The sequence below is a fragment of the Stegostoma tigrinum genome, chromosome 3, assembly GCF_030684315.1.
Source record: "Stegostoma tigrinum isolate sSteTig4 chromosome 3, sSteTig4.hap1, whole genome shotgun sequence".
Lineage (NCBI taxonomy): Eukaryota > Metazoa > Chordata > Chondrichthyes > Orectolobiformes > Stegostomatidae > Stegostoma > Stegostoma tigrinum.
This window is the reverse complement of record NC_081356.1, coordinates 85,345,026-85,417,114: the sequence shown is the minus strand read 5'-3', so window position 1 is coordinate 85,417,114 and position 72,089 is coordinate 85,345,026. Positions and strand designations below refer to the sequence as shown.

The following is a 72,089-nucleotide window of genomic DNA, read 5'->3' as shown; positions in this document are numbered from 1 at the left end:
AGTAGCCTAGTTTGGGAAACTTACACAAATTAAGAGTTAGAGATAATGGGAACTGCAGATGCTGGAGAATTCCAAGATAATAAAATGTGAGGCTGGATGAACAAAGCAGGCCAAGCAGCATCTCAGGAGCACAAAAGCTGACGTTTCGGGCCTAGACCCTTCATCAGAGAGGGGGATGGGGAGAGGGAACTGGAATAAATAGGGAGAGAGGGGGAGGCGGACCGAAGATGGAGAGTAAAGAAGATAGGTGGAGAGAGTATTGGTGGGGAGGTAGGGAGGGAATAGGTCAGTCCAGGGAAGATGGACAGGTCAAGGAGGTGGGATGAGGTTAGTAGGTAGATGGGGGTGCGGCTTGGGGTGGGAGGAAGGGATGGGTGAGAGGAAGAACCGGTTAGGGAGGCAGAGACAGGTTGGACTGGTTTTGGGATGCAGTGGGGAAAGGGGAGATTTTGAAACTGGTGAAGTCCACATTGATACCATTAGGCTGCAGGGTTCCCAGGCGGAATATGAGTTGCTGTTCCTGCAACCTCCGGGTGGCATCATTGTGGCAGTGCAGGAGGCCTATGATGGACATGTCATCGAGAGAATGGGAGGGGGAGTGGAAATGGTTTGCGACTGGGAGGTGCAGTTGTTTGTTGCGAGCTGAGCGAAGATGTACTGCAAAGCGGTCTCCAAGCCTCCGCTTGGTTTCCCCAATGTAGAGGAAGCCACACCGGGTACAATGGTTGCAGTATACCACATTGGCAGATGTGCAGGTGAACCTCTGCTTAATGTGGAATGTCATCTTGGGGCTTGGGATAGGGGTGAGGGAGGAGGTGTGGGAGCAAGTGTAGCATTTCCTGCAGTTGCAGGGGAAGGTGCCGGGTGTGGTGGGGTTGGAGGGTGGTGTGGAGCGAACAAGGGAGTCACGGAGAGAGTGGTCTCTCCGGAAAGCAGACAGGGGTGGGGATGGAAAAATGGCTTGGGTGGTGGGGTCGGATTGTAAATGGCGAAAGTGTCGGAGGATGATGCGTTGTATCCGGAGGTTGGTAGGGTGGTGTGTGAGAACGAGGGGGATCCTCTTAGGGCGGTTGTGGCGGGGGCGGGGTGTGAGGGATGTGTTGCGGGAAATACGGGAGACGCGGTCAAGGGCGTTCTCGATCACTGTGGGGGGAAAGTTGCGGTCCTTAAAGAACTTGGACATCTGGGATGTGCGGGAGTGGAATGTCTTATCGTGGGAGCAGATGCGGCGGAGGCGGAGGAATTGGGAATAGGGGATGGAATTTTTGCAGGAGGGTGGGTGGGAGGAGGTGTATTCTAGGTAGCTGTGGGAGTCGGTGGGCTTGAAATGGACATCAGTTACAAGCTGGTTGCCTGAGATGGAGACTGAGAGGTCCAGGAAAGTGAGGGATGTGCTGGAGATGGCCCAGGTGAACTGAAGGTTGGGGTGGAAGGTGTTGGTGAAGTGGCTGAACTGTTCGAGCTCCTCTGGGGAGCAAGAGGCGGCGCCGATACAGTCATCAATGTACCGGGGGAAGAGGTGGGGTTTGGGGCCTGTGTAGGTGCGGAAGAGGGACTGTTCCACGTAACCTACAAAGCGGCAGGCATAGCTGGGGCCCATGCGGGTGCCCATGGCCACCCCCTTAGTCTGTAGGAAGTGGGAGGAGTCAAAAGAGAAGTTGTTGAGGGTGAGGACGAGTTCAGCTAGGCGGATGAGAGTGTCGGTGGAGGGGGCTGGTCGGGCCTGCGGGACAGGAAGAAGCGGAGGGCCTTGAGGCCATCTGCATGCGGAATGCAGGTGTATAGGGACTGGACGTCCATGGTGAATATGAGGTGTTGGGGGCCAGGGATTGGAAGTCCTGGAGGAGGTGGAGGGCGTGGGTGGTGTCACGGATGAAGGTGGGGAGTTCCTGGACCAAAGGGGAGAAAATGGAGTCCAGATAGGTGGAGATGAGTTCGGTGGGGCAGGAGCAGGCTGAGACGATGGGTCAACCAGGGCAGGCAGGTCCTCCAACCCTACCACACCCGGCACCTTCCCCTGCAACCGCAGGAAATGCTACACTTGCCCCCACACCTCCTCCCTCACCCCTATCCCAGGCCCCAAGATGACATTCCACATTAAGTTGAGGTTCACCTGCACATCTGCCAATGTGGTATACTGCATCCATTGTACCCGGTGCGGCTTCCTCTACATTGGGGAAACCAAGCGGAGGCTTGGGGACCACTTTGCAGAACACCTCCGCTCAGTTCGCAACAAACAACTGCACCTCCCAGTTGCAAACCATTTCCACTCCCCCTCTCATTCTCTAGATGACATGTCCATCATGGGCCTCCTGCACTGCCACAATGATGCCACCCGAAGGTTGCAGGAACAGCAACTCATATTCCGCCTGGGAACCCTGCAGCCATATGGTATCAATGTGGACTTCACCAGTTTCAAAATCTCCCCTTCCCCCACTGCATCCCTAAACCAGCCCAGTTCGTCCCCTCCCCCAACTGCACCACACAACCAGCCCAGCTCTTCCCCCCCACCCACTGCATCCCAAAACCAGTCCAACCTGTCTCTGCCTCCCTAACCGGTTCTTCCTCTCACCCATCCCTTCCTCCCACCCCAAGCCGCACCCCCAGCTACCTACTAACCTCATCCCACCTCCTTGACCTGTCCGTCTTCCCTGGACTGACCTATCCCCTCCCTACCTCCCCACCTATACTCTCTCCACCTATCTTCTTTACCCTCCATCTTCGGTCCGCCTCCCCCTCTCTCCCTATTTATTCCAGTTCCCTCTCCCCATCCCCCTCTCTGATGAAGGGTCTAGGCCCGAAACATCAGCTTTTGTGCTCCTGAGATACAAATTAAGAGTTGTTTTCTTTAACTTGCAAGTGTTTTAATAAAACTAAGTTTGAACTGCAATCCTTTATTTGTCTCATACTGGGTAATTGCATTTTATGAGGAAGAAACTGATTGAAGTGTCTGCATGGAATATTTCACAGGCAGCATTAATGTCTTTTAGGGAAGGGAACTGCCATCCATAACTGGTCTGGCCTTCGTGTGATTCCAGACCAACAACAAGGTGGTTGACTCTTAATTGTGATCTATGTTACAGACCATATAAGGATCCAGCATCAACATTGCACAAAGTATGCAGCCCATCCTGCCCAGAATGAAATTAATGGTTCACTCATTCAGGACATTTCTAAGCCTAACCACATTGACCATTTGCATCTGATGACTATTTCTAGGTCAGCTTGCCACCACATAAGCTCAAATACCTGCCATCATTATGGTGTTTAAAGTTGCTTGGAGAGTGCAGCAGCAATTCACTCTTCTGTCTATCACTGATTACCGTGACTGATCAGGTCAGTTTACCAGTGGCTCCATGGAGTCTGAGCTGGCTGACCTCTCTCAGGGTGGCAGAATTCATTGTTTCACCCATCACAAATCCATCTTGTTGTTGCCAACTAGCCCAAACTACTACCTTCTTTTTTGGACAGTCTGGTATCTTTTCATTCAGAAAATTAATTTGAAATGCTTATTTACTATTGGCTTTTATTTTACATGTTGGGCAAGAGCCAATCGTCAGAGACAAAAGGAAGGCAAGGAGCTTTAAGAATTGGAAATTAGGATTGTGGTTATTGGTATCTCAACTGAAATAGTTCTTTAGATACATATAGGCCAAAAAGTTGTCTAGGTTATCACCTCACTTCTTCTTTCTCCCCTTTCTTTTCATTCGTTCCTCTTCGTCACCAGTCTTCTAACAATTTATCCTACAATGCTTGCCTTCATTCATTTTCCTAGCCTACCAGAAACTCCATAGTACATCATATCTAGCAACAAATAATTTATACAAAAGCCTTGAATTCAGGAAAGAAATCTTCATTGCCTGCCAAATATTCTCTATTGGATTTTGAAACCTGAAAAAATGATAGCAAGCATCAAACACTTGTAGAATCATACAAATCGCCTGAAAAAAATCAATAAGCAACTGATGAATATATAATGTCGTGATCCCTCTAAATATAGTCATAGAATCATACAGCATGTAAACAGGCCCTTCAGCCCAACTCATCCATGCTGACCAGGTTTCGTAAACTGAAGTAGTCCCATTTGCCTGCATTCAGCCCATATTCCTCTAAACCTTTCTTATCCATCTACCTGTCCAAATATCTGTTAAATGTTCTAATTGCACCAACCTCTACTACTTCCTCCAGCAGTTCATTCCACGTACACACCATCCTCTTTGTGAAAAAGCTGCCCCTCAGATCACTTCTAAATCTTTCCTTTCTCACTTTAAACTATGCCCTCTAGTTTTGGACTCCTGTGCCCTGGGGAAAAGACTTTGGCTATTCACCTTATCTATGCCCGTCATTTTATAAATCTTTATAAGGTCACCCTTCAGCCTCCTATGCTCTGGGGAAAGAAAGTCCCAGCCTATCCAGCCTCTCCTTATAACACAAGCCCTGCAGTCTTGGTAACATCCTTGTAATTCCTTTTTTCACCCTTTCAAGTTTAATAATATTCTTCCTGTAGCAGGGCAACCAGAAAGGTATGCAGTGATCCAAATGAGGCCTTACCAATGTCTTGTACAGCTGTAACATAACGTCCCAACTGTCTAATACATGGGATCTCTCTTGTGCTTTAACATGAGTTCAGACATGCAAGATTAAGGCAACACATGCATGGAACATTGAGTTCCAACACTACATTGCTGGCTCCCACCAGAGTCTTTGTTGCCTTGCCATTTCTTATCTTCACTCAACACTATTGGAGTACCGTGTACAGTTCTGGTCTCCCTGCTGTATGAAGGATATTGTAAAGGTTGAGAAGGTTCAGAAAAGATTTTCAAGGATGTTGCCAAGTTTGGAGGATTTGAGCTATAAAGAGAGGCTGATTGGGGCTAATTTCCTTGGAGCGTCAGAGGCTGAGTGGTGACCTTATAGAGTTTTATATAATAGATAGGGTAAACAGTCAAAGTCTTTTCCCAAGGGTGGGGAGTCCAAAATTCCAGGGCATAAGGTGACAAGGGAAAGATATAAAAGGGATCTAAGGGACAATTTTTTCACACAGAGGGTGGTGCATGTATGGAATGAGCTGCCAGAAGAAGTGGTGGAGGCTGGTACAAATGCAACATTTACAAGACATCTGGATGGGTGCATGAATAGGAAAGGTTGAGAGGGATATGGGTCAAATGCTGGCAAATGGGACTAGATTCATTTAGGATATCTGGTTGGCATGGACAAGTTGAGTTTATTTCCATGCTGTGTATCTCTACGACTCTAAATCTTGATCTTCCAAGATCATTTGCCACTATTGTACTGATCTTATCATTTATTGACAGACCTACTCCATCACTTGTTTCCATCTTCCTATCCTTTTGAAATGTCAAACACTCTTAAAATATTCTAGCCTTGGCCACCTTTCAACCACAGCCCCAATTTTCATTCACAGACGGGAACTCAGAGGTAGAAGCAACCTAGCCTTACAGTTCTTCCCATTTTTGACTTGGTGATGCAGATTGAATTGGGAGTCAGTTCAGGTGACTCAGGAGGATCCTGAGAGATTATCAATTCCTGAGGCAGACTGGGCAAAACCCTGCCTCAGAGCCCTGCACTATGTTCAAAGTTTAAAAATGAAGGTTAAAACAAAACCCATTTGTCCTGTTTTCATCTACTCTCACCCCTGACCCTCCATACCTCATTCTTGTCAACAAGTGCCACCTTACCCTCTGTATCATCATTTGCCCATCCAACCAGCCACACACCTCATACGCTTATGCCAAACTACATATTTCCCAGAGCCTCTCATACCCAACATGGCCCAAACATAATCAGCGCTCTATTTAGCTACTACAACTCAGTGCCAACTCACATCCTACGCACTACCCATTGTAATTCACGTTCCATGCCAATCACATTAATCAGGATGCATCCTGACAGAATCTAAAATTACCAGTTTATTGGTAATGTCACTATTAATAAAATAAAACATACTCTTATTGATAGAAAAAAAATCCAATCCATTGGAATTGCTTCAGCTAATCCCTTATGAAAATAAGCAATTCACTGAAATACTTAAAGACTTATATGAGCAAATGTTTCACTTAAGTGCCTAATTCTGTACATCACCTTTGCTGTGCAATTTTCTCTACAGTTAACTACTTCAAAGAGCACCAAATCATCCCCCAAACAATTACGTTTCATCCCCTTTCGAAAAGGAAATCTGATAGCCCTGCTCTAAAAGACCCTGATCTCCCATCTCCAAGGTGTCCAGGGATCACATCCACAGAGGAATCTCAGCTCTGCAAAGGTGTACCCTAGCTAGCCAAAAAAAAATTGAGAACCCACCTGCTTTTACCTGGATTAATTTCCACACTCCAGGTACCTGACACCAGAAACACAAACATTCAACTTCAGACATGAACTTGATCATTTAAATGGCCAGCTGCTTCCAGGATCTGTGCTTGCACATGGTACAGTGGCCCAATCCCACTCCCATGAAAATGAAAACTGCTGGGGTCAAGATGTATCTTAAGATTCTCAAATTTTTCCAGCATTTTCTCTGTAACAAAGAGGGTGTCCATCATGCTGAAAGGTCAAGGTCCGCATCTCAGGAAGTCCCACTACAGCATACCCATATTTCCAGCTGTGCTATCATTTCAACCATTTTGTTATGAATGTTGCATACAAATATACAGAGATCCTTTAATTTTTATTTCATTTTTGCTGACTCCTTACCTGGTGTTTTGATACACACTTATGTTCTCGGCTCCGTCCCCTTCTGTTGCATTCTGGTTATTATTACATACATCACTATGTTGTAGTTCACTTTCTTTCTCTTTAATTTACTAACTTCCCCTCAGCAGAATCCCCAATATTTAGCTTAAAGTCTTCTTTGTAGGCTTGTTGTTCAATTTTGCCAGGATACTGTTCCTTGTTCAATTCAAAAGCAGCCTGTCTTAATGGACCAGCTCCCACTTTCCCCAGTACTGGTGCTGGAGCCCGATGAAATGAAATGAATTTTTGCCACACCAAACTTTGAACAACACAGAGATAATGGGAACTGCAGATGCTGGAGATTCCAAGATAATAAAATGTGAGGCTGGATGAACACAGCAGGCCAAGCAGCATCTCAGGAGCACAAAAGCTGACGTTTCGGGCCTAGACCCTTCATCTGATGAAGGGTCTAGGCCCGAAACGTCAGCTTTTGTGCTCCTGAGATGCTGCTTGGCCTGCTGTGTTCATCCAGCCTCACATTTTATTATCTTTGAACAACACATTCAGCTCTTACATATTATTCAGCCTCATGAATTTGATTGAGGTTCAGCGGTAATCCAGAGGTTTAAGAGGGAATAGAGGTCAGCACTGAGCCCACTTTCTTTGGCTTGCTTGAGATCTGCATTTTGGGTCCTCTCGAGGTCTGCGCATGGGGTCCTCTCAAGGTCTATGGTGAGCTCGCTCAAGGTTTATGGTAAGCTTGCTGGGCAGTCCATGCTGGGCTCTCGTCATTACCGATGCTGTCTGAGCTTGGAACAAGACATAAGCAAAGGTACAGCGAGAGGAATAACAAGAGAAGAGAGAAAAAAAAGAAAAGAAAAGCAGTAGAATCCAGCAAGCTCCAGCTCAGGAGTCCTACTCCGTTGCCATCTTTCTAACTTAATCTATATCTCATAAAAACATAAGACATAGTGGTAAAGGAGCCAGTGTTGGCCACTCCACCCTCAAGTAGTTCCATCACTAGATCATAGCTGAACGTCTAAAGTTATTTTTGTATATTATTCCTAAATTCCCTTGTTGTAATTCATAACTAGAAATTTATCCAAGTCTGCCTTAAACATATTCAACGAGAAGCTTTTCCAGCCCTTTAGGGTAGAGATTTCCAAAGATTCACAACTCTCTGAGTGAATAAATTCCTTCCCCACTCATACCCAAATGACTTGTCCTTTATTCTGAGATGGTGTTTGCTGGTTTTAAAACCCTACCCTGCCAGGAAAATATCCACCCTCAAAAGATTTTTACCAATTTTGTAATTTTTTTCTTAAAAAAATGAGATTGCCTCCAATTCTTGTAAACTTTTGTGAATATAGTTATATTTTATAGTTATATAGAATATATTTTGAAAAACTGCTGATTAAATTCAAAAGCCAGTTGTAGAAATTAGATACATTACATTTAATGGCCAGGTTTTAATAAAATTTACAGCCTGTCCTCTGAAGCTTATTGAACCTTTATAGTTCTACCTTTGATCTTGTAGGTTTCCTTAGTTTGAAACAATTTAGCAAATACAAAGGGATAGTTCAATCAGCTGTCATAATCGCTACTGCTTACTTATGAAAATAACACATTTCAACTTGTTGACAGTGCTTGATACAGGTAGCAGTGCTCAAGCACATAACTTGAATTTCAAAACTTACATATACAAAATTAGCAGCAATTTCATTAAAATTTTGCACTGCTATGGTAGCAAGACCAATGAGAAGAAATTTAAGACATAGGGTTGAATCGTAGGTGGATCTGAAGAATGTGGCAATGCCAAGCTGTGTGGTAGGATCAGATGAGAAATCTAGTGAGGCCAATCTCAAAGGCGAGAGCAACACACTCCGTTTACAATGCTTTTCACAAATGCTGAGGCGAGTTTCTCACGAGGCAGATGTGATAGATGCCAAAGGTGAGGGATAAATAACTAACGTGGTGAGTTATGTAAGACATAGCAAAAGATGCTCACTAGGCCTCACAGTAAAAAAAACTTCCAAAATGCTAGCCACAATGCCATTCAATTCACTAATGTCCTTTAGAGAAGGAAATTGCCAACATTACCTGGTCTGGCTACAGGTAACTCCAGAGTCATAGCAATGTGTTGACTCTTAAATGCTGTCTGGAGCAATTAAGGATGGACAATAAAGCTGGCCTAGCCAGCAACACCAACAACTCTGTGAATGAATAAAAAACACTTATAATATATGAGAAGATTACCTCTGTTTATGTTTATTTTTGATTGTGGACTGAATTAGGAAAAGAGATAACAAGGTGTAGAGCTGGATGAACACAGCAGGCTAAGCAGTATCAGAGGAGCAGGAAGACTGACGTTTTGGGCCTAGACCCTTCTTGGCCTGCTGTGTTCATCCAATTCTACACCTTGTTATCTCAGATTCTCCAGATAGCAGTTCCTGCTATCTCTAAATTAGGAAAAGGACTGTTTTACAGTAAAGGACTGAGCAAGGAATTGCTGTACTTTTAAGTTTCTGAAACTCACTTAAAACCAAAATACTGTGCATGCTGGAAATCACAGAGAATGCTGAAGGAACTCAACAGGTCTGGCAGCATGGTCTATGATGGAAAGGACAATTATAGGACATGAAACATTAACTCTGTTTCTCTCTTTACAGGTGCTGCCAAATGTGCTGAGTTTTGGCCAATATTGTCTGTGTTTGTTGCTTTGAAAGCAGTGGAGAAATGTGTAAGAAAAGACAGCATATCTCTGCCATGTGTAGACAAGTGAGATTCGGCCGACAACAGGTTGCTGATTGGTTTGTAGGCTTGTTGGGTGCCACATATCATCACCCTGGCAGCAACTATCTGTTTATCTCCTGAATACCTGGACAGCTTGGTATCTTCTGACTGTGTCTTCCTCTCCGGGAAAATGCCTAGAGCCTGAGAAAAGCCAGTTTATTTTCTGTCTCCAGTTGCTCTGACCTGCAGCTTTTAATAAATAACTTAGGACTTTCTTATTTATGAACCAAATTTTCTGTGCCTTAATGAAGAAGTTAGGGCAATATAAAAGAAAATATTAGGCAATGAAAGGATCTAAAAAACTGAAGGAATCCCTCCACTATTGAATTGCTGTTCCAGGTTTTTTTTGGGCTCTCATCTTTTTACTTGTCTGTCTAGATCTTCTGTGCATATGTGTAAATGTGCAGTTTAGAAGGAGGTTAGCATTTTAAATGTTATATATCAACAATTTCTATTTATTTGGAATAAATAATAACTCCTGATAAGGCCAAAATCCTTGTCTGTATTTTATGTTAACTGTGTCTATCAGGCAAATAAGATGCATTTTTTGACACAGTAAAGTTTTGTAACTATTCACTGCATATCATAGAACATAGCATAGCAAAGTACAGCACAGTACAGGCCCTTCGGCCCACGATGTTGTGCTGTGGAATAGTCCAAATCCAAAAATAAAATAACCTAACCTACATTCCCCTCAATTCACTGCTGTCCATGTGCACGTCCAGCAGTCGCTTAAATGTCACTAATGACTCCGCTTCCATGACTACCACTGGCAAACTATTCCATGCGCTCACAACTCTCTGGGTGAAGAACCTCCCTCCGACGTCTCCTCTATACCTTCCTCCTAACACCTTAAAACTATGACCCCTCGTGGCAGTCAATCCTGCCCTGGGGAAAAGTCTCTGGCTATCGACTCTATCCATGCCTCTCATTACCTTGTACACCTCAATCAGGTCACCTCTCTTCCTCCTTCTTTCCAGAGAGAAAAGTCCGAGCTCAGTCAACCTCTCCTCATAAGAAAAGCCCTCCAGTCCAGGCAGCATCCTGGTAAACCTCCTTTGCACCCTCTCCAGAGCCTCCACATCTTTCTTATAATAGGGCGACCAGAACTGGACACAATATTCCAAGTGTGGTCTCACCAGGGTTTTGTAGAGCTGCAGCATAACCTCGCGGCTCTTAAACTCAATCCCCCTGCTAATGAAAGCCAAAACACCATATGCTTTCTTAACAACATTATCCACCTGGGTGGCAACTTTGAGGGAGCTATGCACTTGAACACCAAGATCCTGCTGTTCCTCCACACTGCCGAGAATCCTGCCTTTAATCCTATATTCGGCATTTAAGTTCGACCTTCTAAAATGCATCACTTCGCATTTATCCAGGTTGAACTCCATCTGCCATTTCTCAGCCCAGCTCTGCATTCTGTCAATGGCTCGCTGAAGCCTGTAATAGCCTTCGATATTATCGACGGCGCCTCCAACCTTTGAGTCATCAGCAAACATACTAACCCACCCCTCAAACTCCTCATCCAAGTCATTTATAAAAACTACAAAGAGCAGAGGCCCAAGAACAGAGCCCTGCGGGACACCACTCAGCACTGACCACCAGGCAGAATACTTACCATCTACAACCACTCTCTGCCTCCTGTCAGCCAACCAATTCTGAATACAAACAGCCAAATCACCCTGTATCCCATACCTCCTGACTTTATGAATAAGCCTGCTGTGGGGAACCTTGTCAAATGCCTTGCTGAAGTCCATGTACACCACATCCACTGCTCGACCCTCGTCAACCTGTCTCGTGACTTCCTCAAAGAACTCAATAAGATTTGTAAGGCATGGCCTGCCCCTCACAAAGCCATGCTGACTCCCTTTAATCATGCTATGCTTTCCTAAATAGTCATAAATCCTATCCCTCAGAATTCTTTCCAAAACCTTGCTTACTACTGACGTAAGACTGGCAGGTCTGTAATTTCCAGGGATTTCCCTATTCCCTTTCTTGTAAAGAGGAACAACATTTGCCTCCCTCCAATCTTCCGGTACGACTCCCGTGGAGAGTGAGGAAGCAAAGATCTTCGCCAGCGGCTTAGCAACTTCCTTTCTCGCTTCCTGGAGCAACCTAGGATAAATCTGGTCTGGCCCTGGGGACTTATCAATCTTATTGTTTGCCAAAATTTCCAGCACATCAACTTCCTCAATCTTGATCTGTTCAAGCCTGTTTTCCTGCTCCTCAAAGTTCTCATTCACAACAAGGTCCCTTTCCTTAGTGAAAACCGAAGCAAAAAACTCATTTAGGGCTTCCCCTATCTGCTCAGACTCCACACACAAGTTCCCTACGCTATCCCTGATCAGCCCTACCTTCTCCCTGATCAGTCTCTTATTCCTCACATATGAGTAAAATGCCTTCGGGTTCTCCCTAATCCTTCCTGCCAAGCCTTTTTCGTGCCACCTCCTGGCCCTCCTCAGTCCACTTTTGAGCTCCTTCCGAGCAAGCCTGTAATACTCTAAAGCTGTGCTAGACCCTTGTTTCCTCCACCTTACGTACGCTGCCTTTTTCTTTTTGACAAGAAACACCTCTGTACCCGTCATCCAAGGCTCCTTAATCTTACCCCTTCTTACCTGTCTCAGAGGAACAAATTTATACATCACTCACAACAACTGCTCCTTAAACAGCCTCCACATGTCTGCTGTGCCCTTTCTGTGGAACAATTGCTCCCACTCTGTACTTCCCAACTCCTGTCTGATAGCGTCATAGTTTGCTTTACCCCAGTTAAATATCTTCCCCTGGTAACTGCTCCTTTCCCTTTCCGTGGCTATGGTAAATGTGAGGCTGTTGTGGTCACTGTCGCCAAAGTGTTCTCCCACCATGAGATCTCACACCTGTCCTGGCTCATTGCCGAGCACCAAATCCAAAATGGCCTCCCCCCTCGTCGACCTGTCCACATACTGAGTAAGGAAACCCTCCTGAACACACCTGATAAAAACGGCTCCATTCAAACCATCTGCACTAAGGAGGTTCCAATCTATATTAGGAAAGTTGAAGTCACCCGTAACAACAACTCTGCTATGTTTGCACTTTTCAACAACCTGAGTTCTTCGATCTCCCTACTGCTATTTGGGGGTCTATAGAAAACCCCCAGTGAGGTGACTGCTCCCTTGCTGTTCCTAACTTCCACCCATACTGACTCAGTCGACAAACCTTCCTCGGCAACCTCAGCCCATACCACCTCAGTAGACGAGTCGTCATCAAAGGTTCTTTCAGCTGCCGTTATACTGTCCTTGACCAGCAAAGCCACACCTCCCCCTCTTTTACCACCTTCCCTGACCTTAATGAAAGATCTAAACCCTGGAGCTTGCAACATCCATTCCTGACCCTGCTCTATCCATGTCTCCGAAATGGCCACAACATCGAAGTCCCAGGTACCTATCTATGCTGCAAGCACCTATCTTATTCCGGATACTCCTGGCATTAAAGTAGACACACTTCAATCCAGCTTGCTGTCTGCCAGCACACTCCTGTGACAGTGAGATCCTGACCATGTCCTCCCTACGTTCATCCTCCTGTGTACTAGGACTACACCTCAGTTTCCCATTCCCCTTCTGAGCTAGTTTAAATCCACCCGAATAGCACTAGCGAATTTCCCACCCAGGATATTAGTGCCCCTCTGGTTCAAGTGGAGACCGTCCTGTTTGTAGAGGTCCCACCTTCCCCAGAATGAGCCCCAATTGTCCAGGTACCCGAAGCCATCCCTCCTGCACCATCCCTGCAGCCACGTGTTCAGCTGAAATCTCTCCCTGTTCTTTGCCTCGCTATCACGCGGCACGGGTAACAAACCAGAGATGACCACTCTGTTTGTTCTAGCTCTCAACTTCCACCCTAGCTCCCTGAAATCCTGCCTGACATCCCTATCCCTCTTTCTACCTATGTCGTTGGTGCCTATGTAGACCATGACTTGGGGATGGTCACCCTCTCCCTTCAGGACCCCAAAGTCACGATCCAAGACATCACGGACCCTGGCACCTGGGAGGCAACACACCAATCGTGAGTCTCTTTCATTCCCGGCAAACCTTCTATCAGTCCCTCTAACTATTGAGTCCCCAATGACTATCACTCTCTTCCTGTACCCCCTTCCCTTCTGTGCAAGAGGGACAGACTCTGTGCCAGAGACCTGCACCCTACTGCATGCCCTTGATAAGTTGTCCCCCCCAACAGTATCCAAAACGGTATACTTGTTTTTTGGGGTAATGACCACAGGGGATCCCTGCACTGACTGCTTTTTCCCTCTTCTAACAGTTACCCAGCTTTCTTCACGCTTAGGAGTAACTACTTCACTGAAATTCTTGTTTATCACTGACTCCACCTCCCGAATGATCCGAAGTTCATCCAGCTCCCGCTCCAGTTCCCTAACGTGGTCTTGGAGGAGCAAGAGTTGGGTGCACTTCCTGCAGACATGGATGGGACACTAATGGCGTCCCTCACCTCATACATCATGCAGGAGGAACATTCCTCTACGTGCACTGCCATCCCTGCTAATTCCCTAAACAGAAAGTAAAAAAAAGAGAAGCTTACCTTGATTTGTCCCTGGTGTAGAAGGTTACAGGAGGTGGATGGATGGGAGACCCTACAAGGGTAGGGGCTTGGGTTTACACAATGATCAGTTATATAGCCGAGGGATGAAAACAAAAGGGCTTGATTCCCCGTGTACTATCTCAGTATGGTGTTGCAAATAGTCAATGCAAGTGTCATTCTAAAGAGTAGAAACATTAAAATAGGAGCAGGAGTGGCCATGTGGCCATTTAACCCTGGTCTTCAATTCATTATGATCATGGTTAATCATCCAATTGTTTCTGCTCCTTTCCTTTTCCTTTGATCCGATTTAGCCCCAAGTGGCATATCTAAGTCCTTCTTGAAATCATGCAATGTTTTGGTCTTGACTACGTTTTGTAGTAATGAATGCCACAAGCTCAACACTCTCTGGGTTCAGAAATTTCTCCTCATCGCAGTCCTAAATAGTTTACCCTGTATCCTTAGACTGCAATCCTTGGTTCTAAGCTCCCCTGCTAAAAGGAACATCATTCCTGCATTCACCTTGTCTAACCCTGTTAGAATTTTATTGGTTTCTATGGTATCTTCCCTCATTCTTCTGAACTCCAGCAAATACTTTCCTAACCAATTCAATCTCTGCTCAAATCAGACCTGTCATCCCAGAAATCAGATTGTGAAAGCTTCACTGTACTTCGTCTGTAGTAAGAACATCTTTCTTCAGATAAGGAGACAAAGCAAGTGCACACAATATTCAAGGTATGGTCTCACCAAAACTCTGTATAACTGCAGCAAAACATTCCTGCTCCTGTATGCAAAGCCTCTAGCTATGAAGGCCAACATACCATTTACTTTCTTGTCTGCCTGCCGACCTGCATGCTTGACCTCAGTGACTGATGTATGAGGAAACCCAGGCTGGTTGCACATTTCCCTCTTTCAATTTATAGCCATTCAGGTATAATATGCTTTCCTCCTAAAACAGGTAACCTCATATTTATCTACATTGTACTGCATCTGTCATCCTTTTGCTCATTCATTCAGCATGCCATCTAAAAATGCTATAATATTGGATGGACAAGTTGGTACTTGTGACTAAATGCTAGAAAACTTTACCTTTGATTAGTTCTATGTAGCAAGTGATTTACTTCCACATATATCTTCAGGTGATTAAATTGTAACTGATTTGACTGCCTTTAAATAGGTTTTGATGATTTGTACATGCACTACCAATCTTGGGCATTTTTGACATTTAATCATTCAAATGGAAAGGGAGGCCTTATCACAATTTTTAGGAAAAATCCAGTGCAGTAATCCCTATTCACCAAAGGATTATTTTCTAAATGAACAGCAGCATGACTTTGTGGCCTGGTTCCAAGAAGCTGACAGCTTGGAAAAGAAGCCTGCCAAATCAGCCGGTGGGGTTGACCTGTGTAGTTGCCAAAGCAAAGGTGGCACTGGAACTCTCAAGGTGAAAGTTACCATTAAAAAGGACCTATATCACAACCCTAGTTAACGATGTGAATTGAGAAATTACCATTGGCACCAGTCTCACCTCTGAAGGTCACTTCACAATAATTTTGAGATTGCTGTGTAGAGTGCACTTTCCATCTGTTTTTCAAATGCATTCAAATAATTTTTCAGGAAAACTAGTGTCTATGCAGTGCAGTAAGGAACTTTTTGACTTTATAGATATATTAGTGCTCATGTATTACATATTATGAATTCTTACAACAACCATAGAACCATAGAACAGCGTGAAAGCAGGCCGTCTGGCCCACCAGGTCCAAAAAAACCCTCCAAAGAGCGGCCTACCCAGACTCAACTCCTAATCCTATCCTGTAACCCTGTATTTCCCATTGCTAATCCACCTAGCCCACACATCCCTGGACACTATGGGCAATTTAGCATGGCCAAACCACCTAACCTGCACAGCTTTGCACTACGGGAGGGAACTTGGGTACCCAGAGAAACCCTTGAGGACAGAGGGAGAATTTGCAGACTCCGTACAGACAGTCATCCAAGGGTGGAAACAAGGCCAGATCCTTGATGCTATGAGGCAGCAGTGCTAACCACTAAGTCACTGTGCCAGTTGTCACTACAGGCCATTATGTACCCTGACTGCATGCTTTCAATGGTGAATCTGTAGAAGTTGGTGAGGGACCTTATAGACACACCAAATGGTGCAGTTTACTTACATAACTGTTTACCTAAACCTGCTTATTGTTTGATAGTTTTTTAAAAATCACCAGTATCGTAAAAGATTCATCAGCTGGTAACATGTTCTGCTGGCATCTCATTTGTTTAGAGATGTTGCCACTAATCCTTGTATTACTAGTCCATGGGACTTACAAATAGTAATGGTGAAGGAGTAACTATTAATAAGCATTCAGCACAAGAAGTTTACACTTGGGTAAAAAGACATTTATTGCATATCAACTACGGTCATATAATATACTAAGACAAGGTCATGTTAGCTTCAGATTAGTTTACTATATTATACTTGGTAAGAGAGTTTGGTATCTGACATCAAGCAAGCCTAAATTTCATTGTTGTTAATGGTAAAAATAAAACTAATGCAATAGACATGTAGAAACTAGGAGCAGGAGTAGGCCAATCAGCTCTGTGAGCCTGCACTGCCCTTCAACATGATCATGGCTGCTCCTCTATCTCAATGCCATATACCTGCTTTCTCCCAGCACTCCTTGATGCCTTCTAAAATCTTGAAATTTATCTAACTTGTTCTTGAATATATTTAGTGACTTTGCCTCCACAGTCTTCTGTGACAGAGAATTCAATAGGTTCATTGCCCTTTGAGTGAAGAAATTATGCTCATCTCAGACCTAAATGACCTACCCTGTACCCTGAGACAATGAGCCCTGGTTCAAGGCTCCCCAACCACAGAAAACATCATCCCTGCATTGAGTCTGTCCAGCCCTGTTGGAATTTTATACATTTCAACCATATCCTCTCTAATCCTTCTAAACTCCAATGAACACAGGCTCAATCAAACCAATCACACCTCATAGGACAGGTTTGCAGTTCCCCAGTGCCAGCCTAGTGAACTTCTGCAGCACTCCATCTATGGCAAGTATATCCTTTCTTGGATAAGGTTGCCATTAGTGCACACAATACTTCAGTTGTGATCTCATCACAGTCCTGCATAACTGCAGTAAGAGACCACTACTTCTGAGTACAGGTTTCTTGCAATGAAGGCTAATATATCACTTACCTTCCTAATTACTTGCTGCACCTTCCCTTGTAGGTCCTTTTACTAGTGTATAAATTGCTCTTGTACTTGTATGTTTCCCAATATATCATCATAATGCAACCAACTAAAACAGACAATTAGGACTGATTAGCTCTTCCCAGACACTGTCATATATATCTCAGTGGGAGGAGCTTTACAAAGCCTTCAGAGTCAACCCTTTCAGGTCAACTATTTATAAAATAACCAGCACTACATTTGACAAAGAATCATTAACTTACCTGGGGACCACAGCAGCAGGCGAGATACCAATACCCATTCCCCAACCCACCACCTATTGATCTCACAAGATTCCACCCACTACCTATCATCTATTATCTTATCTGTTCCTGTTCTCCCGGGTGATGGTACAATTAGAATCCTATGTGAGGTGCTGTTAAAGTAGGACCAGCCTTCAGAAGGATAGCACTCAAATTGAAATGTTCTTGGTAAGTCTAATGGCAAAATGTTAGCTGAAGAAATTAGTTTCGTTTAGCTGGTGATTGACCCATTTGCACAAAATAGTTGGAGTATGTGGATCGACTTGCTGTTTGGTAGCATATTGCCACAGAGACAAGGCTTCCCTCTTCCTATAGCGCTGTGTGGCTGTCAAAAAAAGTTAAAGTGTTTAACTATATCAAGTTGGCATGATGAAGCAACATCCAAATGTACTGAACCTTTACTTTCAGGTGTCTGCTGAAATGAGCAGTTCAACAGAAAACAGAGCTGAAGATCTAGTAAATCACTACGTTCAGAAATTTCAGGTGAGACGGTGAAAACCAGGCAAGAGTCAGACCACAGGACCAGTATGTAGAAATTTGTCAATGCCCTTACTTCATGAGTTTCTGAACACACAGTTTGTTGCTTCTTGGGTCATGATCCTCATGGGTGTCACACAGTTTGCATTTAGGATTGCCAGCTACCTCTACTCCAAGGCAATTATGGCAACAGTGCAGAAAAGAAAACTGTGGTGGGCCAGCCATGGACTCACTGACTGCATGCTGTCAAAAAGCAATGGTGGGCAATGAGCTCAAAGTCCTCTTTAACTTCAGAGAGTACTTTTAGTGGTGACTGCCATATGAGGCTGCGATGTTAGTGTGTTGACTTGCTGCTGGCAGAGACAAATGAGATTAACTCAGTGAATGAAACAAAAACGGAAACTGCCGCTGAAATTGAGCAGGTCTGGCAGTGTCTGTGAGAGGAAAGCAGAGTTAATGTCTCAAGTCCAGTGATTCTTCATCAGAACTAATAGCAGTTAGGAAAATGTGGTATTTATACTGAAGATGAGGTTGGAGATGGATTTGGGCCAATAGCTGGAGATGGAGCCCAAAGAAGGAGAAATATGAAAGGGATGGGTGGACAAAGGAATTATTGATAGTAAGCCAGGGCAGAAGAGAAGCTAAATAGGTGATAATGAGAGCTGAGAGTAGGAGAGAATGGTGGGCTGTGTTGAAAGCTACTCATGTCATGTGACTAAGAGTGGGTGAGAATGGGTTGGTTGTGCTACCAGTAACCCATGTCATGACAGGGACAACACAGTATGGAGCTGGAGAAACAGAGCTCAGCATGCCATATCAGAGGAGCAGGAAAGTTGACGTTTCGGGTTGGGGCCCTCCTTCAGAAATGGCAGGACCAGTATGGGTAAAAACCCTGGAAGGATATAATCAGGGTCTAAAGTTATTGAACTTGATGTTGAGTCCTAGAGGCTGCAACGTCCCCAGATGGAAAATGAGATTCAAGCTTGTGCTGAGGCTCACTGGAACACCCTATCAGGTCTGTGACAGAAATGTTGCCCTAGAAACATGGTGATATATTGACGTGACAGGTGACTGAAAGCTTGGGGTCACTTTAACAGACAGAATCTAGATGTTCTGCAAAGCAGTCACCCAGTTTGCATTTCGTATTCCCAAAGTATAGGAGAATTTACTGCAAAAGCAAGTACAGTAGACTAAATTGAACAAAGTGTAGGTAAATAGCTTTAACACCTCGAAGGCATATCTGGGGCATTGTCAGGAGGGAGCAGGTGTTACATCTACATCTGGGAAGTGGGGATATAAGGAGATGTTTGGGAGTGTAGGAGGAGTGGACCAGGATGTCCCAGAGGGAATGATTCCTGCCGAATGTTAACAAAGGAGGGGAACGGAATGTGTGTCTGGCCATGGGCTACCGATAACCCCCTTATCTGCTTGCTGCTTTCACATGTCTCCCTTTCTAGGTTCCGTCTCCACATATCCATTCACTTCTCCCCCACAGTGCACAGCCCCCCACCCCAACCTCATCTTCAGGCACAGCCCAAATATCATTTGTTCCTAGCTGCTATCAGTTCTGATGAAGAGTCATCAGACTCAAAACATTAAATCTGCTTTCTTCCCATAGGGACTGCCAGACCTGCTGAATTTCACAGCAATTTCTGTTTTTATTTTATATCTTCGGCACCCGCGGTTCTTTGTTTCATTTTAACTCAGCAACTGACTGTGTGTCAGTAAAAAACCAGGAGGACATGCAGCTGAGTTGGGAAAAGTGGCAGCAGCTTCAAACCTTAGTGTATTTCTGTCTCCTGTACAGACTCCTTTCCCAAGCTATTCTCTCAAGGCACCAGTAACCAGACAACAAAGAGCAAATACAGCGTTCAGAGTCGGGGGCTGATAGGGATGGAGATGGAAGAGGGGGCTAATTAGTGTGTATATGTGTCAGCAAGTGATGAGTAAAGTATGTGAGTATGTGTAGGGTTGGGTGGGGAATGGCCTCCTTGTGTGCGTGTGTGTGTGTGTTTGTGTGTGTGTGGGTGTGGGACAAGGGAAAGAACTGATTACTGAAAGTCTGGGAGGGCTTGTGTAAGTGTAACAGAATCAAATGGCTATGTCAAGTCTTCTGAGACCTAGCGATATAGAGAAATTGGCTGAAACCTACATTATTACTTTTTTTGTTTATATTTGGGATATGTATGTCACTGGGAAGGCCAATGTTATCCATGTTACCCACCTGGAATTTCCCTTGAATTGAGTGGTTTGCTCCATCATTTTAGATGGCAGTCAACAGTCAACAACATTGCTGTGGATGTGGAGACCCAGGTATGGATAATGGATTTCCTTCCCCAAAGAACATTAGTGAACCAGATGGGTTTTAATGACGATTGACATCGGTTGCATAATTGCTATTAGACTAGTTTTAAATTCCAGATTTTACTGAATGCAAATTTTACTATCTACTCATCCCATAACATTTTACTAATTGTTTTAGGTTTTCATATTTAGTTAAGGTATTGTTATATGTTTATCTATAACATATGAAATGTAATAATAATTGTATGCTAAATGTTATTAAACTTTTATATTGCTGTTGTCAGAATAGTCATATAATACTGACTATCAATTTTTGACTTTGTTCATCTTATACATGAGACTGGAATCCCATGGACTGAAATAGTTTTAAAGGGAAAGAAAAGTCTGACTTTAAAAATGATCACAGTGATCACCTGGGCACAGCTTGAGCCAAGCTTCATGAAACTCTCAATAAACAAGTCCAGTCTGAACTGGAGTTAACATTTTATTAAAGTGACTGAAACCAGTCAACAAGATCTATATCTCTTGTTTGATTTACACCATTTGGAAAGTTCACTTGTTGGAAATAAAATATCACCTGCCATTAACCAGCTTGAGAACAATGAACTCAGATTTTGGGATATTAAAAAACAGCTTAGTTTCAGGGAGTTTCTTTCTGGCAGAACAGTTACATTGATTTGTAACTGTAACTGGAGGAATCTCTCTTCCTCTCTCTGGCACGCACATAAATTGCTTTCCCTTGCCTCTCAAAGGACAAAACATTTGGTGATAACACAAACTGTTAACTGAGAACTCAAAAACATCACCAATATTCACAGCTGCCATTATTCCATGATATCCCTAATTAACTGAAGCCTAATATATGATGGAAAAACCAGAAGAACTCTGGGTACTAGAAATCAGAAACAAAAACAGAAGTTGCTGCAAACATCCAGCAGGTCTGGCAGCATCTGTGAAGATAAATCAGAGTTAAAGTTTCAGGTCTGGTTCTGAGGAAGGGTCACCAGACCCGAAACATTAATTCTGATTTCTCTTCACAGATGCTGCCAGACCTGCTGGGCTTTTCCGGCAATTTCTGTTTTTGTTCCTAATATATGATAAACCGCTGAAGGACTTTAAATTGTGTTGTCTTTTATCTTCCTCATAGCACTGGGCTCTGTCCCCTTTCTAACTCTGCATGTGTGTTTGTGACTGAGTTTGATGCAGCGTCTTTATTATTTTATGCAGGGGTTAGAAAGTAGCATAATTGCTTTTCCTTTCAGTCAAGAAAATCTTGCAGCTGTTCTTTAATTGTTTATGGTGAACTAGTTTTTACTGAAGTGAAGTAAATCTGTTTGCGAAAAGGATTTATTTTTGTGATCAACCAAGGAGTTTAAAAAGAGGGAAACCATTTGATTTCTCCCTCTCTGTTGTGATGGCTGTAATTTTGCTGACATCTGAGGATACATTAATTTTTAAGTGTTAACATTGGATCACACTGAAAAATATTTTGGCAAGTATTGTCCTAAAATGAAAACACTGATAGAATAGAGACAATTTATTCCTGAAGAATGCTCTAAAAATAAACCGAAGTGCTGTCAGAAATAGAACACATGGGTTGACACATTGATACCACCCTTTGAGAAAGTATATACAGGTTTGCTTTGCAGAACAGTCGATTGCAAAGCTGTTTTGAAGCTGTTTTCCTCACTTCTGAAATGAATGTATTAATTTTCATTGCTGAGACTATTTCTAAAATTTGGTATGTTTGTTTTATTCATATTGCATTTGTCATATATCAGGTAACAAATACTGTGATCTGACCACAAGCTTAGTGAACATCAAAAACCAATTGGACAGGCTTGTGAAAGGACTTAGCAATAATGACTGTGTAGAATATCAAGGAAATATGTTCTGGACAAGGTTGAGAATACCGAATACTGAAGGTAAGTAGGGTGGAGGAAACTGCAGAATTAGGATGTGCCAAGGCCACAAAAGAATTCAAAGCCACAATGATCATGTTAAACTTATTATGCTAAAAGATAGGGAGGCAGGATAGGTTGGCATGGATTTGGAATTAGGGTTTGGTAAGGATTTACGCAGGAAAAAAATTGGACTGAGACACTTTGAATGAAGCAGAGTTTAAATAAAATGGACTGCAAACGGCCAATGAGGTGACTTTTGTAAAATTTAATCAAAAAGTTACCACAGCAAGAACATGGACTTCAATGTATTGACATGAGATAAAGGTGGACTGATATGTTGAAGGTTAAAGGTGGTAATGCACTAGTGGACAGGATAAGTTTGAAGAACAGTTCAGAGTAAAACGGTTCATCAAGGTTATGCATTTGGAAAGATGAGATCAGGTGATCTTACAGATATTGTTAAATGTCCAATATAACTATTGTCTACCGTAACGAACGTAAAGAATCCTAATTTTTGACTACTAAATGTCAGATAATGGAGCTCAGAGATATACATTACAGCCAACCCAACATACACGTTACTTTTGTCACTGATTAACAGAAGTAACATGATGAGATAACACAATTCTAAATGGCTGGCAGCTTTCCTAGAGTATAAGTAGCTAGTGATTGCACTAATGTTGCTACACTATGTTGTACTATGCTTTATACCTATAGGAACACAGGAACAGGAATCATCCATTCAGCCCTCAAGGCTGTCCCAATCTTCAATGAGATCATGACTGATCTGTGGCCAAACTCCATACATCTGCCTTTGTTATCCCAAAGGTATCTTAATACCTTTGCTTAACAACAATGTATCCAAATCAGATTTAAAATTGACAACTGATCCTGCATCCACTGCCACTAATAGGAGAGAGTTCCAAATATTTACCACTCTTTTGTGTAAACAAGTGCTTTCTAACATCTCTCCTGTACAGATCTAATTCTAAGTTTATTCCCCCTATTTCGAGAATCCCCAACCAGTGGAAATAGTTTATCTTTATCTACCCTGTCGTTTCCTTTTAATATCTTGAAGACTTTGATCTGATCACTCTTTAATTTTCTAAATTATAGAGAAAACAGGCCTAATTTATACAACCTCTCCTCAAAATGCAACCATTAAAGTTCAGGTATCATTCTTATAAATATACATTGCACTCCCTCCAAGGCCAGTGTACCATTTCTAACGTATGGTGCCCAGATCTGCTCACTCTGCTCCATGTCTAACCAGAGTTTTGTATAACTGCAACATAACTTCTCCATCCTTATACTTCAGTCCTTTCGTTATAAAGGCCAGCATTCCATTAGCTTTCTGGATTATTTTCTGCAGCTGTTTGTGGTATTTTAATGATCTATGCACCTGAACTTCTAAGTGTCTTTGGACAACTGTTGTCTTACCATCTAGAAAGTACCCTGATTTATCCTTTTTTGGTCCAAAATGGATAATCTCGCACTTGCTAACATTGATCTCCATCTGCCACAATTTTGTCCATTCAACAAATGTATCAATATCCCTCTGTAATTTTATGCTATCATCTACAATGTCTACCGTACCACCTAACTCGGTATCATCAGCAAATTTGGATATGTGATTTTCTATGCCATTATCCAAGTTATTAATAAACAATGTGAATATTTGAGACCCTACCACAGATCCCTGTGTGAAATCATTGTTCACATATTGCCAATTTGACCATCTATGCACTAACACTACTTTCTGGAATGGATGTTGTTCTAACCGATATATGTCCTCCAGCATGCAATATTATTTAAATAGAGAAGAACTACAGAAAGCTGCAGATCATGGGATTGGGGAGTCCTTGTCCATGAATCACAAAAACCAAGCATCTAAGTCCAGCACATTATAGGAAAGGTGAATGGAATAACACAAATAACTGTGGATGCTGTAGAGCTGAAACAAAACAAAATTGCTGGAGAAATTCAATAGCTCTGGCAACATACCAACACTATACAAGGCTCTAGTCAGTCTGCAGTTGTAATACTCTGAACATTTTTGGGTCCCTTATCTCTGGAAAGATATGCTGGCATTGGAGACAGTCCAGACAAGGTTCACTAGGATCACACCGCGTATGGAGGGACCCATGAGGGTCAAGTAGATCAGTGCTGTTCTAATTGGAGTTTTGAAAGATGAGTTGACCTTTTTGAAACATGGAGGCCTTGTCAAAATAAATGCAGAGAAATTGTTTCCGATGTGGGAGAATCTAGGAATGGAATGTATAATCTCAGTGTAAGCGGTCAACATTTAAGACAGGGGTGAAGAGGAATTTCTTCTCTCAGATGGGACTGAATCTGTGGAACAAAAACAAAGTTGCTAGAAAAGCTTAGCAGATCTGACAGCATCTTTGAAAAAAAAACAGTTAATGTTAACTGCTGTCCCTTCCTCAGAAGAATTCAAACAAAGGTAGTCAGATTTTTAATCAGTAATGGTATCAGGGATCTTAGGGAAAAGACAGGAAAGTGGAGTTAATGATTATATGATTAGGCATGAATGGCAGAGCAGACTCGATAGGTTGAATGGCCTATCTCTGCTCCTAGGTCTTATGATCAATTATGAAGATAAATGCCTGTTGTCTGGGATCTCCTTTTGTATCTTCATTTAAGGTGTGTCACACTTTTTGAATGAGCAGAAGAAGTGAAAGCTGTCTATTTCCAGGACAAAGCAAGGAATTAGAATACACATTTGAAGCAAAGATGCTGATGGCATTCATTAGAATACAATTAGGATAACTGGTGTAATTTTAAGCATACAATGTAAATTCACTAGGATGTCAAGGGTGGAGAGAACAGGCTGCTAGCATACGTTTAGGACTGATCTGGCAAAGAACTAACAGTTGGACTGAATGTCCTTCAACTGTAAACTTCTATGAAAGACAAAACTAGCTTTGCTGACAGGTCTCATAATAGTTTTGCACCAGCAAAGGGTAAATAAAGAGTGCAATGAAACTTCATGCTGCAGCTCGGATGATTATTGAGCATGCCACCGGGATTTTAAACAGCACTTCACATATCTTCACTGAGAATGCCTCACAGCATGATCTGTCCCAAGAGTCTCACAAATAATTGGTCTCTGGTACACTGAATGAATTTGTCCTACATAGGAGCTTCACCATAATTGTGGAAAAACAGGGTGATGAAAGCAAAACAAAATACGAAGGTGAAAACTAGTATTGGAAATGTAGCAAGGAAGGCCACTGCTCCAGATATTAATTAACAATGCCTTACGATGAGTGCAATGCTGGTAATATTACGACTAACCAAAATCCACAACTGCAAAATAATTGCTCTACGTTGCACTCTCTTACGCTTTTGTGTGCAGCTCCTCAAAACACACATTGAGTTTTGCTGGATGGAGGCCTAAATTAAAGAACTGTATGAGCTTGGTTCTCCTCATTTTTGCAGACTTAACAGTTCATCCATTATAAACATGCTGCCAGCAGCTAGGTTTCAGTGATAGCCTAACTTGTGCATGACAAATAGCATGAGCTCTGGGAGGCAAATTCAACAATGTGGTGACTACATGCTTAACATAGAAACATAAAAAAAGGAGCAGGAGTAGGCCATTTGGTCCTTTGAACCTACTCTGCTATTCAAGATGATCATCCAACTTAATACACTGTTCCCCCTTTGTCTCCATGCGCTACGATGTTTTTTGTGCTAAGAACTGTATGAACTATGTAACTGTAGGAATAACAGCAAAACAGAATATTATTTAAAAGGTGAAAAATTGCAGCACTCTGTTGTGCAGAGGGACCATGCTGTCCTTGTGCGTGAATCATAAAAAATTGGTTTGCAGGTGCAGCAAGTAATTAAGAAGGCAAATGGAATATTGTCCTTCATTGCCACAGGAATGGAGTTTAAAAATAGGGCGGTTATGCTGGGTCTGTGTATAGGGTGCTGGCGAGGCCACACGTGGAGAACTGTGCACAGTTTTGGTCTCCTTACTTGAGAAAGAATGTGCTGGCACTGGACAGGATCCAAAGGAGATTCGTTATGTTGATTCCAGAATTGAGAGGGTTGGCTTATGAGGAGAGATTGAGTAGACTGAGACTATACTCATTGGAATTTAGAAGAATATGGGAGGATCTTATTGAAGCATGTAAAATTACAAAGGGAACAGATAAAATAGAATCAGGGAGATAGTTTTCACTGGTGGATGAAAATAGAGCTAGGGGGCATGACCTCAAAATAAGAGAGAGCAGATTTCGGACTTAATTGAGAAGGAACTTATTCACCCAAAGGGTTGTAAATCTGTGGGATTCTCTGCCCAGTGAAGTAGTTGAGGCTACCTTGTTGAATGTTTTTAAGGCAAAGATAGACAGGTTTTTGAACAGTAAAGGAATTATGAGTTCTGGTGAGCGGGTGGTTGAGTGAAGCTGAGTCTATGAACAGATTAGCTATGATCTTATTGAATGGTGTAGCAGACTCGACAGGCCAGATGGCCTACACCTGCTCCTATTTCTTGTGCTCTTATGTATATAAATCCTTCTTGAAAACATTCAATGTTTGAGTCTCAACCACTTTCTGTGGTAGAGAATTGCACAGCCTCACTTTTTGGGTGAAAAGATTCCTCTAAATCTCAGTCCTAAATGCCTACCTTATATCCTTAACCTGTGACCCTAGGTTCTAGACTCACCAGTCAATGGAAACACGCTTCCTGCGTTTACCCTGTCTAGGTAAAATCCACTGAATAACTGATCCAATCTCCCTTCATACATCAGGCCTGCCATCCCAGGAATCAGTCTGCCAAAGCTGGATTGCACGTTCACCATAGCCAGAATATCCTTCCTTCGATTAGAAGAGCAAAACTGTACACAATACTCTAGGTATGGTCTCACCAAAGCCCCATATAACTGAAACAAGATGTTCCTGCTCCTGTACTCAAATCCTCTCACTATGAAAGCCAACGTACTATTTCCCATCTTTATCACTTTCTGCACCTCCAAGCTTACTTTCAGCACATTGTGTACAAGGACACTCAGATGTGTTACAACTCCCCCTTTCCCATATCATCGTTCAGATAATAATCTGCCTTCCTGTTTTTGCAACCAAAGTGGATAACCTCACATTTATCCACAATGTGCTTCATCTGCCATGTGTTTGCCCATTCACTCAATTTATCCAAATCACACTGAAGCACCTCTGCATCCTTCTCACAGTTCCCCCTCCCACCTAGCTTTGTGTTAAGAACAATCTTGGAAATATCACATTTAGTTGCTTCATTCAATCATTAATGTATATGGTTAATAACCATGGTCCAAACACCAATCCCTGCAGTAACCCATGAGTCACTGCCAGCTACTCGGGAAAAGACCTGTTTATCCCACTCTTGTAAGAGATAACAAGGTGTAGAGCTGGATGAACACAGCAGGCCAAGCAGCATCAGAGGAGCAGGAAGGCTGATGTTTCAGGTCTAGGCCCTTCTTTAGAAAGATCTAGGCCCAAAATGTCAGCCTCCCTGCTCCTCTGATGCTGCTTGGCCTGCTGTGTTCATCCAGCTCCACACCTTGTTATCTCAGATTCTCCAGCATCTGCAGTTCCTACAATTTCTATCCCACTCTTGTTTCCTGTTTGCCAACCAGCTCTCGCTGCATGGCAGTACATTACCCCCCAATCCCAAATGCTTTAATTTCACAGACTAATATCTTATGTCGGAGTATATTGAAAATATTCTGAAATTCCAAGCAAGCTACATTAGCTGCCTCCCAGTAATCAACTTTACTTGTTATACCCTCTCAAATGTCCAGTAGATTTGTCAAGTAAGATTTCCCTTATGTAAATCTATTCTAATGCTGCCTGATCCTGCTCCTGTATTCTAAGTGCTTTGCTATTAAATCTTTTATAAGGGACTCCAGCATTTCCTGCGGCAGGCCAGACTAACTGGTCTATAGTTTTCTGTTTCCTCTCTCTTTCCTTTTGTTTAATAATGGGATGATATTAATTACCATGCAATCCATAGGAACTGTTCTAGAGTCTATAGAATTTTGAACAATGTAAACTACTAGGCACTGGGGAGTCACATTAGATCAGGCCACTTGACCTGACTGACCTGAGTCTCCTGACAATGACACCCCTTAACTGACATGACTACCCCACAATGCTCACTGCCTTGACTCTCTCCCATCGAAAATCCTTGACTTGATTTGACAAACCCCTGGACTGACCCAATACAATTCTCACACCACCATCACCACCACCATCCCACCCTGACCCAACCTCCTTTCACACCACTATCCAGCTCTCAACCCCAGCCTACTGACCACGCAACTTGACTCTCCCTCCAATCATCACTACAACCTTTGAACCTACTTTGCTATCCCTCCCCATTCTAACCATCCCTCTTTCCCAGCTCCTATTATGCACTCATTCACTCATGCAATCATTAATTCATTTTTAAAGGACTTGAGACCTTATCAGCTTACCTGACTACATAAAAAAAGGGAGAACGTCCTGAACTTCCTTTGAATCTCCTACATTTGTTGAATTTACCCTGGAGAGATTACACTGGCTCATTTCTGCTTTAGTCAGGGTCTAAAGTCCAAATTCTCTTAGGGTGCAGGAAATATGATGGACCAGGAAATGCAGCCAGCATTGTTGCTGAATAGAAAGTCTGGGCCAGACGCTGTGATATCAATTTGTCCTTCTATTCTTTTAGGAAAATGTAAAAGGGCAAAGTATCAATTTATTTCATTTATTCATGGGAAGTGGGCATCACTGGCTGGATCAGCATTTATTGCCCATTCCTAACTGCACAGAGGGCACTTCAGAGTCAACCACATTGCTGTGGTCTGCAGTCACATGTAGGCCAGAACATGTAAGGATGGCAGCTTCTGTCCCTGAAGGAAATATACGGCTTTCTGTAATCAGCCTTAAGAAAAACTTTGGTTGTATATATTTCAGAGCTCTCTCCCCATCCCCCTCTCTGATGAAGGGTCTAGGCCCAAAACGTCAGCTTTTGTGCTCCTGAGATGCTGCTTGGCCTGCTGTGTTCATCCAGCTTCACACTTTATTATGATGTATACACTTTTGCTGTTATGCAACAGTTTTTTAAGGATTGTACTGAATTCAGAACACAGGAGAAGATCATTCAGCCCAACAACGGTGGTTCAGTGGTTAGCACTGCTGACCCACATCATCAGGGGTCCAGGTTCAATTCCACCCTCAGGCAGCTATCAGTAAGGAGTTTGCATGTTCTCCCTGTGTCTGCATAGGTTTCCTCTGGGTGCTCCGGTTTCCTCCCACAGTCCAAAGATGTGCAGGTTAGGTGGATTTGCAATACTAAATTGCCCAAAGAGTCCAGTGGCATGTGGGTTAGCCATGGGAAATGCAGTATTACATGGATAGGGGCCTGGGTCTGGGTGGGATGCTCTTTGGAGGGTCGGTGTGGACATGATGAGCTAAATAGCCTGCTTCCACACTGTAGGGATTCTATGATTTAGTAAAAATAATCAAGAATGTAGGATTTGAAAACTTAAGTAGACCATTTATTCCTTTGTGCCTGCCCTGTCATTCTACTTCAACTCCAACTTCCCTTATTTAAAGTCACCTGGGAAGTTGGAGTTGAGGCAGGGCTGCTGACCATAAACTGGATAGCTGTGGCACTCCTTACTCAACTATTTTCAGGACATCCAGCTTCATTACACTCCTGTCAGACAACTGATTAGCTATCACCAGGATAACTACCCATCCCCAAGTGCTGCTGGCAATCAAAGATTGCCATTCAATGATTTCACAACATCACATGGAGGAGTAGCCACTGGTGAGCTGGCATCTGAAAGAGAAAGGGTGCCTGAAAGACTGTCAATTATGTCCCCCAGCCCTAATTAGTCAAATGGGGTTGGGGATACCAGGACCACTCTAGCAGCCTGACAATTAGTGTAAGATGGACTTGAAGAGGTTAGAGGCAATAATTTCCAATTGAGGATCTCCTTCATATACCACAGAATCCTTGAGTTGGAGCTATCCCCGACCTGAGTGTGCAGGTTTCATCAGGCAGTCTCCTCAAACAGTATGGAGTCCTCCTGCCCCTGGTAAAATGTTAATACTAGTGTGAAGAAGCCTCTAGTTGCCCACAAATAATTCAATTGGCCTCTGGGTGGACCATCATCCACCTTCTGGCTCACTGATAGTGTAGCATGGTAACAGGAAGATGATGGGCATTCCACCCTCCCTTATTCGTTGCCACTTTATGGGACTCCCATCCAATACCTTCAATAAATCTCACTTTAGTCTCCTTTACTCCAAGGATAATGGACTCTGCTTATTAATCCAAATCTCAAAGCTACATTTCCTCCATTCTGATAAATCTGCTCTGTATTTTCTCAAGGGCTCTCACAATCTTCCTAACCTTTGATGGCCAGGAACTTGGTGCAGTAAATTAACGTGGCCTAAACATGTTTATACAGGTTCAGTGTAATTTCCCTGCTTTATTAATCAACAAAGCCAGGACCCTATTTGTTAACTACTCTCTCAATACATCCTATCACATCCAAAGCTTTATGCACATCATACCTAGAACCATCTTTCCATGCACACTTTTTAAAACTGCGTATTTTAGATATTATTGCCTCTCCTTATCCTTTCTGCCAAAGAATTTATGCATTATTCTGACCCAGTTTGGCTACTGAATCATCATTAAGATCTTACACTGGATTTGATGTGATGCTTTTAGTTTCAGATTCATACCCCTACAACAAATCATCTTCCTGTCTATCCAATGAATTGGATATTCTACATTTTCTGCATAACCTAATGACACTTTGTGCATCAATAATGTCCTACAATATGATGATGAAACTCCATTTTTCCACATTATACTTCATCTTCTTCTGCTATATTCTTGCCCAATCACTAACTCTGATCATATCCTTCCTGTAAATGTTGTACATCTTCCTCACAACACATACTCCTGTTTAACTTGGTATTGTGTATAATTTGTGTTTAGTTCATTGATATATTTGTATAAATGCAGCATTTAATTCTATTCTTTTAGAAATTCTAACCCTTTAGAAATTTTCCCTATCTTGAACATATTTGCTGGTCCATGCTTATGCTTGTATGCTCTGTCACCCCGATTATTGTTATTTGTACTGCTACTTTATACTATTGCCTGATTACCGGTGGCACACAGGGCTCTGTGGATGGGGGTGGGTAAAAGGCATCAAAGTATTCAATCAGCCATTATCCTGTTGAATGACAGGTTAGACTTGATGGGCTGAATGTAATGAAACCTATTTTTCCCATAGCCATCTTTGAGTCACACTAATCTTATTTCCCCTTCCCCATTTGGCTCCTAGCTCATGTAGTAATCCAGAGATTTATTTTTGTGTCAAATACAGGGCTGATATATTGTAATATATTCATCCTTGGGACAAGAGGATAAGGCAGGCTGCTGGGCTGTAGTGAATATAGAACATAGAGCATAGAACATAGAACAGTACAGCACAGTACAGGTCCTTCGGCCCACGATGCTGTGGCAAACTTTTACCCTAATCCTAAGGTCTATCCAACCTCCACCCCTACCTTATACTATTATCCATATGTCCATCTAATAGCCGATTAAATGCCCCTAATGAGGCCAACTCCACTACCCGCTCTGGCAATGCATTCCACGCCCCGAGTAAAGAACCTACCTCTGACGTTCCCCCCTATATCCACCTCCACTCACTTTAAAACTATGCCTCCTCATTATGGCTGCCTCTACCCTAGGAAAAGGTCTCTGGCTGTCTACTCTATCTATACCTCTGATCACTTTGTACAATCTATCAAGTCACCTCTCATCCTTCGTCGTTCTAAAGAGAAAAGCCCTAGCTCTCTCAACTTTTCCTCGTATGGCCTTCCCTCCATTCCAGGCAACATCCTGGTAAATCTCCACTGCATCTTTTCCAACGCTTCCACATCTTTCCTGTAAAAAAATGTGCCCAGTGCAGATACTAGGACAGGCTGCTGTAATGTATTATAATTCTACTGGTAAGGAGGTCAAGCTGATAGATTGTAATACATTTCTATCTAGCGCAGAGAACAGAACAGGGTGCTGGATTGTAATAAATTATGTCAACTACAGGGGTCAGGACAGTTGCTACATTGTAAATACATCCCTCGCTTTACAGAGGAAAGACTATTGGGCTGAATTGTAACATATTTCTGTACAGTACAGAGGACAGAACAGGGTGCTAAATTTCAATAAATCATGTCCACAACAGAGGACCTGACAGGATTTTGGATCTTAAAATATTTCTGCTTGGTGCAGAAGACAGGGCAGGCTGTGGCAGTACGGGACATTTCTATACGGCGCTGAGGACAGGATCATATTCAATGAACTGAATTCCAAAATTCCACACCGAGAATTGACTCTGTTCCAGTTCGGGTGTAAACTGTAATCCAGTCCGGATTTCCATGATTTCCTGTTTATGCTACACGTGGCGGATTCTCTAGAGAAAATAAAACAAGCGGCTCCACTTCCGGTTTCTGTGTGAGTGCCGCTCGTGCTCCCTCAGTAACAGCTGCAGGCCGGGGGCCTCGAGCCGGGGCGGGTGCCTACACTGAGCTCGAGCCGCCGCTTTGTCCATGTGGTCGTTGGGGCCTCGGTTACTCTGGCTCTGTCCGCTAATGTGGGCCGGAGACGCGGTGCTAGATGTGAAGATGTCCTGGAACTCGCTGGGAAGCCAGACCTTGTTGGGCCTTGTGCCGCAAAACAACAACAACAACAACAGCATCAGCAATAACGGTAGCACCCCCGGGCTGGAGGCCGGAGGTAAACCCGCCAAGGATGTCGAGTACAACAACAGTGTATCCGCTGATGAACAGACCATGATGATCCAGCGGGCTCTCTATGTACTGGTCGCTGTCACCGCCTTGGTCATTGTGTACTTCGTGGTGAGGACCATCAGGTGAGAGAGAGAGGATTTCGCACCTAGAGCCATATGACTGCTTCATTTCAACACTGTTGGTAGCCCAGGATGGACTGGGGAGAACCAGCAAGTCTGCAACAATAAGAGCAAATCTCAAAATCAATCCAGCTCTGACGTGAAGCCTTTAGCCACATCCTCTGTGCACATCTGAATGAGCAATTCACCTGGTGCAGTTTCCCCCAAATTTATCCCTGTGTACCTTAATTTTAGATAATTCACTTTCCTCTTGAATAACCTGAATAGAACGTACCTGCAGTACACAAGCAGTGTATCCCAGATCATACCCGCTCTGTGCTGAAAAGGTTTCCTTCTGATTCTCTATTGCTGCTCTGCCAGTGACCTCAAATCAGTACTTCGTGCCGATCCTTTCTCCAGTGGGAACAGTTTCTGCATATTTATCATGTTCAGAGCCCTTGCAATTTTACATAGATCTATCATCTCCTCTCAACCTTTTTTCCAAAAGAAAGCAATTCCAACTTTGCCAGACATTTTGTGTAATTGAAGTTCTTAATATCTGAAATCACCCTCATGGATTCTTTCTGCATGTTCTTAATGCTTTCATTTTGTTCAGATAAAGTGCAGCACTAAGAACTGGACACAGTAGTTCAGTTCACACTGAGCCAGTGCTTTATGCAAAGATAGAACAGCAAGGTGGTTGTTTTAACTATCTCATAACTGATAACCTACAGAATTTAGGGTACATTGTTAATTACTTTCTTAGCCTGTCCTGTCACCTTTAATGACACATGCACATTTACACCCAGGTCTCTACTCCTGCACTCTCATTAAAATGTACCCTTTTAGTTTATACTGCCTATCTGTTTCCCCTTTTTACCAAAATGAATCACTCCACACTTTCATCAGGAATTTCTTGTGCTACTAGTCTGCACATTGCACTATTGCTTGCCTTTTTGGAGTTCTGTACTTCAGTGTTTGCAATACTGCCAAGTTTTGAACTATTTGCATATTGGAAATTGCACCCTCGTTGAAGTTGAAGGCTAATATTTATCAGGAACAACAAGGGACCCAGCACTGAACCCTAGTGAATCCTAGTCTAAACCTTGCTCCAATCAACAAGCAAAAATGCTTGTTTCTTTATTTCCCATCACTGAGACATCTGCCATTCCCAAGATTAGAGGAATGCAGAGCTGAGGAAGGGTCACTGGATCTGAAATGTTACGCTGATTTCTCTACAGCTGTGGCTCGACCTGTTGAACTTTTCTAGCAATTTCTGACTGCAGACAGTTTGGAATATAAAAGTATATTAATATTTATGCTTATAAATGACCCCACCATTCGCATACAAGTAAAGATAAGTTAAAACAAGGAACCTTTCTCTGAACATTAACTTTAGAAGAAAATGCTTTGGCCAGAGTCATTGTTCATTCTCAGACAGTGAAAGGGTAAGAGGTAAAATGAGCTAGATTGCTTTCAGCCTGTGGCCTTGTACATATAGACAGGTCGCTGGACACAGACAGTTTTCCTCTGGATCTCTTCAAGATGTTGAGTTGTGTCTTCAGAAAGTCTTTTGGGGGAAATAACTTTTTCAGTTCTCATACAGATCCTAAGGAAGGTTTCTCAGCAAAGTGGCAAATATTTTAGGTAAATCCCAAAAATGCTATCAAATAGTCACACCCGCCATAAACTCAAACATGCTATTTTCAGCAGATAGAAGCAGTCTGCTTATGTCATTTCATTTCCATTGTGAACTTTTTTAGTAAAATAATGTCCAGCGTGTCTGTTCAGTGACCTTTTAAAGGAAAAAAAAAGTAAGTCTCAGTGATCCTCCGTACATCAAATGGACCGATTTTTGAAATCTTTCAAACACGTCCTCAAAAAATGCCAATGATGGAAGGCCGTTCAAATCTCAATTTTGTATCCGTGTTGCTGCTGGCCCTTTTTTATTCCAAGAGCAGTATTTTGCTTACAAATTATTTGTGTAGTTCTACGTCATTCTGTTTCTTCCTTTCTCTTTATTTCTCTAATTTGATGTTGAGCTCACTGTAATTCATCTTACTTCTCTGTCTTGTTACATTAGTTATAACAAAACTGTTTGTCTTGTATTCATCAGAGTGCCAAATCTACTGTTGCCTTTTCTGCAGTTATAAACACGCATTGCTAGCAAGTTTTGTGAATAAAATATTTGAAAACTCAAAGTCTAACTGGTTGAAATTCTCTGCTTCTGACAAATCTAGAGCACAATTGATTGTTATTTGCAGCAATGTAGGAAATTTAAATGCAATCCCTAATGTTTTTGTGGCTTTATTGAACATTAGAATATTTTTCTCTTTGTGTATCTTGTAGAGTTGCTAAGGGGAATGAGAGGATTTCAGAAAACCTTCGATAAGGTCACACAAGAGATTAGTATGTAAAATCAAAACGTGTGGGATTGAGAATAGTGCAGCGACATGGACAGAGAACTGGTTGGCAGACTGGAAACTGAGCAGGTATAGATAGGTCGCTGTCTGCCTTTCAGAAAAATGAGTAGTGGGGTACCACAGGGAGCATTGATCCCAGTTATTTACATTATACATAAATGATTTAGATGAGGGAACTAAATGTAATATCTCCAAGGTTGCAGACAACACAAAGCTTGGTGGGATAGCAAACTGTAAGGAGGATATAGAGATGCTTCATTGTGATTTAGACAAGTTGAGTGCATGGACGATTGTATGGTCTACCAAGTATAATGTGGATAAATGAGGTTGTCCACTTTAGTAGCAAAACAGAAAGGCAGATTATTGTCTGAATGGTGTTAGATTGGGAAAGGGCAAAGTGCAACGAGAGCTGGATGTCCTTGTTACACCAGTTACTGAAAGTAACCATGCAGATGAAGAAGGTAAATGCGATATTGGCCTTCAAAGCAAGGAAATACAAGTACAGGATCAAGGATATCTTGCTGCAATTGTACATCGCTTTGGTGATATTAGACCTGGAGTATTGTGTGCAGTTTTGGCTTCCTTATTTGGAGAAAGATGTTCTAGCTATGGAGGGCGAAGGTATAGCAGACTGATTGCTGAGAGAGCAGGACTGACATATGAACAAATTCTAGATCAGTTAGGACTATATTCATAATAGTTCAGATGAATTGGGCCAGGGAATCTCCTAGAACCCAGTAAAATCCTAACAGGACTAGATATGAAGGTAAACACGAGAAGAATGTACCCAGTGGTGAGCAGCTTTGTATGGGGTGAACCATTTAGAACTGAGATATGTAGAAATTTCTTCATCTGCAGAGAAGTGAGCCTATGAATGTTTTCAAGGAGGGATTAGATGTAGCTCTTGGGGCTGAATGGATCAAAGGGTATGGGGGACAAAGCAGGAAAAGAGTACTGAATTGGATAATAGCCTTGTTCATATTGAATAGTGGAGCAGGCTTGAAGGTCTGACTACTCCTGTATTCTATGTTTCTGTTTCAGTATAAGAAGAAATCTTTCAGCATCAATCAACATGGTGATCTGCAGATTCTCTGAATCTGCTTGCAGTTCAAATGTTAATGTGTCATATTTGACTAAAGCATCTGTTATTTTTGTTACTGCTTGGTGAAGTAGGAGAAATTAAAGGCAGTAATCTTGTCAAGATTTTGAAATCAGTTGGTATGAGCATTACTGCAAAATGGAAGCACTAAAATTTTGATGTGTCTTTACGTGCACAAGTAATGTAGCTCAATTTTGTTAAATCCTGACTCAGAGCCTGTGGATCAGGAAAAGAATGTTGACAATAAAAACAAAATGCTGCCTATCTTGGAAATCTGAAGTAAAATTACAATACTGGAGAAAATAAGTGGGTCTGGCAGTATCTTGGAGATAAACAATATAAATTTTTCAACTCCAAAAACCGTTCTGGAAACCTTGGACGTTGGGACTGAATGTTAACTCTGTTTAACTTTCCACAGGTGCAGCTGAGAAAGTAGGAGCTGCAGATGGGTCTAGGCCTGAAACATCAGCTTTGCTACTCCTATGATGCTGCTTGGCCTGCTGTGCTCATCCCAGCTCTACATCTTGTCATCACAGGTGCTGCCAGACTTGCTGAGATTCTCCAGCATTCTCTGCTTATATGTTCAAAATAGTGTTTAGCAAAGACCGATAAAACACACACATTGTTCAGGACTAAAATTTAAAATCGCTTTTTCTTTGCAAAACTAAACTATTTGTTTGTACACTTATTGTATATTTAATGTTTTGTGTGTAATTTTATTTCTTTCCATGTGAATGCCCAGTAATAATATAATACATATCTGCCTTGCTCCTCTTTGTCTGATGACCTAAGAGTAAGTTTTTTTTCCCACAAGTTATCTCCCTCCTCTTCCAATTTGCTTATCTTGGGGAACCCCTATCCAATGTTGTAGTTCCTTTTTTACTTTTTTAAAAATTCACTAATAGTTTATGTGCTTTTTGTTGCCTATCCCTTGTTGACCTTCAGAAGTAGTGTTGAGCTGCTTACTGGGTACACAAGAAATAAGAGCAGGAGGAGGCTATTTTCCCCCTCATGTCTGCTCCACCATTCAACAAGATCGTGGCTGATCTGCCTCAGGCCTCAACTCCTCTTTTGTGCCAACACAACATAGCTCTCAACTCCCTGATATTTGGAAAAGTCTGTCTACTTCCTGATTAAATGATTTGTGGTCTAACCCTCAACGCTCTGCGATAATGAATTTCAGATACTCACTGCCTTCACATCAGTATTAAATGTGTATCCCATTATTCCGTAACTATGCCCCCTTGTTTAAGATTCCTCCACTACGGAAAACATCTCAACATTTACCCTGTGAAGCCCCCTTAGAATTTTATAAACAAACAGTGCTAGAGAAAGTCAAAGGCTCTGGCAGCACCTTAGAGGAAGAAGCAAAGTTGATGTTTCAAGTTCAGTGACCTTTCATCAGATTTCTCAGAATCTTGTGTTTCAATAAGATCAACCCTCATTCTTCTAATTTCTAATGAATAAGGTCCTAATCTGTTTGCTGTTCTTAAAGGAGTTGACTTAACATCCTGGGCACCAGTGTGGTGAATCTCTCTTTTGAACTGTCTTCAATGCCAGTATATCCTTTCTTAAATATGGGACCAAAACTACAGTCCAGGTGTGTTCCTCACCAACATCCTTACAGACCTCCCTATTAAATTCTAACTCCCTTGCAATAAGGGACAAATTTCCATTGTTTTCTTACATATTTGCTGCACCTGCATGCTAACTTTGTTTCACACACAAGAACATCCAGATCCCTTTTCTTGAGGCTCTCTCTGTTTAAATAATCTGCCTTTGATTGGAAAAGCTGTCAAAAGTGCATGAACTTGGGTTAAGTTAAACACCACCAAGTTTTTGCCCACTCAGTGAAACTTCTATGACATCTTATCAAATGCCTTCTGGAAATCCAAATCCAAGTTTCCTGTTATCAACTCTACTATTTATGTATCAAACAATTCTATAAATTTGTCAAAACTGGTTTCCGTTGTGAAAAGCTATGTTGTGAAAAAACATAGCTTTTTCCCTTAATAGACTCTAACGTTTTCCCAGCGACAAATATTAGGCTAACTGGCTCATAATTTCCCCCCTCACTTCTTGCTCAGAGCATTAGAGTACGGGTACTCCAATCTGCGAGATCCTTCCCAGAATCTAGTGACGTCTAGAATAGTTTGGTCAATGCGTCAACTGTTTCTGCATTCACTTGCTTTAAAATCTTTGGATACAGGCCTTCAGGTCCTGGTGACTTTAATCCTATTCGTTTGAAATACTTTGATCCTCATACTAGAGCAAGCTACAAGGTCTTTCCACTCGTTGGCATCTTGCTTATCTGCTATCTTTGGAATGTTTATAGTGTCCTCCACCATGCAACTGATGCAAAATATTAGTTTAAATTATCATCCCCGCTCCCTGTGGTTCATTTCCAACTTGTGTCTTCCGAAGGTCTCACAGTTACTTTAACTTCTCTGGATTTATATACACATGGAAGCTCTTGCTGTTTGCTTTTATATTTCTGGCCAATTTATATTTATTGAATTTTTTTCCACTTGATTAGTTTTTTTAAGTTATCTGCTGCTGGTTCCTCAAAAATTCTCTGATCTCCCATTTATCTTTGTCACTTTGTATGCCTTAGTTTTGACTGGGATTCTCTCCTTGGCCACCTTTGTTAACCACAAATGGTTCATCCATCTCTTTGAGTCCTTTTCTAGTACTGCTGCTGTTCATTGGTGATAGTAGACCAACAATGCTGTAAGGCAGGAATTTCCAGGATTATGACACGGGGATGTTGAAGGAATGGTGGTAAATTTCCCAATCTGGATGGTGTGTGGCTTGGAGATGCATTTGCAGATGTGCCTTCTGTGCTTCTCTTTCTAGATGATAGTGCTTGTGTGTTGGAAGGTTGTGGCTAAGGGTCCTTGGTGAATTTCTGCAATGCATCTTTTGATAGGAGTGAGCATTTGGGATATGGTGTCAATCAAGCAAGCTACATTGTCCAGATTGACCTAAAGCTTTTTGAGTGTTTTTGGAAATGCAGTCATTTAGGGCAAATGGTGCAAATTCCATCAATCTTTCCAAATGCGGTATACATGATGTACAGGCTTCAGGGAATCAATATAGGATGCACAGCCTTTGACTCCCTCTTTGTAGTCACAGGATTTATATGACTTATCATCCCCTGGGATATTGATAGTTAAGTGTTTAGTTAAAGTAATGGCATTGACAGTCTAGGGGCAATGGTTATATTCTCTGAGATGACCATTCCCTGGCATTTCTGTGGCATGAATGTTACTTGCCACTTGTCAGGCCAAGCCTGGACATTGTCGAGATTTTGCTATGCTTGGATTTGGCTGCTTCAGTACCTAAGGAATTGTGAATGGTACTAAACATTGTGCTGTCCCAACCTCTGACCTATGATGGATGGAAAGTCATTCTGTCTGTCTTTGTGCCAGGTGTGACGATCTGGTTGCTTGTTATATACAATGTTCATTATTGGTAATCCACATTGTATTGTGCTTTTCTGTTTCTAGTTGTGTGGAGCTCAGCAATTCACCTGTGCTGAGATGACTCTCGTGTTATGAAAGTTCCTTAAGTTTCATCTGAAGCATTTTACTGCACTTGAAGAAAATGATTGACCCAGAACATATTTCAATACTTAGCCCTACTAGTTTAAAAATAAACATTTAAGTAGACAATAAACAGAGAGCTTTTCCTGACTTCTGCTAATTCTAGTTTTGCTAGGGCTCCTTGATGTCACATTTAGCCAAACATGTGCTTGATGTCAACAAGTTCAAAAATCACCAGACAGGTACAGCAGGTTTATTTGATGACATAAGCTTTCAGAGTCTTGTGTGTCTTCAAATAAACCTATTCGACTCTCACCTGGTGTCCTGTGATTTTTTTTTTAAACCTTGTCCCCCCCAATTCGACACCAGCACTCCACATTATTGATACCAAGGACAATTACTGACACCTCCCCTGTGATGTAGAGTGGAGGAAGTTCCTAGTTTGTTGAACAAGTGAAGGGTCTCTTGTCTGTTTCTCTGGGGAGGATTTGCTAAGTTGATGTGAATAAATGGTGTGAGGATGGGCACTTTGCTCATGCAAGTGTCCTGAAAATGTACTTGGGATGTAAAACTTGAAGCTAAGAAGTACAAATGGCATTTCAGTTTCAAGATAATGCCTTGAATCAGTGGCCCCTTAACTGCAGTCGACTGCTCACAGCTTTGCTGTAGTTTGTGCGCAAATAGAAGGCTGTCTCATCTGGCCAATTTGGTAGAAATGTGCAGTGGAATGATATTAGGCCCAGTTTGCATCATATTACTATTCTGAGCCACTCCAGATGGATGCTACTGAAGTGTCTGTTGTAATAGGCTGATTTTTATTGACTATATCAGTTCTTGCACTAGGATTTGTTATATCTGGTTACTTGTTATTTGCAACATTCGTTGTTGGTAATCCACGTTTGTTGTGCTTTTTTGTTTCTGGTCGTGTGGAGCTCAGCAATTCAGTTGTGCTGAGATGACTCTCGTGTCATGAGAGTTCCTGAAATTTCTTCCAAAGCATTTTACTTCTCTTGAGGGAAATGGTTGACCCAGAAAATATTTCAATATTTAGCCCCACTAATTTAAAAATAAATATTAAATTCTGTTTATATTTAAGATTTTTTTAAAAAGTTTCCGTAGATTGCTATGGTTAATAATTTAAAAGTGGTGAAAGGGGAACTGGATCTCAAGCCTCTAGAGCCCAAACTAAGAGATATTTGGTTTTTATTTCGAACACGATTGAAGTTAAAGATAAAAAGCAAGGGGCTGAAAAAAAGGCAGTGTGCTGAGCGTCAGCCCCAAGTTATTGTCACAGTTTCTGGATAACACATTTCTGTATTTTAACAAAGGTTACAAAGAATTTGACAAGTGAACGTTTGCAGAATTTATATTAAACTCAATTTGAAAACGGAATCAACTTTTGAGATTCTGATAATGACTTAACATAGAGATATTATAATTTTGTGATATGGATGTATAAGTTTCCAGTGCTTTCATAAGTCTAAATGCAAACTTGGTGTTACTACTTTCATAGTGTTTCTCAGGACAATAAATAATCTGCAATTATCTTTTCCAGGCCAGTTCCCATAAACAAACATCAGTTAATATGCCCTTTCCAAAACAAGATGCTTTTCAAAGTTTGATTCTCAAATTAGGCACTAAGTTCCAAATCAAAGGTGAGAAAAATAAAGAAAAACAGTGATGATCTCAACAGCTTAGAAGAAGTTTTTAAATTGTGCACCATATTCATCATATAATTGCATGTATGTTGACAGGATGCATGATGACATCACTAATATGGTGATTGTGAATCTTGGAATGCATGAAAATGAGGGAAAGTTTTGTACTTAGTGTCAAATTGAGTAGCAATCATTATCATTCACCAGCCCAATACTGTTCTAAGTAAAGCTGACAGTTTGACCAGAAAGTACTAACTTGTAGTCCTGAGGGATTGTTATAAACTTAAGTTGGAAACAAATTTTCTGGGGCTAAAACAAATACATAATTTCTAGTATCGTGCTATTAACCCTCTCATTAAGTAATACATTAAAAAAGCCTATACACGTCCATACTTTACAAATTTAATGGTAGATGTGAAAGCGTTGAGGCTCAAACATTTCTGGCAAATCAGTAATAATGTCTGGACTGGCTCCTCAAAGTCACAGGCAAATTGGAGTTGGGTACATAATGTCAAGCAATTAAATGTGTGACTTAAAGATTGGTCTGTGTGGAATGGGTTTCAGTTCCTGTGATACTGGCTTCAGTACGGGTATAAGAAATGTAGTCATCTAAGATGGGTGTTACAGGGCAGCTATTTGGATAACAATACCCAGAGTGGAACAGAAAGTGACAGTGCACAGACACAGAAGACAGTGATAAATATGATTAAAGGAGGAACAAACGGTAAAGAGATAAAATTAGTGTTTTTTCTGCCTGTTATTTGAATGTGTTTAGTATTCAAAACAAATTAACAGCATAAATATAGGTTAACTGATGTTATTAGCCATTACGGAGATGTGGCTACAAGGAGATCAGAGCTGGGAACTAAATATTCAGGGTGTGAGACTTTTTGAAAGGACAGGTAGAAAGTTAGGGTGATGTGTTCACATTGTTAATACAGGATGGAATAAGTATGATAGCAAGAAATGGCTTTGGATCAAAAGATGTAGACTGCACATGTTTGGAGGCAGGAAGTAACAAGGGGAAGACACATGGGTAGGAGTAGTCTGCAGGCCCCTTCAGGGTAGCTATTCGATAGAATTGGGGATAAATTAGGAGATAATGAGGGCATTTAAAGAAGGTAGTGCATTAATCCCAAGTGACTTCATTCTGTAATGAGGCAAATTTAATAAATAATGGCAACCTATAACAAGTGAACTGCCAAAGGGATCCGTGGTGGGGCCACACTTATTTACCATGCATCAGTGATTTGCATGAGCAAAGTGAACATATTTTAGCAAAGTTTGCTGATGACACAAAAATGGATGGGAAAGCAAGTTGTCACAATCTGCACAGGGTAAGGGACAAACTAAGCAAATGGCTAAAAACATGGCTGAACGTAATGTGAGAAAATTAGAATTAGATTTTATTGTCACAAATACCTAAGTATGGAAGTACGCGAGTGCCATGAAAAATGTACAAAGTTGCCATTCTCTGGCACCATCCTGGGTACAGAGCTAAGCAGACATCCCGATCTTAAAGTTTAAAGTCTTCATTAAGGTTTTTGGAATGCTCTGCCACTGATGTAGGCACCCAAGCCTGGAATCAAGTTTGGCCTGCAAGCCTTATAATGGAGAGAAGTTTATTCATGAAGTAGCTGGATGGTATTTAACATCAGGAATTGCCGTGACAAACTCCTGCAGCATCTCCTGGTGTAAGAAGTTTGCCTCTGGCTGTTTGTATTCCAGCCAGCCCAGAGTTTTCCATTGCCTTATGCAAAACTGGGGCTCTTTGTCACAGTTTGTCAGATGTTGCCTTGACGTTAGTGTTTGGACAAAGCTGCAATTAAATGTGGCACTCAGTGATCCTGGTGGAACCCAAGCTGAGCATCTGAATATAGGTATTTGCTGAGTAAGTGCTTTTTGATGGCACTATTAAAAATGCTATTCAGTTGATGGTCCACTAATTATAAGGTTAGATTCGTCCATCTTGTAGACATGACTTAACTGGAATTTTTTTGTTTTGTTACATGGATGCCGCCATTGTAACTATACTGGACTAGTTTAGTTGCAACACAGTTACGAGTCAGAATGTTGTTGGGGGTCCATAACCTTTCCTTCTATTCAATGTGCTTAGCTGGCTCTTGATATCATGTGAAGTGAATTCTATTATCTGGAGAATGGCATAATGATGGTGAGGACATCTTGAGGAAACAGATCCACTTTATAGTTCTGTTTAAAAATAGTTGCAAATGTTCAGCCTGGTCTTTTCCACTTGTTTGCTAACCTCTGTTGTAACTCAAAATGGAGATATTCATGAAACCTCCTCATCCAGTTAGTCGTTTTATTGCTCACAATCATTCATCACAATTTGACAGATTTTCAGAGCTTTGATCAGATCCATTGGTTTAAATATGCTGCTGGCATGCAATCCTGTGTTGTATCTTCACCAAAGTGTCAGCTACTTTGACAGGTATATTCGTCCTGTGCTGGCTTATTTTACTGCAGACTCATTGAGACAGGGTTTATAGCTTGATGATAATAGAGTGGGAGGTATTCTGTGAAATTATGGAATTTGGTATGCTAGGTGTGCTACTGCTTTTTGATCCAAAGTTGCTCACAGTTGCCAAGTTTTAAGATCTTAATCTGTTCTGAATATCGTTTTACTGAATATAAGTAATATTGCTATTGAACAGTTCTGGCAACTGTTCCAAGCTCTCTGTGTTGGTCACGGTGACCGAGACAGTAATGGGCAGATACTCCTGTGAGTTAAATTGGTAACAATGAGATCATTTCCACCTCTCTTCTTTCCCCCACCGCCCCCAACCAAATGTTCTGCACTTGTTCTGAATGTTCTGAACTTGCAAATATTCTGCGGAGTTGAACAGTCACATTTCCAACTATTACGAATGAATACCTTGTGTTATGTCATCCATCAAAAATGAGCAGAGTTGCTAAAATTAACTGCTGGTATCTTATTATCTGCATGAGATGATTATAATAACTCATAATTCTGATCTAGGGTAAGAAGGATTCACAGAAAGAACCGGAAGTATGGTATACTGAATACAAACCTCGAAAATATGGAAATGCGCCCTTTAGATCAGGAAGATGATGATGAGGATGACGCGTTATTTGATGTACATCAGTCAAGAAGGTGAGTAACTGAAAATGTATTCTGTTAAACAAAATCCAATCTGTGAAGCTTGGAAATTAGTTAATCTTATAAAAGCAAAATATTACATATTCTGGAAACCTGAAATAAAAGATGAAAATAAAATGTAGAAAATGCTGGAGAAATACAGTCGGTCTGGCACCCTTCAGTGGAGAGAGAAAGTTAACTTTTCCAGGCCTATATTACTCTTGTTCAGAATTCTTTTTATTATAGGTATGCCTCGGTAAAATTTTAAACATCATAAAGATGCTAATTAATGGGAAAAGAAATAGACTTAGGTGTATATAAAATTGCACATCAAGAAATGAAAAGCAGCTTTGACACAAATGAATTAATCAAACATCAGTGTTTTAATATATTCAGTTGAAAACTCCATTTTGGCACTTTAGCATTATGGAATTGCTTGCGAAGTAGGTTAGTGAAATTGTGGTAATTTACTAATAATAGGAAACACTGACTGTTCAAGTAGGCTTGTTCACTTCACTTGATTGAATAACTGAGTGCTCCAATTGAATGATTAGAAATTGAAAATTGCAGTCTCTTTCCTATGAACATTCCATTCATGCAAGGAAAGTAGATCACAAGAAAAGGGAATTGGCCACGAGATGGCTTTTTGGAGCAGCTTGTTGTGGAGCCCACTAGGGAAAAGGTAATTCTCAATTTAGTGATATGCAATGAGACAGACTTGATAAAGGATCTTAAAGTGAAGGAACCCTTAGTGACCATAATATGATAGAATTTACTCAGCAATTTAAGGGGGAGAACCTGAAATCAGATGTAATGGTATCATAGTTGAATAAAAGCAACTACAGAGGCATGAGGGAAAAGCTGCCCAGAATTCTCTGGGAGAGGAGCCTAGAAAGAAGCTGGAACAGATATGCCAGGTGTTTCTGGGAGTAATTCAGGAGACACAGCAAAAGTTCATTCCTAGGAAAAAGAACATTGTAAAGGAAAGACAAGGCAATCATGGCAGAGATAGCGTAAAAGCAAAAGAGAAAGCATATGATGTGGCCAAGGGCAGTGGAAAGCCAGGGGATTGGGAAGCCTTCAGCGACCAACAGAGGACGACTGAAAAAAGAAATAAGGAGGGAGAAGATTATATATGAGGCTAAGCTAGCCAGTAATATAAAAGAAGATTGTGAGAGTCTCTTTAGGAATATAAAGGGCAAAAGAGAGGCAAAAGTGGACATTAGGCCACTGGAAAATGATGCTGGAGAAGTAATAATGGGGAACAAAGAAATGGCAGAGGAACTGAACAAGTACTTTGCGTCAGTCTTCATGGTGGAAGACACGACTAACGTCCTAAAAATTCAAGAGCGTCAGAGTGGGGTTAGGGCAGTGGTGAGTATGCTGGCCATTACCAGAGAGAAGGTACTAGAAAAACTAAAATTTCTGAACGTAGATAAATCACCTGGACCCAGCTGGATTACACCCCGGAGTTCTGAAGGAGATAACTGAACAGATAGTGGAGGCATTAGTGGTGATCTTTCAGAAATTGCTGGAGTCAGAGGAGCCCAGAGGACTGGAAAATCGCTAATGTAACACACACAACACACACCTCCAGCTTAAGAAAGGAGTAAGGCAAAAGACGGACAATCACAGGCTCATTAGCCTGATTGCAGTTGTTGGTAAGATTTTGGAGTCCATTGTAAAGGGTGCGATTTCTGGATGCTTGGAAGTGCATGGTTAAATAGAGCAAAGTCAGCATGGCTTCATCAAGGGGGTGTCATGTGTGACAAATCTGCTAGAATTATTTGAGGAAGTAATGAGTAGGTTAGACCAAGGAGAACCAATGAATGTAATCTACCTGGACTTCCAGAAGGCCTTTGACAAGATGCCACACAGGAGATTGCTGAGTAAGAAGGGCCCACGACATTAGAGGCAAAATCCTAGCATGGACAGAAGATTTCTTTCTGCCAGATAGCCGGAGAGTAGGGTTAAAAGGGTCCTTTTTGGGACAACAGCCAGTGTTGGGACCACTTTCTACATTAAGGATCTAGAGGAAGGAACTGAGGCACTCTGGCTAAGTTTGCAGATGATTCAAAGACAGGTGAGGGACAGTTGGTATTGAGGAGGTGGGGAGCCTGCAGAAGAATTTTGACAGGTTGAGACAGTGGGCAATGAAATGGCAGATGGAATAAAATGTGGGAAAGTGTAAGGTCATGCATTTTGGTAGGAAGAATAGAGGTATGGACCATTTTCTAAATGTGGAGAAAATTCAGAAATCTGAAGTGCAAAGGGACTTGGGAGGCCTAGTCCCGGATTCTCTTAAAGTTAACTTGCAGGTTGAGTCTGTAGTCAGGAAGGTAAACAAGTGTTGGAATTTATTTCGAGATGTCTAGAATATAAAAGCAGGGATGGATTTCTGGGCCTTTACAAGGGTCTGGTCAGACCACATTTAGAGTAGTGTGAGCAATTTTGAGCCCCTCATCTTAGGAAGGATATACTGGCCCTGGAGTGGATCCAGATGCGTTCACGAGAATGATCCCAGGAATGAAAGGCTTAACACAAACCCACATCCCAGGCCCCAAGATGACTTTCCACATCAAGCAGATGTTCACCTGCGCATCTGCCAATGTGGTATACTGCATCCACTGTACCTGTTGTGGCTACCTCTACATTGCTGAAACCAAGCGGAGACTTGGGGACCGCTTTGCAGAACACCTACGCTTGGTTCGTAATAAACAACTGCACTCTCAGTCGCGTACCATTTCAACTCCCCCTCGCATTCCTTAGACGACATGTCCATCCCGGGCCTCCTGCAGTGCCACAATGATGCCACCTGAAGGTTGCAGGAACAGCAACCCATATTCCGCTTGGGAACCCTGCAGCCCAATGGTATCAATGTGGATTTCACCAGCTTCAAAATCTCCCGCCCACTGCATCCCAAAACCAGCCCAGCTTGACCCCGCCTCCCTAACCTGTTCTTCCTCTCACCTCTCCCCTCCTCCCACCTCAAGTCACACCTCCATTTCCTACCCACTAGCCTAATCCCACTCTCTTGACCTGTCCATCCTCCCCAAACTGACCTATCCCCTCCCTACCTATGCTCTCCTCTCCACCTATCTTCTCCTCTATCCATCTTCGAACTGCCTCCCCCTCTCTCCCTATTTATTTCAGAACCCTCTCCCCCATCCCCCTTTTCTGACGAAGAGTCTAGGCCGGAAATGTCAGCTTTTGTGGTCCTAAGATGCTGCTTGGCCTGCTGTGTTCATCCAGCTCCACCCTTTGTTTTCTAGGAATGTTTGAGGACTCTAGGTCTATACTCAGTGGTGTTTAGAAAGATGAAGGGGTACCTAATAGAAACTTACAGAATACTCAAGGCCTGAATAGAGTGGCCGATGGAAAGATGTTTCTGTTGACAGTGAAGACCAGGACCCAAGGGCACTGCCTTAGAGTAAAGGGAAGACCCTTTTTAGAACAGAGATCAGGAGAAACCGCTTCAGCCAGAGAGTAGTGAGTCTTTGCAATTCATAGCTACAGAAGGCTGTAGAGGCCATGTCATTGAGTATATCTAAGACAGAGATAGATAGGTTTTTGACTGTTAAAGGGATCAAAGGTTACAGGGAGAAGGCAGGAGAATGGGGTTGAGAAACCTATCAGCCATGATTGAATGGCGGAGCAAACTCAGTAGGCCGAAAGGCCTAATTTCTGCTCCTACGTCTAATGGTCTTATCCCTAAAACCACCTATTTCTACCTCTAATGTCGCCCCACTTCTGCCTCCTTTAAACCCTCATTCGTTGCCTGTAACTCAAGTATTTCAGTACACTCTTAGCTAACCTTCCATGTTTAACCTCTATAAACTTCGGGGCATCCAAGGCTTTGTTGCTAGTTTCATAAGATGCATCATGTCCAGATCTCAATCACCCTGAACTGCTACTACATTTGCTTATGACCAAGCAATGGCTTGGTTGTGAAAGCCTCATCCTTGTTTTCCGTGTTTCACCCTCCCTGACATCGTTAATCTCTTCCAACACTAACACTGTCTAGATATTTACCCTTCTAATTCTGGAGGCTTATTTAGATTATCCTGATTTTAATAGCTGCTTTACTGGTAGGTGTGCGTTTGGTTTCCTCGGATGATAATCTGGGAATATCATCCTTGGTACGTCACCACCAGCAGCAGTGGCCAGGTGCATTGCAGAAATTCACCAAAGATCCTTACACTGCACCTTCCAGACCCATGATTCCTTCCATCTAGAAGGACAAGGTCAGTAGATACATGGGAACCCCACTACCTGCAAGATCCCTCCAAGCCACTCACCATCTGACTTGAAAATATGTCACCAATCCTTCACTGTTGCTGGGTCAAAATTCTGGATTCACTCTAAGGGCATTGTGGGTCAACCTACAGTGTGCAGATTGCAGCAATTCAAGAGGCAGCTCACTATCATCTTCAAGGGCAACTAGCAATGGGCAATGAATGCCCATGTCACATAAGTGAATTTAAAAGAAAAGCACTTTTCCCCTGCATTCCTCCTGCTTCAAAATAACCCACTTTGTCATCTGACCTAATTTGTGTGGCTCCATTTCATACTTTGATCTATAATGCTCCAGTGGGATGCCTTGGGATGTTCATTGTGTATCATGAATGGTGTTGTCTACATAATTAAGTGTGGCAAATTGATTTTATTTTTTGAAGTTAAAGTTGATCCCCATAGAATCATAAAAATATAAGTACAGAGGAATGTCCTGTAAATGATTTAAAATTAATGGTTTTATAAATTTATAATTGTTGGGACAACAGTTCTTCCTTACTGAAATGGAAGAAAGAAATTATAGGATGTAGGCAAAGCATTTGATGCAGGAGGCTTTCTGATATTAATAAATAATTTTGCTGTTACTGTCTTTGAACTTTGCTTTTCATGCTTCTTTGCTGTTTGGTAAGAGACAGAATTTAGATTTTAGGATGTTATTCACTTACAAATAACAGATCTCTGTTTGCTTTGAGGAAAGTATAAAATCTCCCATAAATAGAGATCAAAATAACTAAGGCGAATGAGGAGCTGAATAAAATTGGAATTAGTAATAAATGTCATGGGGCAGGAAGTGTAGGTTGAGAGGAGGAAGGTTTTGGGGGGAGGGAGATGGGGATGTGGTTGAGGTGGGAGAGACAATGGTGCAGTGAATGATGTCATATCCAGAGGTCCAGAAAAATGATCAGGGGTCTTGGGTTCACATTCTGCTATGGCATATTGTGAAAGTTGAATTTAGTAAAATCTAGAATCAAAAGCTAGTCTAATGGTAATCATGGTAATGATGATCTCACTGTTTTGTAAATCCACTTGATTTGTTAATATTCTTTTGTGGCGTATTGCAGGAATCAGTACTTGAGCTCCAGTTATTTGAAGTTTATATCAGTAGTTTAGAAACAAAGGCAACATGTAATATTTCCAAATTTGTGAATTATATGTCAAAAAATGGTGAGAGGCTTCAGGAGGATTTGGACAGACTTAGTGAGTGGTCAAGAACACAAACAGATGGAATATAGTCAAAAATATTGATAAGTTATCCAGTTTGTTAGGGGAAACAGGGAAAACAAGTTGTAGAACTGGATGAATACAGCAGGCCAAGCAGTAGCAGAGGAGCAGGAAGGCTGACGTTTCGGGCCTAGACCCTACTTCAGAAATGGGGGAGGGGAAGGGTGTTCTGAAATAAATAGTGGGGGGGGCGGCGCGGATAGAAGATGGATAAAGGAGAAGATGGGTGGAGAGGAGACAGACCGGTCAAAGAGGCAGAGATGGAGCCAGTAAAGGGAGTGTAGGTGGGAGGTAGGGAGGAGATAGGTCAGTCCGTGGAGTACGGACAGGTCAAGGGGGCGGGATGAGGTTAGTAGGTAGGAGATGGGGCTAGAGGTGGGAGGAGGGGATAGGTGGGAGGAAGGACAGTTTAGGGAGGCGGGGACGAGCTGGGCTAGTTCTGGGATGTTGTAGGGAGAGGGAAGATTTTGAAGCTTGTGAAAACCCGAAACGTCAGCTTTCCTGCACCTCTGATGCTGCTTGACCTGCTATGTTCATCCAGCTTCACAGAAGTTTCACTAGATCTGTTCTTGTATGGCCACACTGTCCTACACAAAGATATTGGACAAACTGAGAAACTGAGCCTATATTCTCTAGAGTTTCTACATACCTACAAACTACTTAAAGGAATAAACCAGGTAGATGTAGATAAGATATCAGGTAAGATGTGTCTTGAGGAGTCAAGAATCATGGGCCACAACTTAAAAATAAGTGGTTGTCACTTATTGATTGAAAATTGGGACTGAGTTGAGAATTCTTTTTACTGAAGGGTTTGTGAAACTTTGCATTTCTCCACTGCAGAAGGCTGCGGAAGCTCAGTCTTTTGAATATGTTTAATATACCTGATTACCAGTGTCTGAAAGTTTAGAGGATAGGGTATATAAAAGGTATTGAAGTGTTCCTTCTGCTATGACCATAAATGGCAAAGAAGGCTCAATAAGCTGAATGGTCCGCTTTGTTCCTAAATACAACGAGATAACTTTGTTTATTAATTATAGCATTATCTCAACCATAAAACTCATGATAGGGCTTCATAACCTCTCTCAGAGAATGAGTCCATTAAATCCATTTTGTATCCACAGATTATCGTCATTATTTTTGTGCTTAAAAGGCAAATTAACCGACCTTTGTAATTAAGTAATTGAAATAATGCAGTGCAGTAAAAGTTTAGTGATTTTTAAAAAAACTATTAGTTCTGTATATTGAAGTGCTTTTGGATGAACAGGATTGAACTTTAATCATCCAGTGCAACTCAGCTGAGAAAATCTGATTTATAGATATTTTCAATCAATTTATTCTGACCTATTATGACATATCTCTGGAGCAGGTTGGTCATGAACTTAGGCCCTTAGCCCCAGTGTTAGGGCCAGTGCTGTCTCCAGCTGTGATTTGTGTGCAATAGAAATTCAGAGCTTTCACATCAGCCTGCTCCCAATCCTTTTAATCTGATGGTATTGCAATATTGGTGTATTCCTTGCTCCCTCATGCTTATCTAAGTGTCCCTTAAATACATCAATATGTCTTGTTTGAATTATTCTGCATGATAACGTGTTCTACGTTTTGATACTCTTGTAGGTAATTAAATTTCTCTTATATTAGTTGGTTTTATTGGTAACTAGTTTAGATCATGACCTGTATTTTTGAAATCCACCAAACCCGTTTTTAAAAAAAACACTGCTATTTGCAACAGGAAAATCTCCAACTCTTATCTATTCACTGCAACATGAGCTTCTGGGATTGCAGAGATGACGGGGGGTAGAAAAAGTCACGTGTTGCCCACGCCTTTTTGATTATACCATTTGTCATTTGACCTTCAGTCCTTGGCATTTATGTCATTTATCCTTCAATACCATCCTCACACCCTTTCCCCCACCCCCGGACGAGATGGGGGCTTCTCTCTACTATCTAGCACTATTTACCTAGAGGAATTCAGCTAAATTTGTTATTTAGTCGCGCATATAATTTCCAACATATCAATATAACGTGATGGCAATTACTTAAGTCTGATTATGGCAGGATCAGACTTCCCTGTCAACACTTTACTAAATTTCAAACGTTAATGTGTTTGGTACTAGGCACTCACCTAGGTTTTTCAAGGACACTTCTTATGAAGACTGTCTCTGTGCCTCGAGTTGACTGCCTACGGGAATCTAATTAAATTCCCCAATATTTAGTATGCTAAAGAAATTAGTATTATTGTCTGTATATCTATTCTATGTGTAAAAAATGTGTGTTCACAGATATGCACTTATAATTAAATAAAGAGTCTTGATTAATGACATCATCTACATTCAGACCATCCCAATTTGGCCCTGACCGCGACAAGTGCTACATGCAGAACATTCAGATCCTCCAAAAATGTTTTTCTCTGCGGATCCTCAAGCACATGCTCTCAGCAATGTGTCGGCATCTTTTAGCCCTTCAATCAAGCCTACTCCAGCTCAGAACCTCCCTCTCCCAGACCTGCAAAGGACTTTTTCTGCTTTTCATTCTTCGCAGGATCCACAACCTTAGCATACGATTTTATGCCACCCTATTGGAGTTAGCACCTCAAACCTGATATCTGTTTCAAGCCCACCGACTCCCACAGCTGCCTGGACAGCACCTCTTCTCACCTAACTTGCTGCATGAAGGCAATCCCCTACTCCCAATTCCTTCGCCTCCGCCACATCTGCTCCCAAGATGAGGCGTTCCATTCCCAGATATCCTCTTATTTCAAAGACCGCAACTTCATTTCCGACCCGCGCCCCCCCCACTTCAGTGGTTGAAAATGCTCTCGACTGCATCTCTTGCGTTTTCTGCACATCTACCCTCACATCCCCTCCCTGCAACAGAAACAAAGACAGAATCCCCCTTGTCCTCACGTACCCCACTAACCTCCGGATTCAACGTATCATTCTCTGGCACTTCTGCTGCCTGCAATCTGACCCCACAACCAGGGAGATATTCCCCTCCCCACCCTTATCTGTCTTCCGTAGGGACCGCCCTCTCCACATCTCACTTGTCCATCCACACTCCCCACTAGCCGTGCCAGCCCTACACCTTTCCCTGCAACCACAGGAAGTGCTACTCCTGCCCCTACCTCCCCCCACCCCCGCAACGCCCCAACCTTCCAAAGACCCTCAGAAAAACCTTCCACATCAGACAGATGTTCAACTGCACATCAGCTAATGTGGTCCAAAAACAAACTTGCTGGAGAAGCTCAGCAGGTCTGGTAGCATCCGTGAAGGAAAAAACCCCTAATTCTTTGGGTCTGGTGACCCTTCCTCAACCTTCCTCACTGGACGCGAAACGCTAACTCTGTATTCTCCATCGCATAGCTGCCAGACCTCCTGAGCTTCTCCAGCAACTTTGTTTCTGTTCCTGACTTACAGCATCTGTAATTCTTGCAGTTTTTAGCTCATGTGGTCTACTACATCCGCTGCTTCTGATGCGGCAGCTTCTGCATTGGTGAGACTAAGCGGAGGTTCTGGGACAGCTTTGTGGAGCATCTGTGTTCTGTAACAAATGACAACATTTCCCAGTCGCAAGCCACTTCAACTCCCCCTCCCACTCCCTGGGTGACATGTGCATCCTGGGCCGCCTCCAGTGTCACCACGACACCACCTGGAAACTGGAGGAGCAGCACCTCATGATCTGCCTTGGGAGCCTACAATTCAATGGCCTCAATGTAGACTTTACTAGTTTTAAAATTTTCCCCACCCCAACCTCGTCCCATGACCAACTTTCCCCCTTATCCCCGCCTATCTTGACCTGTCTGTCTTCTCTCCCATCTCACTGACCAATTCCCACCTGTCCCTATCTGCATTCATCTATCACCATCCCACCTACCTTCCCCAGCCCCACCCCACCTGTCTCTATTTACTTCAGAACTTTCTTCCCTCTTCTCCCATTTCTGAAGAAAGAAGGGTCCCGACCCAAAACATCAGCTTTCCTCTGCTGCCTGGACTGCTGTGTTCCTCCAGCTCCTCACTGTGTTATCTCTGAGTCCAGCATCGGCAGTTCTTACTTTCTTTGATTAATGCTAGTGTAGCTTCTCCCTTTCCTAAGTTTTAAATTAGCTTGCTACATCCAAACTTCTCTTATCAGAAATGTTTGATGATTTCAATGAGACACTTGCTTATGGTATTGCCATATGCACAAAGGCCACAATTCTGAGTATGGAAACTGCTGCATTCAACTAACTATTCTCTTCAGCCATCTTATGTTAGCTAAAACAACAGTTGGCCATTTTATGTTACCTTCAGCCTGTGCAGCTCCAACATATACAATGAATATTTTGGGGAAAATAAAGTTCCCTGCTACTTACCTAAATGGCACCTAACTTGTATTATCAGGATGTACTATTTTATTTAATTAAAAGCATTTCAAATTAAAGCATTTGTTGCTATAAAGATGACAGATTCCACAAAAAAACTTGCAAATTGAGTAGAGATAATAGGAATTGCAGATGCTGGAGAATTTGAGATAACAAAGTGTAGAGCTGGATGAACACAGTGGGCCAAGCAGTATCTCAGGAGCAGAAAAGCTGAAGTTTCAGGAACCTTCTTCAGAAATGGGGGAGGTGGAGAGGGTTCTGAAATAAATGGGGAGAGAGGGGGAAATGGATCAAAGATGGATAGAGGAGAAAATAGGTGGAGAGGAGACTGACAAGTTAAAGAAGCAGTGATGGAGCCAGGAGAGGTGAGTGTATGTAGAGAGTTGGGGAGGGGATAGGTCAGTCTGGGGACAAGGGACTGGTCAAGGGGGTGGGATGAGATTAGTGGGTAGGAAATGGGGGTGCAGCTTGAGGTGGGAGGAGGGGATAGGTGAGAGGAAGAACAGGTTAGGGAAGCAGAGACGAGCTGGGCTGGTTTTGGGATGCATTAGGGGGAGGGGAGATTTTGAAGCTTGTCAAATCTGCATTGATACCATTGGGCTGCAGGGTTCCCAAGCGGGCTATGAGTTGCTGTTCCTGCAACCTTCGGGTGGCATCGTTGTGGCACTGCAGGAGGCCCAGGATGGACATGTCATCTAAGGAATGGGAGGGGGAAATACAAATGGTTTGTGACTGGGAGGAGCAATTGTTTATTGCAAACCAAGCGTAGGTGTTCTCCCAAGTGGTCCCCAAGCCTCCAGTTGATTTCCCTGATGTAGAGGAGGCCACAACAATACAGCGGATGCAGTATACCACATCAGCAGATGTAGAGGTGAACATCTGCTTGATGTGGAAAGTCTTCTTGGACCCTGGGATGGAGGTGAGGGAGATGATGTGGGGAAGGTGTTGCACTTCCTGCGGTTGCAGGGGCAAGTGCTGGGTGTGGTGAGGTTGGAGGGGAGTGTGGAGCAGACCTGGGAGTCACGGAAATGGCGGTTCCTCTGGAAAGTAGACGGGTGGGGAGGAAAAAATGTCTTTGGTCGTGGGGTCGGATTGCAGATGGCCGAAGCGTCTGCCCCATTTCTGATGAAGGGACTAGGCCCGAAACATCAGCTTTTCTGCTCCTAAGATGGTGCTTGGCCTGCTGTGTTCATTCATCTCTACACTTTGTTATCTTGCAAATTGAGTACTTCGTTTGCACAGTGGTGGTTATAATATTCTAACTGTAATGAATTAGCATAAAGATATGTATTTTACATTTTCTACAACTTCTTTCAAAAGAATGAGAGAGCTCACTCCTAGCATCAATCAACACAGTGGCACGTGACGAGCCTTAATAACATTCATGTTTATTACATTAGTTGAATTTTCCCTAGTCAGTGGAAGTGTTAGTTGAAAAATTCAATGCTTTTCTTACATTTTTATTTAGAAACCAAACATCACTTGAAACAGATCAACATTTTTGAAGTGCAATGTTAGTTTAGCTGAAGTATAGTGTTTTTTAAAAAAATGCATAAAGTCTTAGTTTAAACCATTAACCTTTGTGCTCCCACAAGCCTCTCCCTTTATTTCATATTACCCAATCGATGTGCCCTTTCCCTATCTTCATTATGAACGGAACATTAAAACATCCATGCTATTTACATCAACTGTTCCTTGTGGTTTTCTGAATTTCTGGTCAATGCAGGGGAGGAGAAAATGGAAAACATACATGATGTAGTCAGTTTCTGAATTTGTTAAATGCAATTTTGAGACATCATGGGCATCAGGTGCCCAAGTGGAACATGAAGCTGTTCCTTGAGCTTATGTTGTGATTCCTTGGAGCATGGAATATTCAGGCTCAGGACAGAAGAGTTAGCGTAAGAGCAAGGTGGGTTATAGGAACTGAGAGATCAGCATCATGTCTAGTCATTCCTATGGACCTAGCTTAGATGTTCCGTAAAGCATTTACTTAGATAACCAAGTGTGAAGCTGGATGAACACAGCAGGCCAAACAGCATCTCAGGAGCACAAAAGCTGACGTTTTGGGCCTAGACCCTTCATCAGAGAGGGGATGGGGAGAGGGTTCTGGAATAAATAGGGAGAGAGGGGGAGGCGGACCAAAGATGGAGAGAAAAGAAGATAGGTGGAGAGGAGAGTATAGGTGGGGAGTTAGGGAGGGGATAGGTCAGTCCAGGGAAGACGGACAGGTCAAAGAGGCGGGATGAGGTTAGTAGGTAGGAAATGGAGGTGCGGCTTGAGTTGGGAGGAAGGGATAGGTGAGAGAAAGAACAGGCTAGGGAGGCGGGGACAAGCTGGGCTGATTTTGGGATGCAGTGGGGGAACAAGGTACAGCAACTCCTATTCCGCTTGGGAACCCTGCAGCCCAATGGTATCAATGTGGACTTCACAAGCTTCAAAATCTCCCCTTCCCCCACTGCGTCCCAAAACCAGCCCAACATTGTCCCCGCCTCCCTAACCAGTTCTTCCTCTCACCTATCCCTTCCTCCCACCTCAAGCCGCACCTCCATTTCCTACCTACTAACCGCACCCTGCCTCCTTGACCTGTCCGTCTTCCCTGGACTGACCTATCCCCTCCCTACCTCCCCACCTATACTCTCCTCTCCACCTATTTTCTTTTCTCTCCATCTTCGGTCCACCTCCTCCTCTCTCCCTATTTATTCCAGAACCCTCTCCCCATCCCCCTCTCTGATGAAGGGTCTAGGCCCGAAACGTCAGCTTTTGTGCTCCTGAGATGCTGCTTGGCCTGCTGTGTTCATCCAGCTTCACACTTGGTTTTCTTGGATTCTCCAGCATCTGCAGTTCCCATTATCTCTGATCACAAGCATTTACCTAGTTTTCTTTTAGTTGCAACCGTTTAAAGGAGACTGCATTGTAGGCAGTGAATGCAGTGGACTAGGATGAAATTAAAACACTGCTTCATCTGGAAAGTGTGTTTATGTCCAAGGACAGTGAGGAGGGAGCAGGCAAATCAAGTGCCATGAGGAGTGAGAAAGCATTAGAATGTTGAAGGACTGGACGAGGGTGTCATGGTGGAAATGCAGAAGCCTGATAATGGGAGAGAAGGAGGTGTTTCGTCGTGGCAGCCTGCTGAAGGTGCAGGAAATGTTGGAGGATGATCATTTCAGCGTGGAGACTATTGCAGTGAAAAGTAAGAGAAAGGAGAATCCTGTCATTCTGGAATGAGGTGAAGGGGTCACGACAGAAGTGCAAGAAATAGGTCAGGGCAAGGTTGAAGCTCTGTCAACCACTAGGGTAGAGTCCTTGGACGTGATGCAGTTGAAAAGAGGTAGCCCGATGGGAGGTAGTGTCATTAGAACAGATAAGGTGGAGAAACTCAGAATGGAATGGAATCCTTGCAGGAAGCAGGATGAGGGTTGAGGTAACTCATCCCTTCCACCCCCCTCCTCCCATCACCACCTTGTTTAATTTGTGCCTTGTTTATGTTGCATTTAGAAGAGAGGAACAATTCTCTCCCTTTCACATGTTAATTTACATCCATTTTCATTATTTCCCATTATTAACTACCCCTTTTGTCCTTTGTACTGGGGCTCTACCTCTGTCAAAAGTATACAAAAACTTATTTTTCAACCATGTTTTAGCTCTGATGAAGAGTCGCCCCCAAATTCAAAAAGTTAAGACAAAGTAGGAACTGCACATGCTGGAGAATCTGAGATAACAAGGTGTAGAGCTGGATGAACACAGTAGGCCAAGCAGCGTCAGAGGAGCAGGAAAGCTGACGTTTTGGGCCGAGACCCTTCAGAAAAAAACGAAGAGGGGTTCTAGGCCCGAAATGTCAGCTTTCCTGTTCCTCTGACGCTGCTTGGCCTTCAAAAAGTTAACTCTGTTTCTCTCTCCATAGATGCTGCCAGATCTGCTAAGTCTCTCCAGCATTCTTTGTCTTTCCTTCTTTCAAATCTACTTCGTCTTGATAGGCTTTTGTCAGCTGAACCAGATAAACAAGCGCCAATGCAGAACAGCCCGAGCAGGTTTCACAAGAAAGCAAGCAGTTATCGTGAATCATGTGATTTCAAGGAAGCCTTCGAAGTATAAACCCTCTAAAGCAAGATGAAGTAAAACAATTTCCATAACAATCACTGATATTGAGGCCTGTTTAATCACCTACTCTTGAAACTTGCTTGTGTTCTTCTAGGCCACTGGGTTATAGGTCCACTGTATTTCAAACCTCAATAATTGCACTCAGAATTCTAGCCTCCTCAGCATCCCAAATTTTAATTGTTGCACTGTTGGTGGCTGTGTTGACAGCTGCCTCGATTCTAGGTTCTGTAATTTTCTACTGAAACCTCTCCACCTCTGCATCCATTTCCTGTTCCAAAATGCCCCTCGCTAATGCTTTCTGAAATCTACCTCTTTGGCAAAGGTTTAGACCATTTATGCCGGCGTAGTCTTGTACAAAGTTATTTAACACTTTATAATGCTTTTGTAAAAGATAAGAGTTATTTTGTTGCATTTTAAGGCATTGTATCAATGCAAGCTGTTATTTTAGTATGCCTCTGAATTAGCACTGATTTGAAGCCAGGACCAAGCTAGGCACTTTATTTTTGTGGAGATGTTCTTAAGTGCACATCCACTGTGTCAATAATATCACTAAACAGCATAGCAAGGAAAGAATGACCAAAATCAAATGCACCTCAGCTGCTAAGAAGAAATGATTTTTTAAGCATATGTTTTGAAAAATATAAAATGTCAGTTTGATGAATATTTCAATCAGACCTCTAGATCCAATTGGGGATATCAGGATCAATATAAATAAAGTAGGAGGGAGAAACTCCAATGCCAGAACAGGTTGGAAGGCTCAGAGACAACTGATCCACAGACTGGACAACTCCGAATAGTAATTCTGCCTATTGGCCCGACAGTGACCACTGCTCCCATCGAATTGGCCAGTAACTGTCTGGTGTAGGACTTTCTGTGAAGATAAGTGAGGAATTCCCCCCTCCAAAACAATGCTGCTGCCAGCATCCGATTTCTGCATGACAGCTATTGACATTTAAGTCATGAGGCAGGGATCGTGGTGATCATAAAATCCAAATAATTGTTTCTGTATCACCAAGCTTAGAACGTCAAACAAAGAAAAAGACCCCATTTAATTGATATTTTTCTGAGCGTTCTCATCCAATCATGCTCTCCTGTTTGCTGTATGTGCCCTTTAATATTATTCTGTTTCATGTAACTATCAAATTAATTCTAAAAAATTTGATTCAGCAATAATTTGAGACATGTTAGGATCTGCTATTTTTAAATTTGCACGTCTTGCCTATGAATGGATTGTAGCCCATTGTGGTTTCTTAAAACCCTTCCTATTATTTATCTTCTTGAAAACATCCTACAACCCCAGTGAACAGAAATCCTAAGTAAGCATCACATTGTAATTGTAGAGCCTTATCCCTGATATAAGTATAAATAAACTTATACTATTTTTCTGCATTGCCTATATATTCTTACTATAATAAACTGCCCAAATTTGTATAGTGTTCAGTATGTGTCCCAAACAAGGTTCTATAAAAGTATGACATTATTCCCTTGTGTTTTGTGTTTTATGTAATATGACTCTGGATGTAATACTAAGGCATCCATTTCTTGTGACTTTGTTTACATGGGTTTTAAACTTCCTAAATGATCTGTGGCTTTGTGACGCCAAGATCCCTTTTTATGCCTGCTGTATCTTTTTTCACAATTTTCAAAATGTTAAGTAAATATTGATAGTGTTACTAAGCATCAGCATCTACTGCCTGCCTATGTCCATGTTGGCAAATAGAAATATTTGATGATCTAGTGTTACCTATCATGTTTGTGTTTATGGATATGGATTGATTTTCATCATAATAACCAATTCTGTTACTTGTAATGTCATGTACAAAATAATTTGCTGCAGAATGGATTTTGAGTTCAAGGGCAGCCTTAGTTTTGAAATGTCTATTTAACACCCTGTCTATCACTCTCACATTTAATAAATTATCCAATTGCTGAGCTTCAGTTTTAAGAAGAATAACTTGCAATAATTTGACTCAGTCCTGTTGTTTCTAGACCTATGATCACTGTCTTTACAAGGCCAGAGTAAACATAGTCTCCTGGCTGAACTTAACACTGCCTAATTGGAATCCTTTACATTAACTGTACTTAGTGAACAAGAATTCACTAACAGCTGAAATTAAAAGTATGACAAAAGTCTTAGTGGAAAACATGTCCAGCATTATGTTCCATGGTAGATTCAGTTTTCCAAATGGCTTTATTATTTTGATAATATGTCAGTTACTGTGATATATTGGAGTATATCAGAGGGAAAAGGTACATAATTTTAGGAAGATAAGTTATGGAAATCATAGAATTCTTTTAAACTTGTGTTGATAATAACAAATGTAATACTGAAATTTTTCAGCTGACAGGTTCTCAGGTCATTTTGTGGCTATCTTGAATTTATTTTTTTGATTTCTGCATCTGTTGGGGTAAAGGTTAACCAGAGAATAGAGCTCTTTGCCACTTTTAGTACCTACTGTAAGATTTAAGTAATACTTCACTGGCAAACAGACTCTACCTGTTCAAAGGCATTTCATTATTAAGATAATGAAACACTCTCTTCACATTTTCACTTCAAAGGCTGTAAACAAAAATTGTTTTGTTTTAATCACAGGTGAATGCAGTCAGTCTTGAGGGTGTTCTGCAAGAAAACCAAAGTTATAAAACAATATCAAGAAGCTACAACATCTTACTACACCAGAATGAGTTCTAAGTCTATGTATTGTGCGCAATTGTGTGGAGTTATTGTAAAGTAATTTTGTAGCTGTACTGCCTTGAAAAATGCACTATTTTAATAAGATAAAGCTTTTTTGTTCCTGATAATAGATGTAAATGAAAATTAAGAATGTATTTTTGTAATTTCTTGCTAAAACTGATAATTATATCGTCTTTTCTTAAGCCTAAAAAGCCGGATGAATTCTTCACATTTCTTTTATATATGTGAACACTAGTCTGAGTTTAGATGGAAATAATCTTGGAGTTAGAATTTCTGCTTGAAAAAGAAAATCAGATCTGTATTTTCTGAGTTCGACTCCTGCCTCTTTTCAAAACTAGAATCAGACTCAAAGAATGATCATACTCTAGCCATGGGAACTGTTGGGGGAAAAGAAATCGGTGACTAGAAGTAATAGCAGGGTGATGTAAATTATTACTGTGGCTTGTAGCCCTATTAGAAGGTATTGGTATTTTACAGAAATGTGTTTAAAATGATTTTTCTATAGTGTTAATATTGTAGATACTGTGTGTATTATATTAAGATTAACTATAAGCATACATTTTATACAAAATAAACACTGTTTACAAACTATCTGAAGAGAATTCCTGTAATTTGTTTTATACATTTCTTTCCATTTTTTTCAAAGCAGAATAGGAATTTGAGAAATTTGAAAGAATGATTGCTTAATGTTGATCAATGCTTTGCAATTAAATTTATATAATAATTTACACACTTTTTGACAAATGATGATCTTTACAATCTAAGTCCATTTCAGAACATGTTTCAAAGTTGTATCTTGAGTTCTTTGCCCGAAGGCAAGCCTGACCCACTGCGTAACAATCTCCACCACAGGCAAAGAAAAGATGTAGGTCCCTTAGCTGGAACAGGGATCAATCAACACCCACCCACTGCAAGCACTGATTTTACCCACATTGACCATCCAGCCAAGAAGTGAAATGCTTTGGTAATAACATTTTGTACAGAGTTATGGATAGTGTTGGCAGAAACTCTGTTATCCCCATCACCTGGCTGACCAGAAATGCTTTCCATTCTTGCTGCCTGCCATTGGTTGGAAGGATTTTGGAAGTTGATGCTCAAACCGTTTGGCCACATCATGACTGTACCTTCCTCAGCCATCAAATTCCCAGAGTGAGACTTGAACCATGACTTGCAAACTCAGAGGCAGGAATGCTACTCACTGCTCCACAAGCCTCCTAATATCAGCTGCTATTTTTTTTGAGTGCTGACAAATATGACTTTTGTAAGTTAAAGCCACACCTATTACTTGTACCCTCTACATTCCATGGTTGTCTGAGTCCAGGTTACTAATGAGAATGTATTTGAGTCTTTGATTTTATTTTTCAAAAAATCTTTCTTCACTTACTCTAGAACAGTTTTCTAGCTTCAAGACCAGTTCCAATGCTACCACTGTAAGGTCACATGAAATCTGCGTCATCTAAGTGCCAGGAGCTCAGAAACTGTGATTATTTAAAATAAAAGCAACCAAAACCACTTAGTATAAGTTCAGAGAAATTCAATGATTTCAATGGTTTGGTACATTTTCCCAAATATTCTCATGCACCTGGTGCTGTGAGATCTTCACATCAATAGTTAAGATATAGCTGTAGAGCTTGTAGTAATTTGCTACTATCAGTTACCTGTTCAAACAGTAGATCTGTTCAAGAGCTTCCTCATCTAGATTCTTCCTTTGCTTCACTTCCACCATCAGCCTGTACATTAAGAATCCAGTTCAAAGCCACTCTTTTTATGGATCATTGGGTAGTGACAGCAACACATTGTGTAGCATTTAAATGATACCTCTATATGCCACCTAAACCTCCCAGAGCTCTCAAAGGTGTTGTTCCAGACAAGCACAACTCTTGAACTTGGGCTAGTATTGTTTAATAAAGTCACGATCACTTTTATAATGATATAGATCCACCAGATCTGGAGCAAATAGGTTTCCACTTCTATCTCTTTGACATTAACTGACTGTTCTTTACTTAAAGAAGAAATTCATTTTTTTTTAAATGGCACTTTTGTTCACCCAACTAATTAATTACCTGCATAAGTGATAATGGGAACTGCAGATGCTGGAGAATCCAAGATAATAAAATGTGAGGCTGGATGAACACAGCAGGCCCAGCAGCATCTCAGGAGCACAAAAGCTGACGTTTTGGCCTAGACCCTTCATCAGAGCCTCTGATGAAGGGTCTAGGCCCGAAACATCAGCTTTTGTGCTCCTGAGATGCTGCTGGGCCTGCTGTGCTCATCCAGCCTCACATTTAATTACCTGCATAATCTGTGTTTTATAGCTGTAACTGAGCTCATCCCTAATGTAATTTTACCTATCCATGCAGCTAATGTGTCAAATTTATTTTCTCTTTTTATATCCAAGAAAAGAACGTTATTACCATTACTTGTCTTTGGACTTCATTAGCTGCCGTGATATTTGCCAATTGCTGTTCCGTCAGAGCCTCATCAACCAGGTGTTTACTTGTCTTTTCAACAGTTAGCCCTCTGGACTTTTTCATTACTTGAAATAGTACGAATGGAAGCTTTTACAGGATCTGATGCTCATTAGAAGGATATATTAAAATACTATGCCATTGACTTGACACAGCATTTCTTATGCCCCTAAGAATGCTTGTATAATTACCTGAGAATTCAGAAACAAAATAAATTTTGTTTCAAAAGCAGAGCCTGCCATGATTTTTTTTTTAAAGTTCTGATTGATGCTAGTCATTCTTTCTGTTACAATGCTTCACCCACCAAAATTCTAATGCCCAGACTGGGAACATAAATTTGAAGCTAATACACTGTTGTAGAGAATCACCATAACTACTTTTCTTTTGCACTCCATTCCTCCATCAATAAAGCCCAGGATCCTGCATGCCTTATTAACTACTTTCTCAAGCAGCAGTGACAATTTCAAAGGTTTGTGTATGGATAGATTCAAGTCCTTCTGTCTTTCACCACCTTTCAAATTCAGCATTAGACTTCATTGTAAAAGTGGCTGTTGAGTAGTCTTGATTGATTTTATTTTTGTTTTTTCCAGGCCACAGTCGTTTTTAGATGAATAAGTTCTGATCCTATTGCTGTATCAGAGCGACTTGGGATGACTCCTTCCCAGAATCAGTTCCCAGTACATTCGAGTTGGTGGCCTAGAACATTGTGCACCTATGTGGTTTGATACAAATGTGCAAATGACCTCTGAAGCCAATGAAATCGTGTTTCCTTAACTGTTTCCCAACTCATTCATCACATCCAATTATCATCATCTCAGCCCCTGAATTCCTTTTTGCAATGAAATATTAGCAAGTAGTCACTGATTGTCTTAAAGCTTCTATCTACACTCTATTACTTTCTAGGTCAGAGGAGCAACAACGGAAACAAAATGCTAGAGAAACTCAAATCTGGGAGCATCCATGGGGAAAGAAGCAGTGTTAATGTTTCAAGTCCGAAGACGACTACAGAACTGTCGCAAAGAGGAGTCTTAGGACTCGATATTAACTGTTGAGTTTCTCCAGCATTTCTCGTTTTTCTTTCAGATTTTTAGCATCCACAGCATTTTGCTTTTACTAAAGGGTGCAGCAAATTCTGTTACCATTCTCAGGCTAGAATGTTGGAACTGAGTCACTCTGAACCCTGATAAATTGTTTACTGTTAAAAATGTATTTGGTCCATAGCATGGTTAAACTGTTGTGAAGCTCCTCAAGATTATAAGTTTCAAACACTTGGGTGACGTGAATTTGAATGCAACATTCTAATTCTATGTACTTGCATTTGGTACTCCACCTAGTGGTGGTCACAAACACAGCCTTTTATTTCAACTTGCTGTGATGCCAATATGTTCTGTTGCAACATTAGTGGTGTAATATGTAGTCTAGTCTTGTCCTGCTTAGAAGTCTTTACTGACTTTGATATCACAAGCTGAACTGAAATCCAAATGCAGTACTTGATAGCTATTGTATAGATTTCAGTTATTTAGCATGTCTTGTCCTTTCTAAATGATTAATTAATATCAGTGTTAGAGTTAGCTTTAAAGTTGACATTCCGATATAAAAAGCTCAGTAGGCAACAGATTCTATCCCATTTTTTAAAAAACAGCCTGTCTGTGCAAGGATGATTATTTAGCTTATTTTGTGTGGAAAACCTCTTCATTGTGTGATGAAGATTCTTAACCAGCCAGAATCCTAAATATTTGGTGCCTTTGACTAATTTCATTGAAACAAAATTTGTAGAGCTTTCTCTGTTCAAATTGGTTGCAATGTTTCCTTCAAAACAACAGTTACTGTGTTTCAAAAAGTACTTCATTGTTTGAAAAGCTGTGGGATCGCAAAGGGTGCTTTGAGTACAGGTCAGTGAATTTCTTCGTCCACGTCCATAGACCCCTCAAAGTTGCCACCCAGATTGATAGGGTCATTAAGGCTTATAGTGTGTTGGCTGGCATTGGGAGGGAAATTGAGTTTAAGAGCTGCAAGGTTATGCTGCAGTTCTATCAAACACTGATTAGATCACACTTGGAATATTGTGTTCAGTTCTGGTCCCTCATTTATAGGAAGCATGTGGAAGCTTAAGAGAGGGCGCAGAGGAGATTTACCAAGATGCTGCCTGGACTGGAGGGCAGGTCTTATGAGGTAAGGTTGAGGGAGCTAGGGCTTTTCTCACTGGAGCGAAGAAGGATGAGAGCTGACTTGATAGAGGTGTACAAGATGATGAGGCGTAGATAGTCGATAGCCAAAGACTTTTTCCCAGGGGAAAAATGACCATCATAAAGGGGCATAATTTTAAGGTGATTGGAGGAAGGTTTAGGGGAGATGTCAGAGGTAGGGTCTTTACACAGAGTGTGGTCGGAGCATGGAATGCACTGCCAGTGGTGATAGTAGAGTCAGATACATTAGGAACATTTAAGCAACTCTTGGATAGGCACATAGATGATAGTAAAATGAAAGGTATGCAGGTTAGTTTTGGTCTTTGAGTAGGATAATAGGTCAGCACAACATCATGGGCCAGAGGGCCAACACTGCTGTACTGTTCTATATTCTATGTTCTATATTCTTCCTCCCAAGAAGCCATTTTGGTTAATATTGTTTCTTAAATTTGTCAAGGAAGGATATACACCTCAGCCCCTAAAGCAAAAATATACACCAATGTGTGAACATTTTTTTCAGCTCTTAATCTGGGCTTCCAGCTGAACGTTATGGTAGAATTTGGGAATTTTTTTTGTGCTGGGCTCATTGTTAAAAATAGGTTGAGCTTTATTTTTTTTAGCCTCTTTCAAACCAGAGTGGTTATTTTCTCAACTAAAATATTTGTAGCACAATTACTGAACATATTTTTAACTTCTAAAGCAGTAAGATTGCAACTAGCTATTGAAAAATATTTAGAGTAGGTTAGCATTAGTTTAAATTCTGTATTACTGGATTGTTGGCCTTGGTAGGAATTTTTTCACCATTAAAAGCAGCATATTTAAATTTTGATCTGTCTACACAGTATGGTTTCTGTAAAACTTCTAATGCTGTATACAGCATTTGAAGAAATGTATTAAATTAAACACTTGGTTAATAAATCAAATATTTGAGACATTTGTCGTGTTTGTGAAAATTTTGCTTTTTTATAAATGCCGTATGTAATTGGATGAGTCTGTGGATGCTGTATCAACTGTTTAAAAAAAATTGAATCGTGAATAATTGTGTTGAAATCACTGCTGGTTTAGAAAGTGATGATCTATGGTAGACTATTAGAAAATTACTGACATTGAAATAATTAAATTTCAGTCATTATGAGTAACCATTCATCTGTTGTAAATGCCACCGTGTAGCAAAAAAGAGAAAGATCTTTTGTTGCTTTCAGTTGAATTGGGCACTGATTTGCCTTCCTTCACAATTCCAAGTCCTAAAATTTAAAGTTTTAATTTAGTTTAAAGACCAAAAATATCCAGACATACAGAAAGAATCAAAGCTGTGCACTAAGTATATTGTGTTGAAGTTTCACCTTTCAACTGATTAAAATTTCACTGGTTAGGGTACTGGTTTGTTGAAGTTTTATTCTAAAATTTCATAATCACCAAGGGAAAAATGCCGTGATTCAATACATAGCCAAGTGTCCAATGGTCTAAGTAACTAGGCCCAACATAAAATTGGCTAAACGGTTTCAGTAAGGAAGGCCTGAAGCAATGTAAAAAGGCCAAGTTTACCACAGGTTGAAAGTTCACAAGGCCCAGCCCTGACCTGTTCTACATATTGAACAGAGGTACTCAATCTAAATGGGAGAGCTATGACTCAAAACCCAGAACAATAGGGTAAGATATTGTGCATTCCCAGTTTTGGTCAGAATCCTTGGCAACTTGGATTAATCATACTTAGTAAAGGGGATCTGTGCACCTCAGATGACTTAGCCTAATCTCATTGGGTGCTGTGACCTCTGCCCTGTGATTCCATTCCAGAAAGGCTTAGAAAGGGATAAGATGTGATACCTGGTGACATTCCCTAAATGAAGACTTGGTCAACAAAGACTCCCCGTGAGACCCACCTTTTTGTACCAAGAAGATTCTGAGTCTACCCATTGAGTGAATTGAATCCAGTGGCCCAAACAAATTCACCAGAGCAGGTAGCATATGTATTTTTAAGGCATTAGCCTATTTTGGGAAAAAGCTAACAATTTCTGGTATAAGAGCTCTTTCTTTAACTTGCAATGGTCTTAATAAAATTAAGTTTGAACCACAAACCTTTGTTTCATAAAGTATTAGCACCCTGGTTTAATGAGAAATAAACTAGTTGAAGTGTCTGTATAGAATATTTCACAGGCAATGATATGATTGGGTAGGTCAATAATATGTAGAAATTATTACTATTAAAAGGTGGTCCTTAATACAGTTGAGAGTAATAACCTAGCATAACTTTATTCATTCAACTAAAACTGAGATTATTGGCAAAAATACTGACCTTTAGTAAGAGTACTGATCATCTACCAATGAATAAGTTGATGTAAAAAGGGCTAGGAATATGGCAAATTGCATATAATGTGGAAAATATAAAATTTACACTTTGATAAGAGAAACGTATGTGCAGAGTATTTCTTAAATGGTAAGAGACTGAGAAGTATAGATGCACGGAGTATCTGGGAGTCAATAAATTACGGAAGGCTAACATGCAGGTGAACAAGCTATTAGGAAGATTAATGGAATTGTTAGGTGTATTTGCAAGAGAATTTGAGTAGAGAAATAGTGAAAACTTGTTTCAATTGCAGAGGAGCTTGGTGAGATCACACCTGGAGTAGTGTGTGCAGTTTGGTCTCCTTATTTCAGGATAGATATTGTAATAGAAAGATTGCAATGAAGATTCACCAGATATGTTCCTGACCAGTTGTCCTGTAAAGAGAGATTGGGCAAACTGAGTCTGTATTCTCTAGAGTATCAAAGAATGAGAGGTGATCTCAATGAAATTTACCAAATACTTTAAAGGACAGATGCATAGATGTAAGTAAAGTATTTCCCCTGTGTGGGGAATGTTGAAGCAGAGCAATGTCTTTTTGAAAAGAGGGGGAGGCCACCTAGGTCCAAATTGAGGAGAAATTATTTTACTCAGAGGGTTGTGACCCTTTAGAATTCTCTATAACAGAAAAGTGTAAGCTCAATTTGTGTATATCTAAGGTAAAGATTTCTGATTTTCAGTGGCATACAGAGTTGTAGGGATTAAAAGATGTTGGGTAAAAGATGTTGAAGCATTCAATCAACCGTGATTGCATTGAATGTGGTGGGGGGAGCTGTAGGGGCTGGATTGATGGACTGAATGACCTATGTTCCTATATTCAAGCTCTCCTTTATCTTTTAACTTTGTCATGCAATAATGATGCATTTAAAGTTAATTAAAATGTTCAATACTATCTTGACAATTTTATAATATAAAAGTTCTAAGCTTAGTGAAACACATTTAATATTTGTATAATTCTAAGTGTTGCTGAGTAGTAATTACGCTGGTTATCATAATTGAAATGTAATTATAGTAATTGTACCTTAAAGCCAAAACTCCCATTGGTATAGATCAAAAATGTGACGACCAATTTTAGCATTTGAACTCTTATTAAAACAGGAAATACTGAAAATGTGTGTACACGGAGCATGGACTTATTATGATGTAGTAAATTAATATATTTGGTCATGTCAACTACAATTGGAGTTTTTTGATGATTCAAGGAAAATTCTACCTAGCTCATGAAAAACCAAACATTTGTGATAAAGACACACTCTCATCACATTCTTACAAATAATTTTCACTTTTTGAAATAAAAGAACAGCATGGCTTAAGGTCAACTTAATTGACCCAAGGTTGCTGTTGGGTTTCACGTTTCATTCCATGATTTCTGCACAAAGTATTAATCATGCCTGAACACGCTTCTTGAAAATTCTTAAAAGTCATGGGCAGGGTCCCTCCCTTGCAAAGATATATCAAGATGATGGAGTAAATTTTACACTGTTTTTTGGAATGATGCAATACTCAAAATGAATGGACTCTTAGCTTGAAAGTTAACAGTGGGAGTTGTAAAAATTGTAAGTAGGTGCAAAAGACTACCATCCGATCTTATTTGGATAGCAATTATTTTGAACAAAATTATTCTGTGAAGGCATTGGTGACAGATAGTGATTCTTAACATTCGGAGAACCAGATAGAGCCAAATTGTTCTGAAAACCAACAAGAGAGATAATTACTCCACCCAAAACAAAAATCCAGCCTAACAACCAGTCAACTCGGGCAGTGCAAGAGGGATTAATTTCATCCACTGTCCACGTTGACTCAATCTGAATATGATTTCCATCTTGTATTCTGATAATAATCCAGCTGCAAGTTTTATTTTCCAGAATTCATCTTTAGTCTTATCTGTATCCATGCGAATGAAGAAAAGAATATGTCTGTTGTAATGAGGTGCTGGTGTTGGACTGGGATGGACAAAGTCAGAACTCACACAACACTGGGTTATAGGAGGTCACTTCATTTGATGAAGGAGCAGTGCTCCAAAAGCTTGTGAGTTCAATAAACCTGTTGGATTATAACCCGGTGTCCTGTGAGTTCTGATTATGTCCATTGTGTTTACATTCCATGCTGCATGAACAAAGATTTATCTTCTGATTTGCCAAATTTGCCCAAAAGCCTGGTTCATGTTTACTGCAGAAAATCACAACACTCAAATGATTAAAACATCCTTTAAATACGTACTTTACTACAGAAAACCAAGAGGTGAGGAGAATGTTAAACGGTTATCCCCCATTGTTCTCTCTGTTAAAAAAAAACTTGAAGGTGATGTGTAATTTTTAAAAGAAAAATGCTTTTTCATATGCCATGTATAATAGGTTCTCAACTTTGAGTCTGTCTAAACTGTAACTTAGACATGAGTGAATAACATTTGTAAGTACTTCGAACTCGTAATCTGCACTCCCTAGATACAGCACTTTCAATGGAAAGCATTTCATTGTGGGAGGGAAGAAGACTACTTCTATCACCCACTGAAGGCAGATTTGTAAGGAACCATTATGTGTAATCCATATGATAGCAAGAGACCAGCAAAGTACAGGGAAAACACAAGTAAGAGATTCACCCTAAAAGCGATTGATTAATCATTTTACATCTAATGCTTTAAATTGAAATCAATGTATTCAGAAATGTTAGGGTTTTAACTTAAACCCCACTTCCTTGCCTGTCCTGTAATCCTCGACATCCATGTCAATTTACAATCTGTCAAAATCAGTCTTGAATATTTTCAATTACCCCACCTTCCATTCTTCTCTTGAGAAGACAATCCCAAAAACCAATGACAGAGAGGAAGGAAATTCCTTTTGTTCTCCATGTTCAATGGAAGCCCCTGATTAAAAATGGTACTTTGGAATTCTAGATTTCCCTGTTGTTGGAAATGGCGTTCAAGCATCTACTAAGTTAAGCTTCCCTCAAATTATTTTATGTTTCAATAAGGTGGCCTCCACTTTTCTAAACTTGAATAAGTATGCATCAACCTGTTCAATCTTTCCTCAAAACACGTTCATCCAACAAATCAGCCTCATGACCCTATTCTGAATTGCTTTCCCATACAACTATATCCTTTCTTAAGTTAGAAGCCTGCACTGTGTATAGTTCTCTCGGTGCGGACTCACCAATTTCTTATACAGTTATAGCAAGACTTCCATACTTTAATATTCTATCCCCTTATCCCAATAAAGACCAATGTACCAACTTCAGATACAAGGATCCTCAGGACCACAGAATTCTGCAGTCGCAATTTAAATAATATTTTCTATTCCTACCGCCAAAATGGACACCTACATATTTCCCACATTATACTTCATGTGCAAAATTGTTGTTCGCTCACTTAAACAATCCGTATTGCTTTGTAGGTTCTTTGTAACCTCCTTGTAACGTGCTTTCCTGT

At 41.3% G+C, this 72,089-nt stretch overlaps 1 protein-coding gene across 1 annotated transcript; it reads left to right on the top strand.

Moving 5' to 3' along the window:
• Window positions 1-32,423: 32,423 nt before the first annotated feature.
• Window positions 32,424-62,261, top strand: LOC125451309 (membrane protein FAM174A-like). The gene is made up of 3 exons (XM_048528293.2): window positions 32,424-33,184; window positions 44,887-45,021; window positions 61,569-62,261. The coding sequence occupies exons 1-3, from the start codon at window positions 32,862-32,864 to the stop codon at window positions 61,570-61,572; spliced, it is 462 nt and encodes a 153-aa protein (XP_048384250.2). The 5' UTR covers window positions 32,424-32,861; the 3' UTR covers window positions 61,573-62,261.
• Window positions 62,262-72,089: the final 9,828 nt, after the last annotated feature.

Coding starts and splice junctions, on each gene's coding strand:
- LOC125451309 (XM_048528293.2), top strand. CDS start 32,862: ATGTGGTCGTTGGGGCCTCGGTTACTCTGGCTCTGTCCGCTAATGTGG. Junction 33,185..44,886: donor TTCGTGGTGAGGACCATCAG/GTGAGAGAGAGA, acceptor ATTCTGATCTAG/GGTAAGAAGGATTCACAGAA.